This window comes from Hemitrygon akajei, chromosome 10 (genome assembly GCF_048418815.1).
Source record: "Hemitrygon akajei chromosome 10, sHemAka1.3, whole genome shotgun sequence".
Lineage (NCBI taxonomy): Eukaryota > Metazoa > Chordata > Chondrichthyes > Myliobatiformes > Dasyatidae > Hemitrygon > Hemitrygon akajei.
Window position 1 is genome coordinate 104,512,102 of NC_133133.1, and position 72,089 is coordinate 104,584,190.

Sequence of the window (72,089 nt, forward strand, 5' to 3'; positions counted from 1 at the left end):
TTCTACCAACAATGGTTGTATCGTCAGCAAATTTGCAAATGGTATTTGAGCTATACCTATCCACACAGTCATCTGTATATAGAGAGTAGAGCAGTGGGCTAAGCATACACCCCCGAGGTGCACCAGTGTTGATCATCAGTGAAGAGGATATTTTATCACCAATCTGCACAGACTATGGTCCTCTGGTTAGGAAGTCAAGGATCCAATTGCAGAGGGAGGTTTAGAGACCCAGGTTCTGCAACTTCTCAATCAGGATTGTGGGAATCAAGCTTATCGCATTGTGCTCTGAGCCCGTAATCTGCCAATCATTTTAACACTGTCTTGAGATTTTGGAGATATTCCTTATCACCCTCACTGGTAACAATGACATCATCCAGGTAACACCGGGAAGCCTTGCAACACCTGGTCCATAGTTTTCTGGCAGAGTGAAAGCGCAGATGCTACTCCAAAAATAAGCCTATTATAGCAATAAAGGCCTTTGTGAGTGTTTGTGGTAAGAAACATTTTGGACCCTTTTTCCATCTCCATCAGTAGGTCTGCCTCAGCTAAGTGCTTCCCTCCAGAGGGGTTTGCAAAGATTTCCTCTACCCTGAGCAGAAGATATTGATCTGCTTTCTGTACTGGGTGATGGTGACCTTAAAATCACCACAGAACCTGACAGACCCATCCTTCTTGGCTACTGGGAGCACTGACATTGCCCATGGGCTCCACTCAACCTTGGAAAGAATTCCTTAAGTCTCCATACAATCCATCTCATTGGCTACTTCATCATTGATGGTATAGGGAAGCATTTTCATTTAACATTAATTTACCCTTGAAATGTCTGCGTTTTCCAATGCTGTCCTTGAACACTGCTGTGACACCATCCAGTACCTTTCTTAACTCACTTTCAGCTGATTCTTTTACAAGGGATGTGGCATGCAAACAGTGGATAGATCTCCAGTTGTACTTGTTAGCCAATCATGACCTCACGTTGTTGGTCTTCCTGTTTTTTTATACATACAAGCCCACTGTTATGAATATCATTCCCGTAGGAGTTATGTTTTCACTGACATAAATTCTTGGTTGGATATCTGCAGGCTTCTGTTAAGTATCTTTGAAATGCCATTCAAACTCATTTTGTGGAATGACTGCAACAGCCAAGCCAGTGTCCAATTCCATTTTAATTAATTTACTTCAGTATAAGCAATATTGCTTGCTACTTAATAGTTTTCACATTGTGAATCTCAAGGCTACTCAGTCCTGTGTCATATCCATCATTATCAGAGTTTTCATCAACAGCATGCAAATTAGTGCTCTTTTTGAAACTGCAACTTGACATTTGATCTTTTTTCTTCCCCATGTAGTCCATTTATTTTTGTCTGCCTGACATGTTATTTGTATGTGTCCTACTTTGTTGTATTTTGTGAAAGTTTCGCCTTTAAACTTGCAAAGGTCTGGGGTATGTGAGTCCCTGCCACAATGGTAACCCAATTTGTTTGTCCAGGCAGGTTTCTGTTTAGACATTGCAATTGTGTTCATGCTCACTTTCATTTCTAACTGCAACTCAATTGCATCTCTGTCTACTGTTTCTATTGATACACTAATTTCAACAGTTCTTTTAAATGTAAGTTATGCTTCAATAAGGGGCTGTTTGTGAATGCTTTCTTGTCAGATTTCACAAGCGAAACTATCTCTCAGTGCAACATTAAGCCCATCACTGAACTGACAATGCTCAGACAATCTCTTCAACTCAGGCATGTAAGCTGAAGTGGACTCCCCTTCCTTTTCATTCTGTTTATGAAGCCTAAAGTGATCTACAGTTTACAATGGTTTCAGTTCTAAATGTTCATGCATTATGTCCATGATACTGTATCAGCAAAGCTCATTGCAATCGAACGCATCTACCTTTCTGATGCAGCAAGCTGTTTCTATTTTAACTTGAACATCTCTCTTCCCTTCTAATGATAAACATAATGTGCTTCAACAGGTAGGTAGTAATGTTGGGTTTGTTTTAAAATTCCTCATTGTCACTGTAATGTTCTGTAACTCCCAAAACTAATTGAAAGAAAAACACAGGAGCCAGAATATTTGTATACTTAGTTTTTCTTTAATGAGGCACTTGCATATAACATGGTAACATAATGATGTATGCCATTCATTTACTTCTTACATATAACTTGTAATAAATTATGTAAAGAAACTAAGAATGCTTAATCAAACAATATATTCACAATATTACTCAGATATTACTGAGATACTGAATGCATTACAGAACCCACCAGAACAGCTGAGAAACTTAAATTCAAGTAAATTTGAAATGGAAAGGTGCTATTAAGGAGTCATTTAATCTGTATTGTAAAAATCTTCCTTGTTCACTAATTACTTTCCTAAAGATATTGCCTTGCTCATGAAATTTGCAAACCACAGTCCATTTATACAGTTTCACATTTGAAACTTGCATTACAACAGGTTTGCCACAATTTTTTTCTTTACATACATTCCTTAAGCAAGCAATCTGAGGGGTTTCTACAAGAAACAAAACCACATCTAGTGAGAAGCAGTTCTGTGGGTGAAAATGCCTCACTAATGAGAGAGGTCAGAGGAGAATGGCCAGTCTGATTCCAGCTGACAGGAAGATGACAGTAGCTCAAACAACCACACGTTATGACAGTGGTGTGTAGAAGAGCATCCATGAATGCTCAACATGTTGACCCTTCAAGTGGGAAGGAGTAAAGGAGCAGAAGTTCTACTTCCATGGCCACTCTTGTACCAAATAAGGAAGCTGTACTGCTGCCACAAAACAGGAAATTTCATGACATACAGTACTGTGCAAAAGTCTTAAGCACCTTCGCTATATATGTGTGCCTAAGACTTTTGCACAGTTCTGATAATAAACCTGATCCCGATTTTGATTCTAACTTTGATTCTGATTCTGATTCTGGTCTGATCAGCTCGAAAACAGAACTTAATTCCAGAGAAATATAGAGTCCTGTATTTGGGGGAAGTATGAAAATGAACATGTAATAGGAGGGATGGTATGAAAAGGTGTACAGGGGTAAAGACAGACAGACAGATATACTTTATTGATCCTGAGGAAAACTGGGTTTTGTTACAGTCGCACCAACCAAGAATAATATAGAAATATGGCAATATAAAACCATAATTAATTAAATAATAATAAGTAAATTATTCCAAATGGAAATAAGTCCAGGACCAGCCTATTGGCTCAGGGTGTCTGACACTCCACAGGAGGAGTTGTAAAGTTTGATGGCCACAGGCAGGAATGACTTCCTATGACGCTCAGTGTTGCATCTCGGTGGAATGAGTCTCTGGCTGAACGTACTCCTGTGCCTAACCAGTACATTATGGAGTGGATGGGAGACATTGTCCAAGATGGCATGCAACTTGGACAGCATCCTCTTTTCAGACACCACCGTCAGACACGGAACATTTTACTGTACATCCTGAACTGTGGTAGGACAGTTCATCATGTTGGTTAAAGGTATATATGAGGCCATCCTTTGCGAGACAAGATAAAGAAGAGCAGAGGGTGTATGTGAGAATTATACACAGCACCAATTAGGCCACATTATGAGTACTGTGTATACTTCCGTTAATCAGGAGAACTGTCCATAGGATTTCTTATGATCACCAGGATGGTGTTGCCCCAGTCATTAATCCAGGAAAAACATAATTCAGCTGAAGAGGGTGCAGAGGAGGTTAATGAAGACGTTGCTTGGAATGGAAATGTTTTTATGAGCTAGGGTTATTTTCTTTACAGATAAATCAGGAGACTAAGGTGTATAAAACTATGAGGGACTTACAGATGAAAATATGAAGCACAAAGAGTGTATCCCTTAGAGAGGGGTCAGAAATAAATGACGTGGTTTTAAAGTAATTATCAGGTGGGCTAAAGGCATGCTGAGGAAACGTTTTTCATCATGAGCAGGACGAGGGCCAACAACACATTGACAGAAATTATGGTAAACCTCGTCGTGTTTCATCAGCTCTTGCATGTTTATTTTAGGAAGTGTAACTTGTAGTGTTACAAACCAAACGCTGGAATGTGGAACTCAGATCAGGTCAAATACACTGGGCTAAATGGTTATCGAGATGCAGCTCCCATTCTGCAATCTAAACCTATAGTACCAGATCAACAGATGACCTGAATTTTAATCAGGCAGGAATTGCAGGACAAGGAATTGGGAAAGAGCCAGAATACTGCTCATTAATACCATTTGTCATTGTTTTGGGAAGGTCGTCCCTGTTCATTTCTATTTTCAAAAACCTCTGGCAGTATTAATTTACACATAAAAATTAAGCACTCAATATGTTTGTCATTCAATCACCTTGGTGTAATGATTAAGTAGAGCAACACGTGATATTCCAAATTTAGATTTGATCTTTTCAAGGTTAAAATGCCGAACTGAGAAAGAAAGAATTTCAATGATTTGAGAAAGGATACAACACAGGGAAACTGTGAAAACAATTTGCACTGAGAATGGATCTAGCGTTAGTTCTATGATTTTTGTGTGAGATGAGGGAACTCTGGGGGTTCTCCAGTCTCCCTGATAACTACATCTGCACAAAGTGCACCAAACTGCAGCTCCTCAGAGACTGTGTTAAGGAAGCTGGAGCTGTAGCTCGATGACCTTCAGCTCATATGGGAGACAGGGGAGGTGACAGATAGGAGCTACAGGAAGGTAGTCACCCCTATGTCTCAGCAGGCAGGTTCCTGGGTGACTGTCAGGAGAAAGAAAGGGAAATGGGCAGCCAGTGCAGAATACCCCTGTACTCCTGTGGCCATTCCCCTCACTAATAAGTAGGTATCCCGCTTTGGGTACTGTTGGGTAGGACAACCTACCAGGGGAAGCCGCAGTGACAGGGTCTCCAGCATTCAGTGTAGCTCCATGGCTCAGAAGGGAAGAGGTGACAAGAGGAGTGCAGTAGTGATAGAGGATTCCATAGTTAGAGGAACAGAAAGCAGATTCTGTGGATGTAAAAGAGACACCCCAATGGTACGTTGCCTGTAAGGTTCCAGATTTCAAAAGGGGAAGGGTGAGCAGCCAGAAGTCATGGTTTATATTTGGAACAATGACATAAGTATGAAAAGAGAGGAGTTCCTGAAGAGAGAATATAGTGAGTTAAGTCGAAAGCTGAAGATCAGGACCTTCAGGATAGTAATCTCTGGCTTGCTGCCTGTGCAATGCACCAGTGAGGGTACAAATAGGATGATTTGGCAGATAAATGCGTGGCTGAAGAAATGGTGGAGGGGGCAAGGTTTCAGATTTCAGGATCATTGGGATCTCTTCTGGGGAAGGCATGACCTGTACATCAAGTACAGGTTACACCTGAACCCAACAGAGACCAATAACCTTGTGGACAAGTTTGGTAGAGATGTTGAGGAGGTTTTAAACTAATTTGGCAGGGGTTTGGGACCTATAGTGATAGCGCTGAGAATGGGACAGTTCATATACAAGTAGATACAGTGTGTAGTGAGACTGTGGGGAAGGACAGGCCGATGATACGGCAAAATTGCAGTCTGTGGGATGAGTTAAAGCATAACGGGGGCCAAAATCAAAAAGGGTAATGTATATAGGATTGAAGGTGTTATATTTGAATGAATGTGGTATACAAAATAAGGTAGATGATCTTCTAGCGCAGTTAGAGGTTGCCAGATATGAAAGAGGTGGGGAGCTCTGTTGGTTAAAAAATGAAATCAAATCCTCAGAAAAAGGATCGGAAGATGCAGAATCCTTGTTAAGAAACTGCGAGGGTGAATAGTCCCTGAAACAGGTCTCTGAACAGTAGCCAGGATGTGGGGTACAAATTAGAAAGGGAGATTGAAAAGGTAAAAAAGACAATGCTGTTATAATCATGGGGGATTTCAATATGCAGGTAGACTGGGAAAATCAGGTTGGTACTGAATCCTAAGAGAGGGAATTGTAGAATGCCTATGAGATGGCTTTTAAGAACAGCTTTTTGTTGACCCCCACTAGGGGAGAGGCAATTATGTTGGATGTTGTGCAATGAACCAGGTTTGATTAGGACAAGGTCAGGGAACCCATAGAAGACAGTGATCATAATATGATAGAATTCACCTTACAGTTTGAGAGGGAGAAGATAAATGGGGAGAAAGATCAAAAACCAGAAGAGAAATGGGACTTGAGAGTCCTTGCCTAAAGGTTAACTTGCAGATAGCAGGTGAGTCAGTGGTAAGCAAGGTAAATGCAGTGTTAGCATTCATTTTGAGAGGACTACAGTATAAGAGCATGGATGTGATGCTGAGGCTTTATAAGGCATTGGTCAGACCACACTTGGAGTATTGTGAGCAGTTTTGGGCCTGTTATCTAAGAAAAGATGTGCTGGCATTGCAGAGGATTCATGTGAATAATTCCAGGAACATAACGGTTAACACTGCTTGATGGTCTGGACCTGTACGCACTGGAGTTTAGAAGAATGAGGGAGTATCTCATTAAAACCACTGAAAGGTCTAGATAGAGTGGATTTGGGGGAGTCAAGAATCAAAGGGCACAGCCTCAGAATAGAGAGACTTCCACTTAGAACAGATATGAGGAGGAATTTCTTTAGCCAGATGGTGGTGAGTCTGTGGAATTCATTGTCACAGACAGACATGGAGGCCAAGTCATTGAGTGTATTTAAAGTGGAGGTTGATGGATTCATTAGTCAAGGTGTCAAAGGTTACGGGGAGAAGGAAGGAGAATGGAATTGAGAAGGACAATAAATCAGCCACAGTGGAATTGTGAGGCGGACTCAGTAGGCCAAATGGATTAATTCTGCTCCTCCATATTTCTTGTGGTCTCATGATCTTATCAGGAACAGTGTAAAGGAAGGTACTCAAATAAAGTAACTCACAATAACATGAAATTTAGGAGCTGCAGTAAGTTATTTTGTCTTCCAGTCCATTTCACCATTTCATAAGATCACAAGTGATCTGGTCTTGACTTCAGCTTCACCTTCTCACCTGATAACCAGAATCCTTGTCCAAAGTCTGCATTAACTTCCCAATGTAATAAACACAAGAGAATCTACAGATGATGGAAATGTTGATCAACACACACAAATTGCTGGAGGAACTCAGCAAGTTAGGCAGCATCTATGGAGAAGAATAAACAGAAAGCATTGCAAGCTGAGAGTCTTCATCATAACTGGAATGGAAGAACGAAGCACCTGGATTAAGCAGATGGGAGGAGGAGAAGGAGTATGTTGGCAGATAGGTGAAATCAGGAGAGGGAAAGGTGTTTCCTCTTCCTTTTTAGTCCTGATGAAGAGTCTTGGGCCGAGAAATCAACTGTTTATTCCTCTCAATAGATGTAGCCTGAGTTCCTCTCAAATTTTGTATTAACTTCCCAATAAGCTGGTGAGATTGGTTCTTCATGAGGAGCTTCTGAGCATTGATTTGAAATGATGGGGAAAACAGGCCAGCAACCTGTCTTAATAGCACCAGCGTCCACCAGGATACAGCCCCTCCCATGAGAGCCACCATGGGAGAACATGACTTGAACTAGCTTCATCATGGGCTTTTGATCTGTGTGCCATATGGGTGACTTCCAACTCCATCATACACAGGCTTCTTACTTTTGTTTAATTCTCCTGGTGCCCTCCATGTATGTTCAACCACATGAGCAGCTCACACGTCAATGAGAGAGCATGATTGTCCAATGTCCCTGCGGTTACATCCCTGAACTGAACTAATGAGGCAGCTCTTGTGCTCTCTGCTCTCCTGTTATCAGGAAGCTGAATTCTGATATAAAAGCAACAGACATGTCATGTCAGTTGTTGAAAAACTTGAAGTTGAAAGCATGTCTGATCAAGCAGCAAGACACTCTGCCCTGTGGCTCAAATCTGCTTCTTCCTGATGAGAATCTGCAACATTACAATATTCCCTTTGATTAATTAAGACTTTTGTAGTAAATTCCTTGTAGATAAGACCTGTGAATCACAACAGAAAACTAAAGAACGTCAAGACTCAGTGGCCACTTCATTAGGTACCCCCTCAAAGACCAAAGCTCAAAGTAAATATATTATTAAAGTACGTGTATGTAACCATATAGAACTCTGAGATTCATTTTCTTGCAGGCATACACAGTAAATACAAGAAACACAATAGAATCAAAGAAAGTCTGCACCCAACAGGATGGGCAAATAGCCAAAGTGTAAAAAAATCAATGAAATAGGCAAATATAAAAAGACTAATAATAATAATAATAATAATAATAACATTAATATCTACAACTGGTATCATCTCAATGTCACTACACAATAGCATTAAACAATTAGGCTTACACAGCAATGTTTATGTAAATCTCCAGAAAGCCACTATACTAAACACCACTAGAATTGTCTGAAATTTCATAGCTGAAAAACAAATATAATAATAATTATACTAAATGAATAAGCATTAGATATTGAGAACATGAGATGAACAGTCCTTGAATGTGAGTTCATAGGTTGTGAGAAAGGTCTATTAATTGGACAAGTGTAGTTGAATGAAGGTATCCTCACTGGTTCAAGATCCTGATGTATGAGGGGGTAATAACTGTTCTTGAACCTATTGCTGCAGGTCTTAAGGCTCTTGTACCTTCTTTCTGATGGCAGCAGCAAGAAGAGTGCATGGCCTGGATCATGGGACTCTTGATGATGGATGCTGCTTTCCTGTGAAAGTGCTCCGTATAGATGTGCTCAATGGTAGGGAGCGCTTTATCTGTGATACACTGATCTGCAACCATTACTATTGGTAGGCTTTTCTGTACTAGGGTGTTTCCATACCAGGCTGTGATGCAACTAGTCAATATACTCTCCAAAACACATCTATAGAAGTTGGTCAAAGTTTTAGATGACATGCCAAATCTTCACAAACTCCTAAGAAAGTAGAGGCACTGCAGTTCTTTCTTTGTAATGGGATTTAAATGCTGGACCAAGGAGAAATCCTCTGAAATGATAAAACCAAAGAATTTAAAGTTGGTGACCATCTCCTCCAATGAAGACTGGTCATGGATCTTCAGTTTCCTGCTCCTGAAGTCGCTAGGTCTTCCTGACATTGAGTGAAAGGTTATTGTTGTGGCACCGTTCAGCTAGGTTTTCATCTCCCACCTATATGCTGATTCATCACCACTTTTGATTTGACCAACAACAATGGTATCGTTTGCAACCTTACTGTAAGTATGGCATTTGAGTTGTGCTTAACCTCACAGTCCTAAGTGTAAAGCAAGTAAATCAGGGGGCTAACCACAAAGCCTTGAACTGCAGCTGTGCTGATGTAGATTGTGAAAGAGATGTCAGTCAATCTGAACTGACTGCAGTCTGCAAGTGAGGAAATCAAGGATCCAATTGTACAAGGAAGTATTGAGGCCTAGGACTTAAAGCTTATTGATTAGTTTCGAGGGGATGATAGTACTGATTGCCCATCCTGTAGCCTATCCACTTCAAGTTTCGACATGTTGTGCATTCAGAGATGCTCTTCCACAGAGCACTGTTATAATGCATGGTTATTTGAGTTATTGTCACTTTCTAGTCAGTTTGAATCAGTCTAGCCATTCTCCTCTGACCCCTCTCATTAACAAGGTGTTTTCACCCACCGAAATGCCACTAACTGGATGTTTTTTCATTTATCACATCATTTTCTGTAAACTTGAGAGACTGAAAATCCCAGGAGATCAGCAGTTTTTGAGATACTCAAACCACCCCTTCTGGCACCAACAATCATTCCATAGTCAAAATCACTTAGATCACATTTTTCTCCTTTCTGATGTTTGGCCTGAACAACAATTAAACTTGTTGATCATGTCTGCATGCTTTTATGCACTGAGCTGCCACCACTGAGCTGATTAGGTATTTGCATTAACACACAGGTATACAAGTGTATCTAATAAAGTGTCCACTGAGCGTATTTCTAACTTCAAGTGGTGTGATAGTATTGGGTCCGTAGACTGCAAAGTTCTAAGCTTAAGCCCTGTTGGATATAAATAGCCATGAGCATCCTCACTAAAAGGGGTTTTACTGTCACTGATCAATCTTCAGAGACTAGTTTGCTTCCCTGTTTATTCTCCATGGTGAGTTTAGCTGACAATATTTACGATTCAAGCGATGGGTCCCCTCTCCCTACCAAGGAGAAGATAGTTCCAGCTAACAAAATAGTTTAAAACATGGTTCATTTATTTTCAGTGATACTCGTTTAAATCCAAACAACATTCTTAAAACATATTTAAACTTACAGAGAATTTCTATCTTAAACGTTTCCAAATTATAAATCATTTCAAAAACACAAAGGATTTCCAAATGCAGGCACAAAAAAAAACATACCAATGATACAGATGAATGAATAGTCCATTGCAGAAATCAAAGGCAGAGGAATGGACTCTAGTTCACCCCGTGTTTCTTTCAGGCTTCCTTATCCCATTTCAAATAAGTGTGAACTGCTCTCTTCATTGATGTAGTTTCTTTGCCACTTGGTTGACTTCACATACATTTGATATCATTTTTACAAAACAGTCTAAAAGCCTTTTGGGGATATAGAGTAGTTCCCAGCTACCCATCATTAAAGCTGTTAAGCTAATTTCTCAGAAATCAGTTATTTGTTGAATGATATTATCCATCTGGTCTGCAAGCTTTCTTGAGCTAAGCAATTTAGTGTTGCCTGCTTTGAAGCAAACAAAATTCAATAACCCATTGGCTTACAGTGGTCCTCTTGAGCAGTAATAGGCCAGGTGTTGTGGGCTAGCAGTCCCCTCCATAGACAGAGCTTGTTCACAAACACTTGAAGAACTGAAGTCTGGCTCCCGTTTACAAGTAGAAGCTAAGCAAAGTTATTTAGGAATTTATTAACAAAGTGTTTAGAAAGCTGAGCTTGGTGAAACATGGGGGCCACTGTCCCAGGAAGCAAATATCCATTTCAGAAGCAAAAGGGAAAAATAATATGAAAAATTGTACTCATATTGCCTGTCAAATGAATTCATAGAAAGGCACAGCACCCTTCTGGTCCATCCGAAACCATTTAAAACGCCTCATCCCATCCACCTGCACCCAGACCATGCCCTCCCTCCATGCCCCTGCCATTCATGTACATTTCTAAACTTCTCTTAAACGTTGAAATTGAGCTTGTTTGCACCGCTTGCACTGACAGCTCATTGCACACTCTAACCACCCTCTGAGTGAAGAAGTTTCCCCTCATGTTCCCTTTAAACATTCCACCTTTCACCCTTAACCCATGACCTCTGGTTGTAGTCTCACCCAACCTCGGTGGAAAAGCCTGCTTGCATTTACCCTATCAATACCCTTCATTATTTTGTATACCTCTATTAAATCTCCCTTTAATCTTCCAAGGATTAAAGTGCTAACCTAACTCAGGTTCTCCAGTCCTGGCAACATCCTTGTAAATTTTCCCTGCACTCTTTCAACCCTATGTACATTTTTCCTGTACTAGGTGACCAAAACTGCGCACAATAGTCCAAATTAGGCCTCACCAACATCTTATACAACTTCAACACAGCGTCCCATCTCCTGTACTCAGTACTTTGATTTATGAAGGCCAATGTGCCAAAAGCTTTCATTACGGCTCTATCTACCTGTCCCACCACTTTCAATGTTTTTCTAGGTCCTTTTGTTCTACCATGCTCCTCAGTGCCCTGAGTAAGACCTACCCTGGTTGATCCTACTGAAGAGTAACACCTCACACCTGTCTGCAATGGGCCACTTCCCAGCTGCAAGCTCTGTTAGTCTTCCTCACTGTCCATTATACCCCCAATCTTGGTGTCATCCATAAATTTGCCAATCCAGTTAATCACATTATCATACAGATTGTTGATTTAGATTACAAACAACTGCAACAGCAGCACTAATCTCCGCAGCACTCCACTAGTCACAGGCCTCCAGTCAAAGAGGCAAACAGCTGCTACCACTCTCTGACATCTCCCACAAAGCCAATGTCTAATCCAATTTACCACCTCATCTTGAATGTCAAGTGACTGAATCTTCCTGACTAATCTCCCATGTGGCACCTCGTCAAATGCCTTTGTAGGATCCTTAAAATAATTTCATACCAATTAATTACTTTTGAAAGTGGAAACAACATCATAATGTGTGGACATTGCAACCTAACAAGCTTTCTGAAAAACAACATGATAAGGACCAAGTAATCTGTTTTTTTAAATAATGTTTTTGAGATAATGTTTATTGAGGTTGGGACGAAGGGAATAACTCCACTAGTCTTCATTAAAGTTCCCTGACAGCTTCCATGTCCACTAAGGAGAGCAGATAGGCCCAGGGTTCAGTGTTTAATACAGTTGACAGTGCAATTCTCCCGAAGTAGAGCACTTCGAAGTAGAGTCTTCCCAGCTCTCGAAATAGGACTTTATTTCAGATCTTACTCAGGTGTGACAAAATAACACCTAATTCACTTAGAAAATAGGTGTTCTCAGGCAACTGAAAGAAAAAAGGAAAGGAGAAAGGAAAGAAAAAAGAAGGAAAGAAGGAAATAAAGAAAGGAAGGAAAGGAAAGGAAGAAAAACAAAAAGGGAGGAAGGAAGGAAGAAAGGAATAGGGAACAAAAGAAACATAGAAACATAGAAAACCTACAGCACAATACAGGCCCTTCAGCCCACAAAGTTGTGCCAAACATGTCCCTACCTTAGAACTTACAAGGCTTATATATAGCCCTCTATTTTACTAAGCTCCATGTACCTATCTAAAAGTCTCTTAAAAGACCCTATCATATCCGCCTCCACCACCGTTGCCAGCAGCCCATTCCACGCACTCACCACTCTCTGAGTAAAAAACTTACCCCTGACATCTCCACTGTACCTACTCCCCAGCACCTTAAACCTGTGTTCTCATGTGGCAACCATTTCAGCCCTGGGAAAAGGCCTCTGACTATCCACAGGATCGATGCCTCTCATCATCTTGTACACCTCTTTCAGGTCACCTCTCATCCTCCATCGCTCCAAGGAGAAAAGGCCAAGTTCAACCTATTCTCATAAGGCATGCTCCCCAATCCAGGCAACATCCTTGTAAATCTCCTCTGCACCCTTTCTATGGCTTCCACATCCTTCCTGTAGTGAGGCGACCAGAACTGAGAACAGTACTCCAATTGTGGTCTGACCCGGGTCCTATATAGCTCCAACATTACCTCTCAGCTCCTAAATTCAATTCCACGGTTGATGAAGGCCAATGCACTGTATGCCTTCTTAACCACAGAGTCAACCTGCACAGCTGCTTTGAGTGTCCTATGGACTTGGACCCCAAGATCCCTCTGATCCTCCACACTGCCAATAGTCTTACCATTAATACTATATTCTGCCATTATATTTGACCTACCAAAATGAACCACCTCACACTTATCTGGATTGAACTCCATCTGCCAATTCTCAGCCCATTTTTGCACCCTATCAATGTCCCGCTGTAACCTCTGACAGCCCTCCACACTACCCACAACACCTCCAACCTTTGCGTCATCAGCAAACTTACTAACCCATCCCTCCACTTCCTCATCCAGATCATTTATAAAAATCACGAAGACTAAGGGTCCCAGAACAGATCCCTGAGGCACCCCACTGGTGACCGACCTCCATGCAGAATATGATTCGTCTACAACCACTCTTTGCCTTCTGTGGGCAAGCCAGTTCTGGATCCATAAAGCAATGTCCCCTGGGATCCCATGCCTCCTTACTTTCTCAATAAGCCTTGTGTGGGGTACCTTATCAAATGCCTTGCTGAACTCCATATACACTATACCTACTGCTCTTCCTTTACCAATGTGTTTAGTCACATCCTCAAAACTTCAACCACACTCGTAAGGCACAACCGGCCCTTGACAAAGCCATGCTGATGACTCCTAATCATATTATTTCTCTCCAAATGTATATAAATCCTGCCTCTCAGGATCTTCTCCATCAACTTATCAACCACTGAGGTAAGACTCACTGGTCTATAATTTCCTGGGCTATCTCTACTCCCTTTCTTGAATAAAGGAACAACATCCGCAACCCTTCAATCCTCCAGAACTTCTCCCGTCCCCATTGATGATGCAAAAATCATTGCCAGAGGCTTAGCAATCTCTTCCTTCGACTCTCACAGTAGCCTCATCTCATCTGGTCTCGGTGACTTATCCAACTTGATGCTTTCCAAAAGCTCCAGCACATCCACTTTCTTAATATCTACATGCTCAAATTTTTCAGTTTGCTGCAAGTCATCACTACAATCACCAAGATCCTTTTCCATAGTGAATACTGAAGTAAAGTATTCATTAAGTACCTCTGCTATTTCCTCCGGTTCCATACACAGTTTCCCACTGTCACACTTCATTGGTCTTATTCTTTAACGTCTTATTCTCTTGCTCTTCATATACTTGTAGAATGCCTTGGGGTTTTCTTTAATCCTGCTCGCCAAGGCCTTCTCATGGCCCCTTCTGGCTTTCCTAATTTCCTTCTTAAGCTCATTCCTGTTAGCCTTATAATCTTCTAGATCGCTAACATTACCTAACTCTCTGAACCTTTTGTAAACTTTTCTTTTCTTCTTGACTCGATTTATTACAGCCTTTGTACACCATGGTTCCTGTACCCTACCATAACTTCCCTGTCTCATTGGAACGTGCCTATGCAGAACTCCACAGATATATCCCCTGAATATTTGCCACATTTCTTCCATACTTTTCCCTGAGAACATCTGTTTCCAGTTTAAGCCTCCGATTTCCTGCCAGATGGCTTTATAATTCCCCTTACTCCAATTAAATGCTTTTCTAACTTGCCTGTTCCTATCTCTCTCCAATGCTATTGTAGATGAGACAGAATTATGATCACTATCTCCAAAATTCTCTCCCACTGAGAGATCTGGCACCTGACCAGGTTCATTTCCCAATACCAAATCAAGTACAGCCTCTCCTCTTGTACATATTGTGTCAAGAAACCTTCCTGAACACACCTAACAAACTCCACCCCATCTAAACCCCTTGCTCTAGGGAGATGCCAATCAATATTTGGGAAATTAAAATCAACCATCATTACAACTCTGTTATTATTACACCTTCCCAGGATCTGTTTCCCTATCTGCTCCTCAATATCCCTGTTACTATCGGGCGGTCTATAAAAAACACCCAGGAAAGTTATTGACTCCTTCCTGTTCCTAACCTCCACCCACAGAGACTCCGCAGACAATCCCTCCACGGCATCCACCTTTTCTGCAGCTGTGACACTATCTCTGATCAACAGTACCACACTCCCACCTCTTTTGCCTCCCTCCCTGTCCTTTCTGAAACATCTTAAAACCTGGCACTTCAAGTAACCATTACTGTCCTTGAGCCATCCAAGTCTCTGTAATGGTCACCACATCATATCTCCAAGTACTGATCCACACTCTAAGCTCATCTGCTTTGTACATAACACTCGTATTAAAATAGACACATCTCAAACCTTCGGTCTGAGCGTGTCTCTTCTCTTTCACCTGCCTATCCTCTCTCTCGCACTGTCTACAAGCTTTCTCTATCTGTGAGCCAACCTCCTCTTCCTCAGTCTCTTCAGTTCAGTTCCCACCCCCCAATAATTCCAATTTAAACTCTCCCAGTAGCCTTAGCTAACCTCCCCGTCAGGATATTGGTTCCCCTGAAGGAAGAACAGAAAGAAGAACAAAAGGAAGGAATGAAGGAAGAAAGGAAGAAGATATAGAAGCAAATAATGAAAGGAGGGGAATAAAGATGATTAACATTTGTGCCTTTAACAAACCACAGTATGCTTCACACTTGTCAGGTAGAAAGAGCTGAGATGAAAACTTCCTATACTTGTTTCAATTTATGCAATTCACTATTTGTATCCAAACTTAAACCACAGGATTGAAAATTTTTCCTTTCATAATCTGGTTATGTTAAATCCCCACTTATATATTTTGGTCAAACATCCATGTATGTGTGGTAGCCCGTATGTGTACAGTATGGTACCACAAACAAAATAAGCAAATTACCCATTTAAATGGTATTGACCTAGGGTTAAACAGTGGCAACAACTTTGTTCTTTTTTATAACGAGAACTGTAGAACATTCGTAATGTCCAACACCAACTTATATTTATATAGCACGATTGTCATTAGTGACTTTGCTGAGAGCAGCTTCAGTATTGTTCTGGTGTGAAACAGCAACACTTCATTCCAGCGAGAATTACATACACTTGGAAGGCTGACAAACATGAAGACCATAGATAATGTGAATGGTCACAAACTTTTTCACAAGGTGGAGGATGTCTAAAATGAGAGACGTAGGTTCAAAGTGAGATGGGAAAGATTTAACAAGGCACTGGGGCAACTTTTTCACACAGAGATTAACGGATACATTGAAGAAGCTGCCGCAAGAAGGGAAAGAGATACAGGACCCTGAAGACACACAATGAACATTTTGGGAATAGCTCTCCCCTCTGCCATCAGATTTTGTACTGCCAGAGGAAGAGGTAGAAATGGATACAACTATAATGTTTAAAAAACATTTTGAAAGGCACATGGATAGAAAAGCTAAGAGATATATGAGCCAAACATATGCAAATGATACTAGTCAAATAGATAACTTAGTCATCAGAATCAAAATCAGGTTTCACATCACTGACAAAAATTGTTTTGTGGCAGGAGTACGGAGCAATGCATAAAAACTTACTGTAAGTTACAATAAGATATATAAAAAATGAATCAGTAGAACAAAAGTGGAGCGAAAAGCAAGTTAGTATTCATAGGTTTGTGGACCATTCAGAAATCAAATGGCAGAGGGGAAGAATTTGTTCCTAAAAGTGGCTTCAAGTTCCTGTACCTCCTCCCTGATGGTAGCAATGAGAAGAGGCCATGTCTTGCATGGAGTCTTGAGGAATCACATTTTGAAGACGTCCTCAATGATGGGGAGGCTAGTGCCCATGTTAGACCTGGCCGAGTTTACAAATTTCTGCAGATTTTTCCAATACTATGCATTACCCCCTCCACACCAGGGGGTGCCACAAACAGTCAGAATGATCTCCAGAGTACACCTGTTGAAATTCGTTAATTTTTGGTGACATAACAAATCTCCTCAAACTCCTAATGAAACTTAACCACTGGAAAGCCTTCTTCATAATTGCACCGATACATTGGGTCCGGGATAAATCTAGGGTAATGGAGGAACTGAAGGAAATTCAAATTAGGTAGAAAATGGTGTTGGATAGACTGATGGGACTGAAAGTTGATAAATCCCCACGGCCTGATGGTCTGCATCCCAGGGTACTTAAGGAGGTGGCTCTAGAAATCGTGGATGCATTGGTAATCATTTTCCAATGTTCTATAGATTCAGAATCAGTTCCTGAGGATTGGAGGGTAGCTAATGTTATCCCACTTTTTAAGAAAGGAGGGAGAGATAAAACAGGGAATTTTAGACCAGTTAGCCTGATATCAATGGTGGGGAAGATGCTGGAGTCAATTATAAAAGATGAAATAGTGGCACATTTGGATAGCAGTAACAGGATCCGTCCGAGTCAGCATGGATTTGAAAAGGGCAAATCATGCTTGACTAATCTTCTGGAATTTTTTGAGGATTTAACTATGAAAATGGACAAGGGAGAGCCAGTGGATGTAGTGTACCTTGACTTTCAGAAAGCCTTTGATAAGGTCCCACATAGGAGATTAGTGGGCAAAATTAGAACACATGGTATTGGGGGTAGGGTACTGACATGGATAGAAATTGGTTGGCAGACAGGAAGCAAAGAGTAGGGATTAACGGGTCCCTTTCAGAATGGCAGGCAGTGACTAGTGGGGTACCGCAAGGCTCTGTGCTGGGATCACAGCTATTTACAATATATAGTAATGATTTAGATGAAGGAATTAAAAGTAAAATTAGCAAATTTGCAGATGTCACAAAGCTGGGTGGTAGTGTGAAATATGAGGAGGATGTCAGGAGAATGCAGGGTGACTTGGACAGGTTGGGTGAGTGGGCAGATGCATGGCAGATGCAGTTTAATGTGGATAAATGTGAGGTTATCCACTTTGGTGGCAAGAACAGGAAGGCGGATTACTATCTAAATGGAGTCAAGTTAGGAAAAGGTCAATGAAAGCAAGCATGCAGGTACAGCAGGCAGTGAAGAAAGCTAATAGCATGTTGGCCTTTATAACAAGGGGAGTTGAGTATAGGAGCAAAGAGGTCCTTCTGCAGTTGTACAAGGCCCTGGTGAGACCACACCTGGAATATTGTGTTCAGTTATGGTCTCCAAATTTGAGGAAGGACATTCTTGCTATTGAGAGAGTGCAGTGTAGGTTCACAAGGTTAATTCCCAGGATGGCAGGACTGGCATATGTTGAAAGATTGGAGCAACTGGGCTTGTATGCACTGGAATTTAAAAGGTTGAGAGGGGATCTGATTGAAACATATAAGATTATTAAGGGATTGGACACGCTTGAGGCAGGAAACATGTTCCCGATGTTGGGGGAGTCTAGAACCAGAGGCCACAGTTTAAGAATAAGGGGTCGGCCATTTAGAATGGAGTTAGAAAAAGTAAAACGTTTTCACCCAGAGAGTTGTGGATCTATGGAATGCTCTGCCTCAGAAGGCAGGTGGAGGCCAATTCTCTGGATGCTTTCAAGAAAGAGTTAGATAGAGCTCTTAACGATAGCAGAGTCAAGGGATATGGGGATGTAAGATTCAAAATTAAGATGTGCGTTTCTGACAGGTCCGGGTTAAAGTCAAAGGACAAATGTGATTTAATTATGTTTAGGGACAAATGTGATTTAATTATGTCTGGGTTAAAGTCTGTAAACAAGTGTGATCTAATTATGAATGCAGAAGCCTTGACAAAATTAACTGTTTGTGGAATCATTGAAGTCCTGAGATATGGACTATTGTTTTACAGAAACGTGTAAAAAAACAACTCCAAATATGGAATGGGGAAACACTGTGTACCTCCCGAGTCAGGGAGGGGAGGGGTAAGGAAGAAGGATAAAACCTGCTGCCCTGTAAGGTTCAGGGTTCCCTTCTCTGAGGGGGCCCAGCTCTGCAGAACTGTTAATAAACTTTGTTTCCTTGAATTTGTCTTGAAGCCATTATTCGGGAGTGTGGCTCGTTTCTGACAGGGGAGAAGGCAGGAATGAGGTACTGATTGTGGATGATCAGCCATGATCACATTGAATGGTGATGCTGGCTCAAAGGGCCGAATGGCCTACTCCTGCTCCTATTGTCTATTGTCTATTGTCTCTGAGATGTTGATACACAGAGTTTGGATTTAGATGATTTGGGCTGAAGGTCCCATTTCTATGCTGCATAACTCAATGATCCTATGAGCTTCAGAAAGGATGTCGTAATTGAAAATGGGTATTAATTTTCAAGATGTGGACTGTTTTATTGACAGGAGGTGTAATGGGCACTTTTGGCCTGTGTTGGGCACCAGAGAACATTAAGAACCAATGTTTTTAGAGCACTGGAATTGGTTAATTGTTGTTTAATAAGAGTTGTTGATCCCTGGTGCTTCCTTATTAACCTTGTTAAGTTTATTTTTATCAGTTCCGGAATTCCGTGTTACATATTATTTTAGTGGACACTCAATTAGCATATCACGAGATCCTAGTTTTGAGTGTGTTACGTCTTGCGGTGTCGCTTTGCTGATCCACCAAGGTTCTATTGGGATTCTACTGCATAAATTCTGGTCGCCATCTCTACATTGCAGTCTGCATTACCAGAGTACATTGTGACAGGAGAAGAGTAACAGAATCAGTTTTAGAGAAGATGGAGGAAGTATCTAACAAATTGAGATGGAAAATGATGAAATGATGGAGCAGACTTCATGGGCTGGTGGGAGAAATTCTGCTCCTCTATCCTATGGTCTGAGTGTGAGCTGCTGACACTTTTAACTAGTGTAGTGATATTATGGCTAAGGCTGAGTGGGAAAAGAATCAAGGGATTAACAAATGGATCTCTAACCCAAGATGAGCTCACTGAACATAGAACAATACAGCCCAGAACTATGTTGTGCCGACCCTTAAACCCTACCTCCCTTCTCACCCCCCACCTTAAATTCCTCCATATACTTGTCCAGTAGTCTCTTAAATTTCACTAGTGTATCTGCCTCCACCACTGACTCAGGCAGTGCATTCCACGCACCAACCACTCTCTGAGTAAAAAACCTTCCTCTAATATCCCCCTTGAACTTTCCCTAAAGATGTCCTGGGTACTTCGTAGGCTAGTGCTCAGGATGGAGCTGACTAGATTTACAATCTTCTGCAGCTTCTTTCAGTCCTGTGCAGTAGCCCCTCCACACCAGACAATGATGCATCTTGTCAGAATGCTCTCCATGGTACAACTATAAAAGTTCTTGAGTGTATTTGTTGACGTGCCAAATTTCTTCAAACTACTAATAAAGTGAACTGCTCTAAACTGAAATGATCAGTAGTGGCCCCATCTGTGACTTCCTTTTTAATTTTTCCTTTCATTCTGCTCTTTCTGTACAATACTGACTCTTCACACTACCTGATTTCCTTCTATTTCTAATTGCTTCTTCGAAGATTTTCAATTTCCTTTTTATTTCCATTCTCGTTCAGTTTCTTTCTCTTGGTCACTTTTCCTTTCCCTGTGCACTCTGATTTCATTTCCCCACTCATTTATAGTGGGGTAATCCTTATTAGAGAAGTTACCTTCATACTATCATTCACACCTCTCGAAGTGACCTCTACCTGTGCAGTTCTGTCGCACAGCCTCACAGATCTAATTTCATTCTGACTTTCCGTTGCAGTCTTTGGGGAGTCTACATGTTCTCCCTGTGACCACATGTGATTCTCCAGGTCCTCCTACATCCCAAAGTTCAAGTTTAATTGTCATTCAGCCATGCACATGAATACAGACAAATGAAACAGTGTTCCTCTGGAGCCAAGGTGCAAAACAAAACTGTACAGCACACAACACACATTGAACATATAATTCTGATTGCAGAAAAACAAACAGTTACAAAGTTCAAACTACATTTCCAAATCAGGTTTAATATCAATAGCATATGTCATGACATTTGTTGACTCATGATATATATAGAAAAAAACTGAATTACATCAATTATATGTCTATCTATTAAGTAATTAAGTTAAAACAAGCAGTGCAAAAAATAGAAATAAAAGTATTGATGTAGTGTTCATGGGTTCAATGTCCATCTCCAAATCAGATGGCAGAGGGGAAGAAGCAGTTCCTGAATCACTGAATGTGTGTTACTTACTATCAAAGTATGTACAGTATATTATATACAATTTGAGATCCAGCTCCTTACCGGCAGCCACAAAACAAAGAAACCCAATAGAGCCCATATTTAAAAAAAAGACCATTAAACACCCAATGTGCAGGAAAAAACCCAATAACAATATGCAAATAACATTCAGAACTAAAGTTCACAGACTCAAAGGCAGTCACAGCCAATCCAGGAGCCTATTCGTTGCAGGCCACAGCCTCAGTTCAGTGGAGAGGTGAGTGAACCTCACATGGAGCAGTGAGCTGAACCAGCCCATCCCTTGCCCTCGGCCCTGACACCCTGACTGCTGTGTAACTTTGTTGGGTGGTGTGGGCTGAATATCTGCAGCTCAACATCACAAAGACAGAGGAGTTGGGGGTGGAAGGTGAAAGCACCCTGCATTCCCATCTCCATCAGGGGAACAGATGTGCAAGTTGTCCAGGACTACAAATACCTGGGAATTCACCTGGACAATAAACTGGGCTGGACTAAAAGTACAGGGGCTCTGTACAAGAAGGGACAGAGCTATCTGTACATCCTGAAGAGCCTCCGGTCATCCAACGCCTGCCGTACTATGCTGCAGATTTTCTACAACTCAGTGGTGGCCAGCAATCTATTCTACACTGTGGTCTGCTGGGGCAGCAGCGTGAGAGCAGCTGACACCAAGAAGATCGATAAACTCGTCAGGAAGAATGGTCCTGTTCTGGGGGTGGAACTGGATTCCCTGGTGGTTGTGTCTGAGAGGAGAATGCTGCAGAAGCTACGGAGCATTATAGACAATCCCTCTCACCCCCTCCATGACATACTGGAAAAACAGAGGAGACCCTTTAGTAACAGACTGATTCCACTGAGGTGTACCACTGAATGCCACAGGAGATCCTTTCCCTCTGTGACTATACAACCACAACTCCCCCTCCTTCGGTATATAAGTATATGGTTTCACTGCACATTTCTGTTTTGCACTATAACTTTTTAATGCACATTTTGTATTTTTTATACCTCAATGCTTACATTTTGTATTTTAAAGTATTTATTTTTGACTCAGCAACCTTGCAACAATAATTTCCTTTGAAATAAATAAAGTTTTATCATACCTTATCTGATCTATCTTATTTAATATTTCAATAGTATTTGAGTAATCTTGTGTATATATTGGTTGATTAAGCATTCCTGTTCATTTAAGTAATTAATTATGGGTTACAAACAGAACATTGGAGACGAGGTATTTTTAAAAACAAACCTGACATGTCTACTGACCTGCTAGAGTGCAGCTAGATGTTCAGAATAAAATAACTTAGCAAGGGACTGCAAAGCAAAGCAGCACATTTCTTCAGAAGGGAAGACGTGATTGAGTTTTTTTTAAGGCCGTAAACAGGATTCAGGATTCAGGATTCATAAAGAGTGAGTGCCGGGTGATGCTGATCATTAAAAAAAATTATAAATGGATGGCTACATCAGAAAGATTGAAGAGTTTGGTTACACAACAGATAATTGGTTCATGTATACTGAGCAGGTTGGAACAGTATTTTGAAACAAATGAAGTAGCCAATGAGAAGCAAGCACCAATTTTGCTGAGTCCATTGGGTTTAAAGGCATACAGTTTGCTGCAAAGTTTGACTACTCCAAGCAAACCATCAGATATGAGCTTTGCAGCCATTGTAAAACCAATGCAGGAGCCTTTTGTGCCAAAGCCATTGTGGATTTCACAACACTTTAACTTTCATAAACAAAATCAAAAGAAGGGGTGTTGATTTCAGTGTATGTGGCTGAATCGAAGCAATTGTCTGAGCATTGTCAGTTTGGTAATAATCTTAATGATAGATTGTTTAGTTTGTGGAATCTTAAAAGAAAGCATTCAAAAATGACTCCTAATTGAAACACAGCTTATATTCAAAAGAGCAGTTGAAATCACAGTTTCAATGGAAACTGCAGACAGATTTGCATTCAGGAATGAAAGTGAGTGTGAACAAAACTACACCTAAAACAGAAATCACCCTGGCCAAACAAACTGTGTTACTGTTGTGGCAGGAGCTCACAAACACCAGGCCAATACAGATTTAAAGGCAAAACTTGCACAAAATGCAACAAAGTAGGACACATACAAAGAGCATGTCGGGCAGGCAAAAATAAATTGACTGCACAGAGAAGAGAAAAAGATTAAAAAATCAAATTGCAGTTTCAAGAGCACAAATCTGTATGCTGTTGATGAAAAATCTGATAATGATTAAAATGATGTAGGATTGTGTAGCTTTGAGACTTAAGTGTGAAAATTAGCAATAGACAAGCAATATAGCTTACACCAGATGTGAATGGAAAATTAATTAAAATGGAATTTGACATTGGTTCAGCTGTTCTAATCATTCAATAAAATCAGTTTGAATGGCTTCAGAGATACCAAACTGAAGCCTGCTGTTATCCAACTAAAAACATATTGAAGAAAAGATCACTCATGTAGGAACAACATCTGTAACAGTGAATTACAATAACCAACAAGCTTAATTGAGATTGTATGTGGTAAAAACAGGAGGGGCAGCATTGCGGGGGTGTGATTGGCTGAGACAACTACAATTTGTTTGGAGATCCATCCACCATTTGCATGCCACATCCCCCACAATGAAACCACTGAAAGGGAATTAAGGAAGGTACTGGATAATGACACAACTGTCTCCATACTGTACACCATGAACTGTTGCCCAACAGAGCACAAACAGGTGTTGGTACAAACCTCTGTTCCTCTGGTTTGAAAGCATATTGGACCAAGGAAGGATCATGTTGCTCAGAGGGATCTAGAAAGTGACAAAAACAGTAGTCCCATGACAACAGCATTTACAGACAACATATCTGAGAAAGCTTCTGATATGTTAATCAGACTATTAATTGTAAAATGTAAAACATTGGTTTTAAGCTGGAAGAGAGTTTAAGGAGCTTCAGGAAAGTTGCAAACATTTGGCTTCAGTGAGTATAAAGAACTAAAATCTACTCTATGTGCATTAAGGTTATTGCATGAACTTCAAGTGGGAGATAATCAGATTCAGAATCAGGTTTATTATCACCAGCATGTGTCATGAAATTTGTTAACATAGTAGCAGCAGTTCAATGCAATACATAAGAGAGAAGAAAAAATATAATAATAATAAATAAATAAATAGACCAATTACAGTATACGTATTTTGAAAAGATTAAAAATCGTGCCAAAAAATCAGAAATAATACTTATTTAAAAATGAGGTCGTGTCCAAGGGTTCAATGTCCATTTAAGAATCAGATGGTAGAGGGGAAGAAACTTTTCCTGAATTGCTGAGTGTGTACCTTCAAGCTTCTGTACCTCCTACCTGATGGTAACTGTGAGAAAAGGGCATGCCCTGGGTGCTGGAGGTCCTTAATAATGGATGATGCCTTTCTGAGACACCACTCCCTGAAGATGTCCGGGGTACTTTGTAGGCTACTACCCAAGATGGAGCTGACTAGATTTACAAACCTCTGCAGCTTCTTTCGGTCCTGTGTAGTAGCCTGATCACCAACACCCCCCCCCCCCCCACCACCCATCCTAGACAGTGATGCAGCCTGTCAGAATGCTCTCCACAGTACATCTATAGAAGTTTTTGAATGCTTTTGTTGACATACCAAATCTCTTCAAACTCCTAATAAAGTATAGTCGCTGTCATGCCTTCTTTATAATGGCATTGATATGTTGGGACCAGATTAGGTCCTCAGAGATCCTGACACCCAAGAACTTGAAACTCCCTCCACTTCTGATCCCCCTATGAGGATTGGTATGTGTTCCTTTGTCTTCCCTTCCTGAAGTCCACAACCAGCTCTTTTGCCTTATTGACTTTGAGTGCCATGTTGTTGCTGTGACACCACTTCACTAGTTGGCATATTTTGTTCCTGTTAGCCCTCTCGTCATCATCTGAGATTCTACCAACAATGATGGTAACATCAGCAAATTTATAGATGGTATATGTGCTATACTTAGCCATGCAGTCAAGAGTATAGAGAGAATAGAGCAGTGGGCTAAGCACACACCTGAGGTGTACCAGTGTTGATTGTCAGTGAGGAGGAGATGTTATCACCAATCTGCACAGATTGTGGTCTTCTGGTTAAGAAGTCGAGAATCCAATTGCAGAAGGAGGTATAGAGGCCCAGGTTGTGTAATTTCTCAATCAGGGTTGTGGGAATGATGGTATTAAATCCTGAGCTATAGTCAATGAACAGCATCTTGACATAGGTGGTTGTGTTGTCCAGATGGTCTAAAGCCGTGTGGAGACCCATTGAGATTGCATCTGTCGTTGACCTATTGTGGCAATAGGCAAATTGCAATGGGTTCAAAAGTAGATACAAAGATATCCAGCTATATGAATGGAAGGACAATAGAAAAGGAGTCAATGGAGGTATGAAAAGAGAATTGGTCAGATGATGGCGTGGATGAGGAAACCAAGAGGAGAGATCAGATCGAAAGGGATCAATAGAAAGATTAATAAGAGAATACTCCAGTCAACTAAATGCATCTTCCCAAGATCAAGATGTACAAACTAGAAGAAGACAAGGAAGGAAGAGATGGAGAGAAGGAACGTGAGAAAGAAAAATACAGAGATTGAAGTGGATCTCATGAGAGAAAAGAGGTCCAGAGCTGTCAGAACAACTTCTTGCAGTTTCAGCGGCAACTCCTACAACCACGATGGAGGAGGCCTCAGATTCTAAGATAGTTTTCACAGCCACACGTCTCACCTGCCGAGCAGTATGATCCCACTTGTCAGGAAAGACGTTATCCCATAAGAGAAAGAACTCATTCACAGTGGTTACATCTTTTGGCCTGTATGGGACAATTTAAATTTGACAGTGCTGTGGGTGTCAGTGTATAGTAGTTATATTACATAATGTACTGTGTATGTATTTGAGATGCATTCTTTATTGAGTTGGAGTTTACAGCTAAGCAGGAAGGAGTGTTGAGTATTTAATATTTCAGTAATATTTGAGGAATCTTGCATATTCTTGTTCATTTGAATAATTAATTACCAGTTATATGTAAAAATACATAAATTCAATAGGTTTCAATAGGTACATTTAATGTCAGAGAAATGTATACAATAAACATCCTGAAATTCTTTTTCTTTGCAAGCTTCCACAAAAACAGAGGAGTGCCCCAAAGAATGAATGACAGATAAACATTAGGACCCTAAAGCCCCCCCAACTCAGCAGCAAGGCAACGACACCCCCGCACCAGCAAAAAAGCATTGCCCCCCCCAATGGGCACTCATGTGCAATAAGCATCAATAAAGACACAAACTCGCAGTTACCCCAAAGTCTACTCATTCACCCAGTATTTGGCATAGCACTGGCTCTCTCCTGCTCCCTAATAAGGAAAAAGGAGGTGTCTCCATTTCACAGTGAGAGGGAAGACATAACAATCAACTCGCTGATTTATGATGTTAAAAGTCTGTTTTCCAAGCTTCACGCCCAGAGATTTGGCCCCTGAAAGGCTCAGGTTTTTGGATACATAAAACCCTGGCGGCTAACCTGCTGCTCTTGATGTTCCATGTTAGACCATAAGACAAAGGAGCAAAGTCGGCCATTCAGCCCATCGAGTCTGCTCCACCATTTTATCATGAGCTGATCCATTCTCCCATTTAGTCCCACTCCCCCGCCTTCTCACCATACCTTTTGATGCCCTGGCTACTCAGATACCTATCAATCTCTGCCTTAAATACACCCAATGACTTGGCCTCCACTCCCACCCGTGGCAACAAATTCCACAGATTCACCACCCTCTGGCTAAAAAAATTTCTTCGCATCTCTGTTCTGAATGGGCGCCCTGCAATCCTCAAGTCATGTCCTGTCGTACTAGACTCCCCCACCATGGGAAACAACTTTGCCACATCCACTCTGTCCATGCCTTTCAACATTCGTAATGTTTCTATGAGGTATCCCCTCATTCTTCTAAACTCCAAGGAGTACAGTCCAAGAACAGTCAAACATTCCTCATATGTTAACCCTCTCATTCCCGGAATCATTCTAGTGAATCTTCTCTGAACCCTCTCCAATATCAGCATATCCTTTCTTAAATAAGGAGCCCAAAACTGCACAAAGTACTCCAAGTGAGGTCTTACCAGTGCCTTATACAGCCTCAACATCACATCCCTGCTCCTATACTCTATTCCTCTAGAAATGAATGCCAACCTTGCATTCGCCTTCTTCACCACCGACTCAGCCTGGAGGTTAACCTTAAGGGAATCCTGCACGAGGAATCCCAAGTCCCGTTGTATCTCAGAACTTTGAATTCTCTCCCCATTTAAATAATAGTCTGCCCGTTTATTTCTTCTACCAAAGTGCATGACCATACACTTTCCAACGTTGTATTTCATTTGCCACTTCTTTGTCCATTCTCCCAATTTATCCAAGTCTCTCTGCAGACTCTCTGTTTCCTCAGCACTACCGGTCCCTCCACCTATCTTTGTATCATCAGCAAATTTAGCCACAAAGCCATCTATTCCATAATCCAAATCGTTGATATACAACATAAAAAGAAGCAGCCCCAACACAGACCCCTGTGGAACACCACTGGTAACCGGCAGCCAACCAGAATGGGATCCCTTTATTCCCACTCTCTGTTTCCTGCCAATCAGCCAACGCTCTATCCACATATGTAACTTCCCCATAATTCCATGGGATCTTATCTTGTTTAGCAGCCTCATGTGCGGCACCTTGTCAAAGGCCTTCTGAAAATTCAAATGCACAACATCCACTGCATCTCCTTTGTCTAGCTTACTTGTAATTTCCTCAAAAAATTGCAATAGGTTTGTCAGGCAGAATTTTCTTTTAAGGAAACCGTGCTGAGTTCAGCCTATCTTGTCATATGCCTCCAGGTACTCCGTGACCTCATCCTTGACAATCGACTCCAAAAACTTCCCAACCACTGATAGATAGATAGATAGATAGATAGATACTTTATTCATCCCCATGGGGAAATTCAACTTTTTTCCAATGTCCCATACACTTGTTGTAGCAAAACTAATTACATACAATACTTAACTCAGTAAAAATGTGATATGCATCTAAATCACTATCTCAAAAAGCATTAATAATAGCTTTTAAAAAGTTCTTAAGTCCTGGCGGTAGAATTGTAAAGCCTAATGGCATTGGGGAGTATTGACCTCTTCATCCTGTCTGAGGAGCATTGCATCGATAGTAACCTGTCGCTGAAACTGCTTCTCTGTCTCTGGATGTCTCTGATGTCAAGCTAACAGGTCTATAATTTCCTTTTTGCCTCCTTGCCCCCTTCTTAAATAGCGGAGTGACATTTGCAATCTGCCAGAATCAATTGACTTTTGAAAAATTATTGCTAATGCCTCTGCAATCTCTACAGCTACTTCCTTCAGAACACGAGGCTGTATTCCATCTGGTCTGGGAGATTTATCTACCCTTAGACTATTTAGCTTCCTGAGTACTTTCTCTGTCGTAATTGTGACTGCGCACACTTCTCTTCCCTGACACCCTTGAGTGTCTGGTATACTGCTGATGTCTTCCTCGTTCAGTTCCTCTGCCATCTCCTTATCTCCTATTACAATTCCCCAGCATCATTTTCTATCAGTTCTATATCTACTCTCACCTGTCTTTTACTCTTTATATACTTGAAAAAGCTTTTAGTATCCTCTTTGATATTATTTGCTAGCTTCCTTTCATAGTTCATCTTTTTCCTCTTAATGATCTTCTTAGTTTCCTTTTGTAAGCTTTTTAAAACTTCCCAATCCTCTGTCTTCCCACTAATTTTTGCTTCCTTGTATGCCCTCTGCTTTGCTTTTACTTTGGCTTTGACTTCTCTTGTCAGCCACGGTTGCATCCTTTTTCCATTCGAAAATTTCTTCTTCTTTGGAATATATCTGTCTTGCACCTTCCTCACTTCTCGCATAAACTCCAGCCACTGCTGCTCTGCCGTCCTTCCCGCTACTGTCCCTTTCCAGTCAACTTTGTCCAGTTCCTCTCTCATGCCACTGTAATCTCCTTTACTCCACTGAAATACCGACACATCGGATTTCGGCTTCTCTTTCTCAAATTTCACAGTGAACTCAATCATGTTATGATCACTGCCTCCTAAGGGTTCCTTCACTTCTATCTCTCTAATCACCTCTGGTTCATTAAACAATATCCAATCCAGTACAGCCAATCCCCTAGTGGGCTCAACAACAAGCTGTTCTAAAAAGCCATCTCGTAGACATTCTACAAATTCTCTCTCTTGAGATCCAGTGCCGACCTGATTTTCCTAAATCCACTCGCATGCTAAAATTCCCCACAATCATCATAACGCTGCCCTTCTGGCAAGCCTTTTCAATTCCTGTTGTAATTTGTAGTCCACATCACTGCAGCTGTTAGGATGCCTGTAGATAACTGCCATCAGGGTCCTTTTAACCCTGCGATTTCTTAGCTCAACCCATAAAGATTCCACACCTTCCGATCCTATGTCAACTCTTTCTAATGATTTAACATAATTTCTTACCACTAAAGCCACGCCACCCCCTCTGCCTATCTGCCTACCCTTCCGATACACCATGTATCCATGGACATTCAGCTCCCAGAGACATGCATCCTTTAGCCACGTCTCAGTGATGGCCACAATATCATACCTGCCAATCTGTAACTGTAAAACAAGATCATCCATCTTATTCCTTATGCTGCGTGCATTTAAGTATAACACCTTAAGTCCAGTAATTGATACTTTTTGCTTTGATTGCACTGCAACTTTATTGCATTGCAACTCATCCCAATGGCTGCAAATTTGCCCCATCACCTGCCTGTCCTCCCTGACGTCTTTACTGCTCACTATCTTAGATTTATTTCTGTTTTCTTGCTCCTCTGCTCTATCATTCCGGTTCCCATCCCCCTGCCAAATTAGTTTAAACCCTCCCTAACAGCTCTATTAAACCTTCCTGCCAGGATATTTGCCCCCTTTGGGTTCATTTGTAACCCATCCTTTTTGAACAGGTCATATTTCCCCCAGAAGAGATCCCAATGATCCAAGAATCTGAAGCCCTGCCCCCTGCACCAGTCTCTCAGCCACACATTCATCTGCCTGATCCTACTATTCTTGCCCTCGCTAGCACATGGCACAGGTAGCAATCCTGAGATTACTACCCTGGAGGTCCTGCTTCTCAGCTTCCTTCCTAACTCCTGGAAATCTCTCTTCAGGACCTCCTCCCTTTTCCTATCTATGTCATTGGTACCAACATGTACCAAGACAGCTAGTTGCTTGCCCTCTCCCTTCAGAATATTCTGGACCCAATCTGAGACATCCCATACCCTGGCACCTGGGAGGCAACACATTATGCGGTTATCTTTATCAGGCTCACAGAATCTCCTGTCTGTTCCCCTGACTATGGAATCCCCAATGACTACCACATTCCTCTTCTCCCTCCTTCCCTCCTGCACAACAGTGCCAGGCTTAGTGCCAGAGACTTGCCCCTGTCAGGTCATCCCCCTCAACAGCATCCAAAACGATATACCGGTACTTGTTGCTGAGGGGGGCAGCCACAGGAGAGCTCTCCGCTATCCAGGCATTTCCCTTCCCTCTCCTGACAGTCACCCAGTTTTCTGGCCCCTGTAGCCTAGGGATGACTACCTCCCTGTATCTCCTGTCTATCACCTCTTCACTTTCCCTAATAAGCAGTAGGTCATCAAGCTGCAGCTCCAGATCCCTAACACGGTCTCTGAGGAGCTGCATCTCGGTGCACCTGGCGCAGATGTGGCCATCAGGGAGGCTGGAGGTCTCCCAGGATTCCCACATCTGACACCCTGAACAAAGCACTATCCCTGCAGACATGCTACCTACTTCTACAGGAATGAAACAAGGCAAATAAGTCTACTCACCCACTTACCTCGCCAAACACACAAACTTTTTAAACCATTAGCTCATACTTTTTAAAACTGCTGTTCCTCCGTCTGTCCGGGCCAATTCGCCCAGGGGAAAAAAAGAGTTGGTGCCTCGCTCTCACCTCGTCCTGTTAATGCCTAAGCCCGTTGAGCCAAAGCCCTACACTCTGCTGCCACTCACTCCGCTGCCCGCTGTATAGGGTGGTCTTCTTTTTAAACTCTCTGTGCTGTCCTGCCTACGTCACGCGCCTGTGCAGTCTCACCCTTCTCGTACACGAAGAAGTTTTTTGAAAAACTGCCTTCCTTCAGAATTTAGCTGTCACGCCACCCTTCTTGTCCCGATCCAATGTTCTCCCTTGACGCCTCTGTCAAGGGCACTGACCTTGAATCTGCCTGACTCCAGAGCCACAAAAATCCGGCACCCTGAAGTGCATTCTCCTTCCAGGCCACGTCCTTGGCATACCGAAAAGCATCCGGTCGTGAGGCCCTGAGAGCGGGTCCCATTCCTGCAAAGAACCAAAGTCAGAATGTAACTCCAGGTCAGGGTCTTCCACAGAACTTTGAAAAGGAAAAAAAGGAATATCAAAGATAGACATGGAGCTGTTTCCGAAGATGCAAGCAAAGGAGTCGTCATTTAGTGCCATCTTGACTTCGCGTCATCATCACGCTACACATGATACGTGTGCACCTCGCTCAAACTACATCCGTACTTCAGTCTCCTGGGATTTAAGTCAAGTCCCCCCTCAACCTTCTACGCTCCAAAGAATAAAGACCTAACTTGTTCAACCTTTCCCTGTAACTTAGGTGCTGAAACCCAGGTAACATTCTAGTAAATCTTCTCCGTACTCTCTATATTTTGTTGTCATCTTTCCTATAATTTGGTGACCAGAACTGTACACAATACTCCAAATTCGGCCTTACCGATGCCTTGTACAATTTTAACAATACATCCCAACTCTTATACTCAATGCTCTGATTTATAAAGGCCAGCATACCAAAAGCTTTCTTCACCACCCTATCCACATGAGATTCCACCTTCAGGGAACTATGCACCATTATTCCTTGATCACTCTGTTCTACTGCATTCCTCAATACCCTACCATTTACCATGTATGTCCTATTGGATTATTCCTACCAATATGTAGCACCTCACACTTATCAGCATTAAACTCCATCTGCCATCATTCAGCCCACTCTTCTAACTGGCCTAAATCTCTCTGCAAGCTTTGAAAACCTACTTCATTATCCACAACGCCACCTACCTTAGTATCATCTGCATACTTACTAATCCAATTTACCACATCATTAATGTATATGACAAATAACATTGGACCCAGTACAGATCTCTGATGCACACCACTAGCCACCGGCCTCCAACCTGACAAACAGTTATCCACCACTACTCTCTGGCATCTCCCATCCAGCCACTGTTGAATCCATTTTACTACTTCAATATTAATATCTAACGATTGAACCTTCCTAACTAACCTTCCATGCAGAACCTTGTCAAAGGCCTTACTGAAGTCCATATAGACAACATCCACTGCTTTACCCTCATCAACTTTCCTCGTAACCTCTTCAAAACATTCAATAAGATTTGTCAAACATGTGACTGTTCCTAATCAGACCCTGTCTATCCAGATAATTATATATACCATCTCTAAGCATACTTTCCATTAATTTACTTACCACTGATGTCAAACTGACAGGCCTATAATTGCTAGGTTTACTCTTAGAACCCTTTTTAAATAATGGAACCACATGAGCAATACGCCAATCCTCTGGCACCATCCCCATTTCTAATGACATTTGAAATATTTCTGTCAGAACCTCTACTATTTCTACACTAACCTCCCTCAAGGTCCTAGAGAATATCCTGTCAGGACTCGGAGATTTATCCACTTTTATATTCCTTAAAAGTGCCAGTACTTCCTCCTCTTTAATCATTATAGTTTCCATAACTTCCCTACTGTTTCCCTTACCTTACGCAATTCAGTATCCTTCTCCTTAGTGAATACCGAAGAAAAGAAATTATTCAAAATCTCCCCCATCTCTTTCGGCTCCACACATAGTTGTCCACTCTGATTCTCTAAGGGACCAATTTTATCCCTCACTATCCTTTTGCTATTAATATAACTGTAGAAACCCTTTGGATTTATTTTCACCTTGCTTGCCAAAGCAACCTCATATCTTCTTTTAGCTTTTCTAATTTCTTTCTTAACATTCTTCTTACATTCTTTATATTCCTCGAGCACCTCATTTACTCCATGCTGCCTATATATATTGTAGATATCTCTCTTGTTCCTAACCAAGTTTCCAATATCCCTTGAAAACCATGGCTCTCTCAAACTTTTAACCTTTCCTTTCAACCTAACAGGAACATAAAGATTCTGTACCCTCAAAATTTCACCTTTAAATGACCTCCATTACTCTATTACATCCTTCCCATAAGACAAATTGTCCCAATCCACTCCTTCTAAGTCCTTTTGCATCTCCTCAAAGTTAGCCTTTCTCCAATCAAAAATCTCAACCCTGGGTCCAGTCCTATCCTTCTCCATAATTATATTGAAACTAATGGCATTGTTCTACCACTTTGTATTGCCTCCGAGTCCAGTCCAGCAGCTAAACATTAGCTCGTTCCCTGCTCCCGGGGCTGGGTCCCAACATCTCAAATCAGCCCAAACCATCCTGCACCTTTGAGACTTCAGTTCACTCCACAATAATACCGGGTTGTACAGTCGGTTCAAAAGCTCACCTCCGAAAGGTAAGTTACAGGCCATTGATTGCAGTGATCATATCTGAGAAAAAGTGCAATTAATAAAGCAATTAACAGCTGTTTTTGATGTCAACAAATCAACACTGTGCTCCACCAGCCCCATCTTAACCCAGAAGTTTAAGAAGTTTAAAAAAATGCAATTAAAAAAGATTAATCTAACCCAAGACCCCGAGTGTCCTGGCCCGTAGATTGAATGTGTCCTGGAGCCATGTTTCTGCAAGAACATGCTGCAGCAGTTCTTCATCTCGCACAGTGCAGCTCGTCTCCCACCGAACGAACGCTGGAGGTCAGGACCAAAAGGAGGGGCACCCTCGAAGCCAGTGTCACACAGCCAGTTGTGACATGTGACATAATTAGTTATGACAGTGTAGTGATGGTAGGAAAATTAAGGTGGAGCTGAGATGTGAGAAGGAATAGGCTACAGGGGAATAAGTGGAAGAATGTGATTGCTCTGAGAGCTGTTATAGACTCAATGAACTGAACTACCTGCTCTACTTCATAATAAGATCTGAGATTTGAGATATGGCAAATAATTCTGGCAAGTGTAGAAAAATGTTATCAATTTTATTCACTCAACAAATAACTTGAAATGAGTCAATGTGTCTTTATGCATGTTAAGTCAAGTCTAACCAATCTTAGAGTTTTTGAGGAGGTTACCATGAAGGAAATGAAGGAAAGTCAGTGGGTGTTGTCTACCTGGACTTTATCAAGGCCTTTGATGAAATCCTGTGTGGGAAGTTATTCCAGAATGTTAAGTCACTTGGCATTCAGGATTCAGTCAATTGAATTTGACAGGAGAGGCCAGTGAGTGATAGTCAATGGTTGTCCCCCTGATAACAGGCCTGTGACGAGTAGAGTGCCTCAGGGATCAGTGCAGGTTCTCTTGCTTTTCATCTATATCAGTGATTTAGATAATAATGTGGTAAACTGGATCATCAAGTTTGTGGATGACACGAAAATTGGGGATGTCATGGACAGTGAGAATCTAGTCTTCTCAGCTCTCCAGGGTAGAGAACTCCAACAGTACACACCCTCTATAAGAAACAATTTTGATGTGACTCATTTTTAAATAATCACTCCCTTATCTTGTGACTGCACACCTCTGGTAGATTTCCTTTTGTGTAAACTACTAATGAACTTTTCAGAACAAAATTCTGAGCTATAATGTTTGAATCATTGGGTTACTTAGCCATTCGTTCCTCCTTTTGATTCACAAAGTGAACCATTTCACAGATGGTACTTCTGAAGCAGCCACGTGTGACGGTACATATTAACATCACACCTACAGCCAGTCTCATCTGTATGGCGATCTCTGCCTGTTGTTCAAATGTGTGATTCCTCCCGCCCCTCTCCACCTCACTGGATGGCTTTGTCTGAGCGAGTACAATGTTTTCCTCATGTGCAGTCAGCTGGCAGAATAAGGCTTTTGAGTGAAATACAAAACAATACGGATATGGAGCCAAGTTGTGGAAATCGCTTGGGAAATAACTTTACAACATTCACATTTCTGCATAGACATGTCTCCAGACTGTCGTACTTGGTTTCATGTCAGGCATATGCTTCTCCAAAACCTCCAATCTGGTTTTGGCTTCTTTTGAAAGTGCTTCTAACAGTGAAAGCAGCTGTTGGCTCGGTTTCCTCGGGTGTACATGGAAAAACTTACCTAAGTATTTCAGGGAGGATGCTGTTCATATTCTCTGCAGAAATCACCCTAAATGGTTTTTGCATTGCAGTGAAATTGATCGGAAGCCAAAAGATTTTCCTGGCAGACATGTGAACAGGTTTTCCAGGCCTAGGGAAAAAGAAAACAGCTGGTGTTTTATTTTCTAGGTGTCTGCAGATAGAGAAAAAATAATTTATGGTAATAGAGGTCTACACTCCACCAGAAGAGTTATACTTTATTTGAGTTTAAGTGTCTGCAGGAATGTGGTTTTGTCATTGGAATAGTACTCTGGAGGCAGTAGAATTTGCCTCAGCTCAGTCAGTAGCATTCTTCCGAGCTCCATTCTATATTTTCCTTATTTCTAAATGACATATGGTAGGTGGCTATTTGGTCCATTGAATGAATGCTAGCTCACAAAGCAAATCCCTTCCCCCTGCATATTTTTTAAATGTTTTATTTTATTCAGAGAAACAGCCCAATGAGCCCAGACTGCCCAGTTACACCCATGTGACCAATTGACCTGTTAACACGTACATTATGTCTTTGGACTGTGGGAGGAAACCGGAGCAACTGGAGGAAACCCAGGCGATCACAGAAGAACATACAAATTCTGTACAGACGGAGGCGGGAATTGAACCTGGGTCTTGTACTGTACTAGCATTACATTAACACTATGCTACCATGCCACCATTTATTCCTCAACCCATTCTCCCCAATTACCCTATCACCCAGCAACATCAGCCTAGTAACCTCCCAACCCATAAGGTTTAGGGATGTGAGAGTAAATCGGAGCGCCAGGCAGAAACCCTTACTGTCATCGGTGGCTGTGGGCTCTGCAAACCTCACAAGGCCAGCTCTGGAAATTAGGACTGAATCCTGGCTGCTGGAACTGTAAAGCATCTTCTCACATCACAAAAACAAGCTGGTCAGTAGTCAACAGGGCTGTCAATTGCCCCAATTTTAAACAGGAAGTAAATAAGATGGAGCAGAGACAAAAGTCAGTGTAGATTTGATGGACTGAATTGCCTGCATCTACGTCAGAAGGTTGTATTGGATCTCCTAGAGAACATTAGGTCATAAGTCTGCAGGGCCTGATGGGATTCTGTATACTCCAGGTTATTGAGAGAGGCAAGAGAAAATATTGCTGAGGCCTTGACCAATATCTTTATGTCCTCTGTAGCCACAGGTGAGGTCCCAGAGACTGGCGAGTAGCTAACGGTGTTCCATTATTCAAGAAGGGATCCAGGGTTAATCCTGGAAACTACAGATTGGCAAGTCTCGTGTCAATGGCCAGGAAGGTACTGGAGAGAATTCTTAGGGGGAGGATTTATGAGCATTTGGAAAACCATGGTCTAAGAGAGAGCCAGCATGGCTCTGTGTGGGCAAGTCATATCTTACTAACTTGATTGAGATTTTTGACGAGTTGTTGAGGGTGATTGATGAAGGTTGAGCTGTGGATGTGGTCTACATGCATTTTAGTAAGGTTTTTGACACAATCCTTCATGGGAGCTTCATCCAGTAGATTTAGATGCATAGGATCAATGGTGAGTTGGCTAGTTGGATTCAGAACTGGCTTGCTCTTAGAAGACAGAGGGTGTATTTGAAGGAACTTACTCTAGCTGGAGGTCTGTAATTAGTGGAGTTCCACAGGGATCTGTACTGGGACCTCTGCTGTTTGTGATGTAAATAAATGACCTGGATGAAAATGTTGATGGGTGGATTAGTAAATTTGCAGATGATGTGAAGATTGGTAGTGTTGTGGATAGCATAAATGACTGGCAAAGCATAGAGCAGGATATAGATAAATTTCAGATATGGGCAGAGAATTAGTAGATGGGGTTTAACCCGACCAGCTGTGAAGTGTTACACCTTGGTAGGTTAAATGTAAAGAGCCGGTAGAGTGTAAGGGGCAAGGCGCTGAATAGCGTTGATGAGCAGAGGGATCTCGGGGTCCAAGTTCATAGCTCCCTGAAAGTGGCTGCACAGGTTGATAGGCTGGTTAAGAAGGCTTATGGCATACTTGCCTTTATTAGTCAAGGCATTGAGTTGAAAAGTCAGGAGGCTCTGATGTAACTTTTCAAACTCTAGTTAGTCTACATCTGGAATATTGCATACAGCCCCATAATAGGAAGGATATTGAGGCATTGGAGAGGGTGCAGAAGAGGCTTACCAGAATGCTGCCTGGATTAGAGGCCATGTGCTATAACGAGAGGTTGTTTTCTCTGGAGTGGTGGAGACTGAGGGGAGATCTGACAGAGGTTTATAAGATTATGAGAGGCATAGATAGAGTAGACCTAGAGTAGATAGAGTATGTTTCCCAGGGTTTAAATATCTAATACCAGAGGGCATGCATTGAGAGGGCATAATTTCAAAGAAGGTGCAAGGGGCAAGTTCTTTACACAGACAGTGGTGGGTGCCTGGGGTGGAGGTGGATGCAGACACATCTGGGACTTCTAAGAGCTGTTTAGATGGCTCATGAATGTGAAGGAGATGGAAGGATATGCACATTGTGTTGGCAGAGGGGATTAGTTTAGTTGCCTATTTGATTACTAATTGAATTGGATCAGCACAGCATTGTGAGCCAAAGGGCCTGATCTCATGTTGCATTGTTCAATGTTCTAAATAAAGAAGGAGGATGCTAGAATTGGTATTGGTTTATAATTGCCACATGTACCAAGAGCCAGTGTAAAGCTTATCTTGTATATTGTTTATACAGGTCAAATCATTTCACAGCGCATTGAGCTGGAACAAGGTAAAGCAACAACAATGCAGAATAAAGTGCGACAGCCACAGAGAAAGTGCGGTACAGGTAGACAACAGAGTGAAAGATCGTAAAGTGGTAGATAGTGAGGTCAAGAGTCCATCTTATCATACAAGAGGTTTGTTCAAGAGTCTGATAACAATGGGATAGAAGCTGTCCTTGAGACTGCCAGTACGTGCATTTTTGCTTTTGTACCTTCTGCCTGGGGAGAGGATATCCGGGGTGGATTACCCAGGCTGCTTTACCAAGGCAACAAGAAGTGTAGACAGAGTCTCTAAAGCAGGGGCTCCCCACTGGGATCCAACGGCCCCTTGCTTAATGGCATAAAAGACATTCAGAACCCCTGCAATAGAGTAATGTGCTGAGCTGTGGCTACAACTCTGCACTGTTTTACAGTCATATGCAAGTCCTTATGCACCCAAGCTGAGTGCAGCGATAAAGCTTGATAAGGGTTGATGGGGGAACACGCCAAGTTCCGTCAGCCTCCTGAGGAAGTAGAGGAGTTGGTGAGCTTTCTAAGCTGTGGTATCTACATGGTTCAATGAGGTGACGTCACACCTAGGAACGTGAAGCTCTCCAGCCTTTCAAGCTCAACACCATTGATGGAGAGTGTAGACAGGAGAAATATGAAAATAAAAGTGGAAGTAAGCTTAGAAGGGATAAGGGTGCCTAATGTCAACTCCTTTGCTTGCATCTTCAGAAACAGCTCTATTTTCACCTTTAGTATCTTTATTTTTCCCGTTCAGGGTTCTTTTGAAGACCCTGACCTGGAGTTACACACGGGCTTCGGTTCTTTGTGGGAATGGGACCCATTCTCAGGGTTCCTCAACTGGCCATTATTCGACATGTCAAGGGTTTGGCCTGAGAGTCTTGATCGTGTTTGGAAGCCTGAGATCTTGGGGCTCTGGAGATGGGCGGATTGAGGGTCGGTGTCACAGAGGAGACTCGTGTGTCATTGGGGAGGCTGGAAAATCTTTCGCTGTGGGCCCAAAGACCTGAGGTCTTTGCAATCTTTGGACACAAAGCTCAAAAAAGCACTGGAACAGACTTTTAACATCGTAAACCAGCCGGTTGTTGTTATGTATCCCGCTCGCTGTGAAAATGGGGGGACACCTCCCTCTCCCTTGCCAGGGAGAGAGAGAACCTTTTTTTTTGTCAAATGGCAGATGAAATGCAAAGCCTTTGGGGTATTTTTGGTCTGTGTCTTTGCTATTGCTTAGCTCACGCTTGTGCTTGGTAGTGGGTGGGCTTTTATTTGGCCGGTGGGGGAGGGAGATTGTTGCTTGTCACCGTATCGCATGGGAGGGGGGAGCTGGGAGGGTACTTTGGGGTTCTCACATTTAACTGTTGTTCATTCTTTGGGGCACTTCTCTGTTTTCATGGATGTTTGTGAAGAAAAAGCATTTCAGAATGTATATTGTATACATTTCTCTGACATTAAATTGGACCTTTGAGCCTTTGAAATAATTCCTGACATGAAGTGTTCGCTCTTTCTCTCTCCACACCTACTGCTCGGCCTGCTGAGTAGTTCACCTTTTTCTCTCTTTATTTTATTTATTAGAGAACAAAAGGACTGTTGTGTTCTTTGATGTTTCTGTGAGCACTTTTGTTGTTATGGTTCTTGAGTTTTATTTCAAAGTACTTTGTGGACTGGAAAACACTTTTTGATGTAACTAAAGATGTTGCAGAGAAGTCGGCAGATTTTTTAACTAATTTCTAAAATTATCACTGGTTTGGTTTTTAGTCGTCATGATATATTGTGATTTAAAAAGAGGCATGATATATCACCCAGGAAAGAGAGGGCAACATCAAAATAAAAACAGAGCAAAAGGCTTGGGGATATCTGTAAGAAATACAGCCCTTGCCCTGTATTTGAGGCAAGTACTCCACACTCAGACCCATACATACACACACAAACACAGACATATGCACACACATACATATACACGCACAATCACAGAGACATACATGCACGCACAGACACATACACACACATACATATACACGCACAATCACAGAGACATACATGCACGCACAGACACATACACACACATACATATACACGCACAATCACAGAGACATACATGCACGCACAGACACATACACACACAGACACATACACACACAATCACAGAGACATACATGCACGCACAGACACATGCACGCACAGACACATACACACACACTATATATAGTTGTGTGAAGGATTTGATTGCACTTGAGGATTCACCAGGATGTTGCCTGGATAGAGCATTTTAGCTATGAGGAGAGGCTGGTTTGATGTTCTTAAAGCAGAGGGGGAATAGAAAAGTTGATAGAGGGATACAAAATTACCATGAGCCCAGAGAGTGTAGATACTAAGAAACTTCTCAAAACAGAAGCAGCTAAACTCAACAATATGTATAGTAAGATACACACACAAAATGCTGGTGGAATGCAGCAGGCCAGGCAGCATCTAAAGGGAGAAGTGCTGTCACACGAGGAAATCTGCAGATGCTGGAAATTCAAGCAACATAGATGCTGCCTAGCCTGCTGCGTTCCACCAACATTTTGTGTGTGTTGCTTGAATTTCCAGCATCTGCAGATTTCCACATGTTTGTATAGTAAGATAATTGGAGGAAGATTTTTTTCCCCAGAGGATATTTGGAATCTGGAACACTCTGTCTGAATGGATGATTGATGAAGGTACTCTCAAAAGATTTAAGGCACATCTAGACCAGAACTTGAATGGCCAAGGTATAGAAGGCTTTGGATTAAATGTTAGTTAATGTGATTAGTAAAGCTACTACTGTTGTGGCAAGGATTTTACCCGACCATAAGACACAGGAGCAGAATTAGGCCATTTGGACCATCAAGTCTGCTCCAGCATTGAATCATGGCTGATTTTTTAACCTTGTCAACCACATTCTCCTGCCTACTCTTTCTAACCTTTGACACCCTTACTAATCAAGAACCTATCAACCACCACTTTAAATATACCCAGTGACTTGGCCTCCACAGAAATCTATGGCAATGAATTCCACAGATTCACCACCCTCTGGCTAAAGAGGTGTCCCTCTGTTCTGAGGCTGTACACTTTGGTCCTAAACTCACTTACTATAGGAAACATCATCTCCACATCCACTCTATCTAGGCCTTTCAACATTCAATAGGTTTTAATATGATCCTCTTTCATTCTTCCAAATTCCAGCAAGTACAGACCCAGAGCAATCAAATGCTCCTCATATGATGAGCCTTTCATTCCTGAAATCATTCTTGTCAGCCTCCCCTGAGCCCTCTCCAATGTCAGCACATCCTTTCTTAGATAAGGGGTTCAAAACTGTTCACAATACTCCAAGTGAGGCCTCACCAGTGCTTTATAAATTCTCAGCATTACGTCCTTGCTTTTATATCCTAGTTCTGCCAAAATGAATGCTAACATTATCTTTGTCTTCCTTACCACCAATTTTGTGGGCCAAAGGACCTGTTGACTCTGTGAATCTATCATTAAGTATCATCATGGATAGGGGAAACAAAAACTATGTTTCCATTCTCTCACTCCTCCCAGGAGGGCCATCAATCCCCAACTACAGCCACTGGTTGCTGTCAATCACCTGGGAACTAGATTGCTTTCTGTGAAGTTTCCTAATAACAAATGCATGACATCATTGCTAAATAATATGCAGGGATTTCATTGAAAGAAGATTGGAAGAACATTGAGTCAGTAGAGAACACTTAACATAGAAAAGGAACAGGCCATTTGGCCTACAATGTTGTACAGAACCAGCAAAAAAGCAAATCCAAAGCGCAGTAACACTAATCCCTCCTATCTACACCATGCCCATATCCCTCCATCTTCCTTACAACCATGTGCCAATCCAACGTCTCTTAAAAGCCTCTAATGTATTTGCCTCATCAGCTGCACCTTTCCTCATTCCCTGTCACACCCACTGTTGAACTTGAACCCACATGAGGTCATCAGTCGCCTAAATGCAGTGATACCCTCGCGCCAGGGATCACTGGTTGGCCTCGGGTAACTGGGTGTCGCCGACGGGAAGTGCCATTGCTACCGGCCTGGAGCGCAGATGGGCACGGCCTCTGAACCTGTTTAGCACACCAAATGTTCGTGAGGAACCCGGTGCTAAAATATTCACAGACAACCTAATTCAGGCTCAGGGTTTCGTAAGTAACAGAGCAGCTACCGTGCTGTGATCTACTGAAACAAACTTTCGTTGGCTGATAGATCTTACAGGGAGGGTGGGGACGTGCCCTGTCGCACTCCTCGCTCGGTCGGTCACTCTCTCTGGACTGCGACTGCCACGGCCCCGGTACAGGGACTTCCGGCCCTGACCTTGTCCTCTCACCCCAGCCGCACCTGGCCAAGGCATCTGGCGGGTGGGCGGGCTGGAGGCTGGAGTTCGGGCCCAGAGGCTGTCTAATGAGGCATTGAAGCCCTCAAAACTGCTTTGGCACCTTGAGTCCAAGCACCCTGCACTTAAAGACAAACCCATTTAGTTTTTTTCAGCGGAAATAAAGTGAGCAAGCGGGACAGAAGCTAAGTGCCGAGAGCCGCGGAAACTAAATTTATGGAATAGACTGGACATAAGGAACCTGCTTCGAGTATCGCTGTATTCCCGTCATGTTTAACAACCCCTCCCCCCCCCGCCCTCCCTGTCGGCCGGTCCACAAGAATATTGTCAATATTAAACCTGTCCGTGGTGCAAAAAAGGGAGGATACCCCTGGTATTTATACATTATTTCTACTTCCAGATTGTGGGGTTTTACTTCTGGTCTTTTCTGCCCATGGTAACTAATTGATCTGGGGTCGATCTTGCCTTTCACTAAGGCCGAGGTAGGGGATCTCAGGCTTAAAAAGGTTGGTGAGCACTATCGTACTGTATTCTTTGCCAGTCTTCTACATTATCCACAACTTCATGAATCTTGGTGACAGTAGGGACATTTTGCAAAAGTGCAGACTCTCCTCCAAATCATTTAATCAGCAAACATATACACTCGGTCTCTACTTTATTAGGTACACCCTTGAGCCCAGTGTGGTCTTCTGCTGCTGTAGTTCATCCACTTCAATGATCGATGTGTTGTGAGTTCAGAGCTGCGTTTATGCACACCACCGTTGTAATCTGTGGTTATTTTAATTGCTATTGCCTTCCTGTCAGTTTGAACCAGTCTGGCCATTCTCCTCTGACCTCTCTCATTGACATGGCATTTTCACCCACAGAACTGCCACTCACTGGATGCTTCTTTGTTTTTCACACCATTCTCTGTAAACTCTAGAGACTGTTGTGCATGAAAATCCCAGGAGATCAGCAGTTTCTGAGATACTCAAACCACCCTGTCTGGCACCAACAATCATTCAATAGTCAAAGTTACTTAAAGCACATTTCTTCCCCATTCTGATGTCTGATCTGAACAACAACTGAACCCCTTGACAAGGTCTGCTTTTATAGATTGAGTTGCTGCCACGTGATTGGCTGATTAGATAATTGTATTAACAAGCAGGTGTACCTAATAAAGTGGCCACTGAGAGTATTTTCCAAAAATATACTTTATATCCTCAAATTAGTGTGAAAGTTAAAGCAGGTCAGGACACATTCAGTGAATGGCTGTGTTCCGGAGTGAATTGTAGAACAGTGAGTTCCAAAGGTACAGTTACGTAGTTCTGTGAAAGTGGTTATACAGGTAGACAAGGTAGTGAAGAGGGCATTTGGCACATGTGCCTTCGTCGGTCAGGGCACTGAGTACGGGAGCTGGCACATCATGTTGCAACTGTACAAGGTTTTTGAAACCATACTTGTAGTATACTGTAAGAAGTGAAACCGCTTTGTACCGAGCATCTCTAGAGATGTGGCTCGTTAGCAGCTTGCTAACAGCCACTGGACTCAGCAGTGAGAAAACCACCATTCTCAGACTCTGTATGTCTAGGGTCGATATGACCTGGGTCCCACCATAAGGGTGGCACATCTCACTCAACCAAACTCTTGTTTGTGTGAATACTGTGTAACCTGCTGCTCTCATGCAATCGCCCAGTGGCAAGAAATAACAGACTGTATACTGCATACAATTATAAAGAAAGTATATTTATGAATGTTAACTTCACCAAACAGCTTTTAAAGAAAAGAAAGAAATCAAAAAGGGTCCATCATAATTAAACAGTGAAATGTGCATGTAAGTTGGAACTCATCTTGAAGTTGTCTGTAACTCAGCACTGGACTGCGAAAACACACACTACATTTCAAATGTCGTTCGAAATCCACCTCGAACAAATGGACTCCCCCACGGGAGTATTGGTCCTTCCTCCTTGAAGCCATTCATCTGCACAGAGCACCTTGTACAACAGGGACAGCATTCTCAGCCATCTTCCCTCCTGTCTTCTCCCAGCTCCCACCAAAAAGACCTCAACCCTCACCAGTGTCCGTCACAAAAACCTCTCTGCCCAGCACTCTCTAGAACCTTCTCCCAATTCCACCATCCTGACTGGCTGACCCAACATTGGTAAGTTGAAAAACAAAGCCCCTTATCTCAGCTCAAAGCCAAGCAGCTGAGAGCAGAACAGACTGCTCTTACAGAACTGCTCAAATGAAATACCTACAACATAGCAGCAAAAATCTTAACCAGTAAGTTCCAGAAGGATGCCATTAACAGTGCAGAAAAGATTCATAAGTTTGTTACCAGAACTGGAGGACTTGAGTTATAAGGAGAGGTTGAATAGACTGCAGAGTGCCCATGGTTAGTATACACTTAGTGGCCAAAGAGCCCCTTTTCATACTGGATCTCCCTACGACTCTACAGATGGACTTCCACTGCGGTGTTACCATGGTGGGGCTCATGGAGTTTATAGGCCTGATCTCTGGGGATATTTACTGTGGAGATTGATCAGGGAACTAAGTGCAGTGGAGTATTTGAGACCTGTGATAGATCAGCCATGATCATACTGAGAGTTGGAGCAAGCTTGAGGGACAGGGTGGCTAATTCCCGTTGACTCCAACATCAGGAAAGCACTGTTCAAATGGAAGAGATGATAACGGACTTGTGCTCGCAAAGATCAAATCAGAAGAATCAGCGGAGAAGCACACATATAGTATATAGCTAGGGTGCCTAAGGTTCTGTATTTGTCAATGTGGAGTGGAGAGCGAGTTTGTAAATTTGATGGGAGCAAAGGATGTTGGGGCGAGTGAGCATGGTGTGCCGTTGGAGTGGAGTGGGACAGGTGGCAGAGAAGGGGTGCTGGGGTGGAGGGGGGGTGTGGTGTGGGTGCAAACACACCCAGCCTTGAGACATCAAGTAAGTTCATTCCAAACAATTGGTTTATTGATCATTACAGAATGTCTCTTTAGTGCTTCTTGCTCCCTTCCGTCTCCCTTCCCTTTTTCCCAGCCGTGATTCCCATTTCCTTGTCTCCTTCCCACTCTCAGTTCACAATAAAGACCCATATCAGAATCAGGTTTATCATCAACCACAATGTCATGAAACTTTTTTTAGTGTGGCAGCAGAACAATGCAATACAGAAAGTTACTGCAGTACTGTGCAAAAGTATTAGGCACCCTAGCTATTCACGTATATGTGCTGAAGACTTTTGCACAGGACTGTATATCTGTGGCCATAGGGACATTAAAAGTTAATCTGTTCAGAAGCTGATTTTCAATTGATAGCAATTTCGGGTGGATTGAGTAATCGTTCATAGGTAAGTTAAGGAAGATTATAGAATTCATTACATTGAGATCAGATGCTGCATAAGCTCTATGCAAATGAATATGTAAACACAGTTTGAAATAAATAAGTTCATTTGACACAATTGACTTCTCCTTCAATGCTGTTATGAACTCCTATTAAGACCATAAGACATAGGAGCAGAATTAGGCCATTTGGCCCATCAAGTCTGCTCTGCCATTCAATCATGGGTGATCCTTCTTTCCCCTTCCTCAGCCCAATTTCCCCAGCCTTCTCCCTATAACCTTTGATGCCATGTCCAGTCAAGAACCTATCAAGCTCTGCCTTAAATACTCCCACCGACCTGGCCTCCGGAGCTGCCTGTGGTAATAAATTCCACAAATTCACCACCTTTGTGCTAAAGAAATTTCTCTGCATCTCTATCCTGAGGCCTTTCAAGATTTGAAAGATTTAAAAAAGATCCCTTCTCATCCTTCTAAATACCAGTGAGTACAGACCTAGAGGCATTGGACATTCCTTATATGATAACTCTTTCATTCCTGGAATCGTCCTGCGAACCATCTCTGGACCCTCTCCAATTCCAGCACATCTTTTCTTAGATGAGGAGCCCAAAACTGTTCACAATACTCAAGGTGAGGCCTCACCAGTGCCTTATAAAGCCTCAGCATCACATCTCTGCTCCTGTATTCTCGATGTCTTGAAATGAATGTTAACATTGCATTTGGCTTCCCCACCACTGACTCTACTCACAAGCTAACCTTTAGGGTATTCTGCACAAGGACTCCCAGGTCCCTTTGCATCTCAGATTTCTGGATTTTCTCCCCATTTAGAAAATAGTCTGTACATTTATTTCTACTACCAAAGTGTATGACCATGCATTTCCAACATTGTATCTCATTTGCCACTTTCTTGCCCATTCTCCTAATCTGTCGAAGCCCTTCTGCAGCCTGTTTCCTCCACACTACCTACTTCCTCCATCAATCTTTGTAGCACTTGCAAACTTGCCAACAAAGCCATCTACTCTATCATCTAAATCTTTGATATAAAAAAGTCCAAAGGTTCAAAGGTCAAGTTTAATGTCAGAGAATTGTATACAATATACATCCTGAAATGCTTTTTCTTCGCAAAACATCCATGAAAGCAGAGAAGTGACCAAAAGAATGAACGACAGTTAAACATGAGAACCCCAAAGTCCCCCCCAGCTCCCTCCACCCGCACATAAATGGCAGCAAGCAGCGATCCCTCTCCCCCCACCGGCAAAATTAAACGCACATCGGTACCATCACCAAGCCCAAGCATGTGCTAAGCAATTTCAAAGACACAGACGAAAGTTACCCCAAAGGCTTCGCATTTCATCCAAAATTCAACAAACCGCAGGTTCTCTCTCTTCCTGGCAAGGGAGAGGGAGGTGTCCCCCATTTTCACAGTGAGCAGGAGACATAACAACAACCCGTTGGTTTATGATGTTAAAAGTCCGTTTCATCGCTTTTTCTGAGCTCTGTGCCCAAAGACCACAAAGACCTCGGGTCTTCGGGCCCACGGTGAAAAATTTTCTGGCCTCCCTGACGACACACGAATCTCCTGCGGTGACACCGACCCTCGATCCGCCCGTCTCCAGAGACCCGAGATCTTAGGCTTCCGAACACGATCGAGACTCTGAGGCCAAACTCTTGTCGAATAACGGCCAGTCGTGGAACCCCGAGAACGGGTTCCATTCCCACAAAGAACCGAAGATCGCATGTAACTCCAGGTCAGGGTCTTCAAAAGAACCCTGAAAGGAAAAAATAAAGATATTAAAGGTGGAAATAGAGCTGATTCTGAAGATGCAAGCAAAGGAGTCGCCATTAGGCGCCATCATTCCTCCAGAGCTCCACCCCCAAGCGGTCCCAACACTGACCCCTGTGGCACACCACTAGTCACTGGTAGCCGACCAGAAAAGGATCCTTTTATTCCCACCTGCTGCCTCCTACCTCTAACCATGCCAGAAACTTTCCTGTAATACCATGGGCCTCATGTATGACACCTTGTCAAAGGCCTTCTGAAAGTCTAAATATACAACATCCACTACAACCCCTTTGTCTATCCTAGGTGTAATTCCCTGAAAGAATTCCAATTTTTTAATGTCTCCCTCTGTCTTATATCATCCTTGGTGCATTGACTAGGTGAGTATGAAGTCAGTTTTAATTGCCATGACGACTCTTATGAAGCAGATACAGGTTCAGGGAATGAATTAACCTCATTGCAGATTCTATAAATTCTAAAGCGATATTGTCCTGTGCACTTTCAGACTTTATCTATTACACTTATCATTCCATTTCCCTTCCTAAGCCAGACATACTGGTCACTCATTATTAATCTGCTGGCCTGACTCGGTACTGGAACTTGAACCCCGTCCATTCAGAACAGAGAATTTTCCACCCACCCAAACTGGCTGCCTGTGTTCCTATGAGTAGAATTCCCACTCAAGACATGTACGTTTGAATGCTGTTTGTAGACTTCAGTTCAGCATTCAACACAATCATCCCTCAGAAACTGATTGGAAAGCTGAGCCTACTGGGCCTGAACACCTCCCTCTGCAACTGGATCCTAGACTTCCTGACTGGGAAACCTCAGTCAGTCCGGATTGGAGGCAGCATCTCCAACACCATCACACTGAGCACAGGGGCCCCCCAGGGTTGTGTGCTCAGTCCACTACTGTTCACTCTGCTGACCCACGACTGTGCTGCAACACACAGCTCGAACCACATCATCAAGTTCGCCGATGACACGACCGTGGTGGGTCTCATCAACAAGAACGACGAGTCAGCATACAGAGAGGAGGTGCAGTGGCTAACGGACTGGTGCAGAGCCAGCAACCTGTCTCTGAATGTGAACAGAACAAAAGAGATGGTTTGTTGACTTCAGGAGGGCACATAGCGACCACTCTCCGCTGAACATCGACGGCTCCTCGGTAGAGATCGTTAAGAGCACCAAATTTCTTGGTGTTCACCTGGCGGAGAATCGCACCTGGTCCCTCAACACCAGCTCCATTGCAAAGAAAGCCCAGCAGCGTCTCTACTTTCTGCGAAGGCTGAGGAAAGTCCATCTCCCACCCTCCATCCTCATCACATTCTACAGGGGTTGTATTGAGAGCATCCTGAGCAGCTGCATCTCTGCCTCGTTCGGAAATTGCACCATCTCGGATCGCAAGACCCTGCAGTAGAGAGTGCTGATTATCACTGATAATGGCCAGTTCTTCATGGAAGCACTGAGGCATTGAGATTTTTGTGAGGTATGATCTGGGACAAGCTTGGGGAATGACCACTAGATGAGATAAGGGTCCATCAGAACCCAGTGCAGTGACTGAGTATGAATGGGTCAATGGAAATGCATTTGACGGGCCAAAGAGTCTGGTCCTCTGCTCTGTCTCTCTATGACTTTATACTCTTTCTTGGAATTGGAATTGGTGTATTATTGTCACATGCACTGAGATACAATGAACAGCTGTCTTGCATACTGTTCATACAGATCAAATCATTACATAGGGTGTTGAGCTAAGATAAAGTAAAACAATAACAGTGTAGAATAGACTGTAAAAGTTACCAAAAAAACGTGAAGTGTTAAAGTGCAAGATTGTAGTAAGGTAGATTATGAGGCCAATGGTATATCTTATTGTACAAGAGGTTCTTCCAAGAGTCTGTTAACAGCTGTCCTCAAGTTTGGTGGTATGTGTTATGTCTTGTAACTCCAAATCATAAAATCTAATAGAAATAAAAACACATAGCCAGGAATAACGTGGTTTAATTTTGTTTTACTTTAAGCGAGGTGCACATGTATGACTTGGCAGTGTGATGACCTATGCTATTCACATAACTCTACATATAACCTATAATGAATTATGTAAACAACAAAGAATGTTTAATTAAACAATATATTTGAATTGACTTCATTTCTTACATTCTTCACATACATGGGAAGTAAAAATCTTTACGATATGTATCCGTCTAAATGTGCAATGCGCAATTGTAGTAATTTATAATAAATAGAACAGTTAATGTAACATAGAAACATACTCAAATCAATGTGAGTTTATCAGTCTGATGGCCTGGTGGAAGAAGCTGTCCCAGAGCCTGTTGTTCCTGGCTTTTATGCTGTGGTACTGTTCCCCAGATGGTAGCAGCTGGAATAGATTGTGGTTGGGGTGACTCGGGTCCCCAGTGATCCTATGGGCCCTTTTTACACACCTGTCCTAATAGATGACAATATTACTCAAATATTACTGAAACATTAAATACAAAACACTCCTCCCTGCTTAGCTATAAACTCCAACTCAATATACAATGCATCTCAACTCACTTATGTAATGCACTGCTCTCTATATGTCGGAATTGACTCAGGGACTGCAGGAAGTGGTTCTGACAGCTCTGACACCTTTCTTCTGGACATGTTGGCATTCTGAACTGTGCATTGCAAGCTGCTCAATCTGCTGTTCTTTTCCAGGCCAACAGACAAAACTTTGAGCCAACACTTTATTTTGACCATGCCCATTTTACCAGCATGTATCTCCTCCAGCACTTCAGCTCTCAGCTTGGATGGTACAACAGCTCTCAATCCCCACATAAGGTAACCTCCATAAAGGACAAGTTCATTTTGGTGTTGATAAGAGACGGAAAATTGAATTTCTGCTGCACTTTCCAGCCATTTTGGGTGGCCATGTAGATCTGAGACAGTGTGGGGTCTTTTCTGGTTTCCCTTTGGATCATCTCTGACATAAGGGGGAGACTGTTGATTTACATTAGGGAGAACATGTCAAGAGGAGTGTCGTATTTTGTAAATTTTTCAGTTATTTCCTTTTACAAGTATAAACAGGATAATCCATCAGCAGTTCCGTGATAATTTGGCCTCTTGAATTCGATCTTTTCTCCAAGAAACAGAGCCCATCTCTGTATTCGTGTTGCTACTGTTAGTGGAACACCGTTTTGTGGACTAAAAATGGACACTAGTAATGATCAGTAATGAGGGTGAACCCTCTCCAAACAGGTACTGATTGAGATGTTTCACACACCAAACCAGGTTCAAGGCCTGTCTGTCAAACTGTGCATAATTTTACTCTGTAGCGGTAAGGGAACGTGATGCAAGGCTGTGTGTGGAGCATTCATGTCCAACACTTATCACATGTCTGTACCCACACCATAAAGCAAGGCATCACAGACAAGTTTCACTGGATGATGTGGATCATAAAGTGTGAGTACAGTGTCTGATGTCACCATTTCCTTTGTCTTTTGGAAAGCTATCTCACACTTCTTTGTCCATTGCCATTTCTTCCTGATCTGTAGTAGTGTGTTTGGGGGCGGGGTGGTGGGGGGTGTGTGGTGGGGGGGAGCACAGTAACCAGGAACCTGTAATAGTAATTGATAAATCCTAAAAGAAGACCAACTGTGACACCATCCTTTGGTTTTGGGGTTCCACCACTGCTTGAATTTTCTCAGCACACTTGTGCTTCAATGGTGTGGCCACAGTAATTGATGCTTGGTTTAAAGAATTCATATTTGTTGTGTCGTACTCTGAGCCTATAATCTTCTAATGTTTTTAACACTGTCTTGAGTTTTGGGAAATGTTCCTTGTCATCCTCACAGGTAACACTGAGTGCCTGGGCAGTCTTGCAGCACCTGGTCCATAGCTTTCTGCCAGAGTGCAGGTGCAGATGCTACTCTAAAAATCTGCCTATTATAGTGATAAAGGCATTGTTTAGTGTTTATGGTGAGAAACTCTTTGGACTCCATCTGGAGGTAAGTTCACTTTGCTGAACTGGCCCCCTCCTGAAAGGTTTGCAAAGGTATCCTCTCTCGTGGGCAGAGGATATCGATTCACTTTCAGTACTGGACTGATGGTGACCATAAAGTCACCACAGATCCTGACAGACCCATTCTTCTAGGCTACTGGGACCACTTTGGCATTGCCAGTGTCTCTGCTGTTCCTTTAAAAAATCAATTTCAACTACTCTTTTAAATGTGAGTTGTGTTTCAGTTAGGAACCATTTTTGAATGTTTTCTTTTAAGATTCCACAAACTAAATGATGTTTCAGTGCATCTTTAAGCCTATCAATGATTGGACAATCTCATCAATTCAGTCATGTAAAATGAAAAGGAATCCACTTCCTTCTGGTTCTGCTTACAAACGCGAAAGCATTCTGCAATCAACAATGCTTTCAGGTCTGAATGTTCCTCCATAATTTTCACATTATCAGCAAAGCTCATTTTTGCTCTTTTGTTGGAACAGTTGAACTTCTAAATAAACTGTATGCTCATCAACCAATTGCACGCAGCAAAACTGGGATCAATTCTCATTTGCTATTCCATTTGTTCAGTATATATCAGCCAGTTACAATAGACAATAGACAATAGACAATAGGTGTAGAAGTAGACCATTTGGCCCTTCAAGCCTGCACCGTCATTTTGAGATCATGGCTGATCAACTACTATCAATACCCGGTTCCTGCCTTGTCCCCATATCCCTTGAATCCCCTATCCATAAGATACCTATCTAGCTCCTTCTTGAAAGCATCCAGAGAATTGGCCTCCACTACCTTCCGAGGCAGTGCATTCCAGACCCCCACAACTCTCTGGGAGAAGAAGTTTTTCCTTAACTCTGTCCTAAATGACCTACCCCTTATTCTCAAACCATGTCCTCTGGTACTGGACTCTCCCAGCATCTGGAACATATTTCCTGCCTCTATCTTGTCCAATCCCTTAATAATCTTATATGTTTCAATCAGATCCCCTCTCAATCTCCTTAATTCCAGCGTGTACAAGCCCAGTCTCTCTAACCTCTCTGCGTAAGACAGTCCAGACATCCCAGGAATTAACCTTGTGAATCTACGCTGCACTTCCTCTACAGCCAGGATGTCCTTCCTTAACCCTGGAGACCAAAACTGTACACAATACTCCGGGTGTGGTCTCACCAGGGCCCTGTACAAATGCAAAAGGATTTCCTTGCTCTTGTACTCAATTCCCTTTGTAATAAAGGCCAACATTCCATTAGCCTTCTTCACTGCCTGCTGCACTTGCTCATTCACTTTCAGTGACTGATGAACAAGGACTCCTAGATCTCTTTGTATTTCTCCCTTACCTAACTCTACACCGTTCAGATAATAATCTGCCTTCCTGTTCTTACTCCCAAAGTGGATACATGTTGTGCAATTGAATATGTCTAACTTTCTGATGTAGCCAGCCATATCTGATTTTATTTATTTATTATTATTGTCATCCAGTGCTCACTGTTTATGAACCCGTGAACTTTGTCCATTTTCTGCTTTTTTATTTCACCCAACTGGCTCACTGTGCTTCCGGAGAAATAAAATATTTTGTGCTTTTTTTTTAAACTTGAAAGACTTTGTCTCTCCCTCTAATGAAGAAAAAAATGTACTGAAATTCAACAGTTATGTAGTTGTCTTGGGTTCATTTTTAAACTTACTACTCATCAACACCATTATGTTTTGTAACTCCCGAAAGTAATCAAAAGTAAAACACGGGGATACTGGAGGAAATGTGTCTACCTCACTGAGGCGTGCTCTTATGATGTGCTGGCATAATGGTGTGCTATAAGCCATTCTGTACTTTTATATATAACCTTAATGAATCATGTAAATGACCAAGAATGCTTCATCAAACAATATTTTTGCAATACTATTGAAATATAAAATAAACAACAGTCAGTGCCCTGGTGCAAGTATGGTCCAGTTTGATATCTGCTCCTGGGATCCTGGCACTTGTTCTGGCAAGTTAGGGATTCATCATTGTAACTTCCCAACATGTGCAGAAATATAAACAGTGTTAAAGATTAAAGAAAGGATTCGCTTTATTTGTCACATGTACATCAAAACATCCAGTGAAATGTGTCAAGTGTATCAAATCGAATTGGAGAACTGTCCTGGGCAAGAGCCACCATGCTTCTTGTGCCAACACAGCATACCCACAGCTCACTCACCCTAAGCCTACACCTACAGAGTACCTGGAAGAAACCCATTCCCACAGCTCACTCACCCTAAGCCTACACCTACAGAGTACCTGGAAGAAACCCATTCCCACAGCTCACTCACCCTAAGCCTACACCTACAGAGTACCTGGAAGAAACCCATACCCACAGCTCACTCACCCTAAGCCTACACCTACAGAGTACCTGGAAGAAACCCATTCCCACAGCTCACTCACCCTAAGCCTACACCTACAGAGTACCTGGAAGAAACCCATTCCCACAGCTCACTCACCCTAAGCCTACACCTACAGAGTACCTGGAAGAAACCCATTCCCACAGCTCACTCACCCTAAGCCTACACCTACAGAGTACCTGAAAGAAACCCATACCCACAGCTCACTCACCCTAAGCCTACACCTACATCTCTGAAGAAACCAGAGTACCTGGAGGAAACTCATGTAGTCACAGGGAGAATGAGCAAACTAGTTACTGGCAGTAGAGGGAATTGTACCTTGAAAGGTAAAAGAATGTGCTAACCACTACACTACCCAGCCATGATAAAAATGTTATAATTCTTCGTCTTCTTAAGATTTTGAAAACCTCACATGTGTTTTGAGCCAATTAAAAATTAATCCAGTTTAATTAGAAAACAAAATCCATATTTACCTTTCTGTCCCAGCAGGCAATGTTTCCCATTCACTTTACTGGGGCTGCTGTACTTGCGCCAGACTCCACTTGGCACAGGTTCAGAGCACAGGTTTAGCAACTTGTCAGCTGGAAAGACTGCAGATGTTTGAACAGCCCTGTTGGACATCACTGGAACAGCTCAGGGGTGGCTGGCAAAATAGGAGATGCTCAGAAAGTGCTGCTGTTGGCTTCAACCCATGATGACGCTGGAAACCAGGAATTCTGCTGACAAACATGAGGAAGTGCTAGATTAGATCTAGGGTCAGGTCAGTTCAAAATGCTTTTACATGAGTTCAGTTTCTATTCCAATTAAGCAAGATGGTTCACCTTTAAAGACCTAATGAAATTCCTTCCAAAAGAATCTACAGATAAAAAGTCCAAAAATGGGCAATTAGAATCATAATCGAATCAGAACCAGAACTAGGTTTAGTATCATTGACATAGTTTGTGAAATGTGTTGTCTTGTGGCAGCAGTAAAGTGCAAGACATTAAAAATCTCTATGTTACACTAAGAAACGTATATAAAAATAACTAAGAAGTGCACAAACAGAGAACATGTTCTGGGTGATGGGTGTCCTTAATGATGAGGCTTTGTCCTTTGAAGATGTCCTTGATGTTGGGAAGGGAACATGGGAAGGCCCATGATGGAGTTTACAACTTTCTGTAGCTTTTTCCAGTCGTGTAATGCAGGGACCTCTCCATACCAGAGGGTGATGCAGCCAGTCAAAATGCTCCTCACTGTAAATATGTGGAAATCTACTCGAGTCTTTGGTGACGTACCAAATCTCCTCAATCTCCTAATGAAATAGCTGCTGTTGTGCCTTCTTTGTAATTGCATCAATGGTCCCAGGATAGATCCTCAGAGATGTCAACACCCAGGAAATTGAAGCTATACACTCTTTCTAGTGCTGGCCCCTCTTTAGTAACTGTTCCCCCAGAGTGACATCAGTCTCAAAGTTTAATCTTATTAATCTACGTGATACAGTATATTGTGATGGGTATTCGCTACCTGGCCAGTAACTGCAGTATAATCTCCCTTGAGTGAGAGTACTCATGGCTATTTATATCTGATAGAGCTTAAAGTCTTCATTTAAGTTTAAAACTTCTCAGGCAACAAACCCGATACCATCACAATATCTGCTGCTGATAGAGGGTGGTGTGTGCTTAGAGTGAGCTGTTGCAGCAAGTGGTAGCAGTGGGTAAGATTACAACATTTAAAAAACATTTGGACAGATAAGGGATATGGGTCAAATTTATACAGGAGAAGCTCTGTTAGAAGCCTAAGGTGACATGGACAGGAGGGGCTGTTTTCCATGATGCATAGCTTTGGGATTCTACAAATTTCTTCAGAATCTAGCATTTACCCACACAATAGAGTCAACTTACACTGGCCAATCTATCTCATAAATTTCTAGGATGTGTCAGGAAACTGAAAAACCCAGGGAAACCCATAAATCCAGAGGGAGAATATCCAAACTTCACGGGGAACACTGGATCCAGTTTTCAGGAGCTGTTCAAACTCATTAGCCTTAGTTCTTTCCAATATTTCAATTACTGCTTTGTTCTTGACAGTTGTACAAGAACCTTAGCCACATTTCAATATTTCAGCCCACAAACAGGTCTCACACATTTTGTGCCATTCTTGTTCCTACTTGAGAAATGCACTCAGAGGCCACATTGTTAGGGATACCTGTATGCCTGCTCGTTAATGCAAATGTCTAATCAGCCAATCATGTGGCTGCAACTCAATGTATCAAAGCAGGCAGACATGGTCAAGAGGCCCAGTTGTTATTCAGACCAAACATCAGAATAGGGAAGAAATGTGATATCAGTGACCTTGACTGTGGAAAGTATGTTGGTGCCAGATGGGATAGTATTTCAGAAACTGCTGATCTCCTGGATTTTCACGCAAAACAGTCTCTAGTGTTTACAGAGAATGGTGTGAAAAACAAATAAAAACATCCAGTGAGCAGCAGTTCTGTGTAAGAAAATGAGAGCAGTCAAAAGAGGTTGGCCAGACTAGTTCAAGCTGCCAGGAAAGCGACAGTAACTCAGATATCCATGGATTACAACGGTGATATACAGAAGAGCATCTCTGAATGCACAACACATTGAATCTTGAAGTGGTTGGGCTACAGCAGCAGCAGATCAGAAGCATATTAGGTACGGGAGTGTATTTAACAATAGAACGAAGTAACCTATCTTCAGTGCAACAACAAATACGGCAGGATAATTGAGATGGTTAAGAACCATTTCCTATCAAGTTTCTCCAGCAGTGTTTTCTGCTCCAGATTCCAAAGTCTGTTATCTCTCGTATCATTGATAATGTAACAATATAATAGTTTTACAAAATTCTTAAAACATAGAAACAGAAATCTACAGTACATTACAGGCTCTTCGGCCCACAATGTTGTGCCAACCATGTAACCTACTCTAGAAACTGCCTAGAGTTTCCCTACTATAGCCCTCTATTTTACTAAGCTCCATGTACCTATCTAAGAGTCTCTTAAGAGACCCTATTGCATCCACCTCCACCACCATCACTGACAGTGCATTCCATGCACTCACCACTCTCTGTGTGAAAAACACCGCTGACATCCCCTCTGTACCTACTACCAGGCACCTTAAACTATGTCCCCTCATGTTAGCCGTTTCAGCCCTGGGAAAAAGCCACTGTCTATCCACATGATCATTGCCCATCATCATCTTATACACTTATTCTTGTCGCACATTAATGGAAATTGGAGCCATCAAGAAAGTGTGAAGAGATGAGAAGTATTTGCATTAGAGAAAGCACAGTGGAGATGAAATCAAGGCCTTCAAAATTATGAATGGGTTGGGTGAGGTACTGTGGAAAGAGTGTTTTCAATTATTTAAGAAACCAAAGTCTGTAAACCACATGAGCAATTCATTTCTAACAGAGAAGCAAAAGGCCCAGATAGAGTGGATGTGGAGAGGATGTTTTTTGATTTTCCAGGGTGCCACAGGCACAGAGACAAGGCAGGAGAATGGGGCTGAGAGGAATTATTAATCAACCATGATGAAATGACAGAGCAGATTCAATGGCCTAATTCTGCTTCTATGTCTTATGATCCTATGGAAAGAAGGCTAGACATTTCTTCAAGAAAGATAGAACACAATACAACAGGAATTGGTCAAAGCAAATAGGAAACTAGAAATGTTCATGAAGGAAAAGAGAATATAAAGGTATAGGGTGTGGAGAGAGCACAGAAAAAAGACACGAGAGAGCAAAATATCAGCACAAATAGTTGGCTCAAATAACCTGTCCATTATTCTGATGTTAAATGAACAATAGACTCCAATGAGCTACTATGGAATTAATTAATATTTAACCAGTTAGACATTCCATCACAAAGCGTATCAAAATCTAATCCTACCTCCCAGATTTCAGTCTGATGCCTCGTTGATGCAGCAAGTATTCTTGCTGCAGATACAGAAACATGGAGGCATGGTTCTGATTAACTCTCTCCATTCTGAAACAATAACTACATCTCTCTCTCTCTCTCTCTCTCTCCATGGATGCTGCCTGGCCTGCAGAGCATTTACTGCTTTTCTTTTGGGTTTTCTGTTGTTTTTTTGATTTTCATTAGTCTTCCTTGTTCCAGACAGTGAGCCCCTGGCTCTTTCCACTCTCTGGGCATTTTTGATTCCTAACTCCCTTCTGCTCGTGCAATCAAAACCTAGTTGTTATTAAACTCTCTGATGAGAGAACGAGACATCTCCCATCCATTTCATCTTGACATCTTACAGCAGTATCCACCTCACTAAAATACTGTCTTAGCTTCCAAAGAAAACAACCACAGCCTAGCCAAACATTCTTCATGACCATATTTTCAGTCCTGGCAACCTCACACATCTCCTCTGAATCTCTTTGCTGCTATCTTCCTGCAATGTTAAAACAAGAATGTGTGTGGCAGCCTCTCACTGTAGTTTGAGCAGCACCGATTTGTTGATGAACACTGAGCTTCAGCCAGTGAAGGAAAGCCTGTGAAAGCATCTTGTCTGTACCTGCTGCTCCTAGAGATCAAAGTTTACACAGTTCTTTTGTTTTTGCTGTGACCTCTGCCTCAGTTTTTCTCGCTCTGAAGTTAGGAAGTCCGCGAGACTGAAATCTGGCAGAATCCCACAGCATTGCCTGGAATCACTCCCTTAATTCTGGATCAAGGCTAAGCCACATGAATCCTTCACAAAAATTCCAAGATTAACTATAATAAAATAACACAGTACATTTTAAAGAGCATTTTCCAAAAAGGGAAATGCGGTGCTCATTAGCTTGATTAGGAATGAGATCAATTGTTGACATTTTGCTGGAACAGACTTGGCACTGCAAACCTCTGAAATAGCGTGAAGCCCATAACTAAATCCATCCAGAGAATTGTGATATCCGATACGCTTGTTAAAATAAACGTTAGCAAAATAGCTTTTTCACTGTTTTATCAAAAAATTCCAACAAAACTATATTCCAGATTCAGAATTTTCTCTCAATTCAAAAAAATAAGCAACTCCAGGTAGAAATTAGACTTACCAAAATTTGTTTCAGTGAATAGACAGACTGTAGTGTCAAAGTGTATGTTAAGAAATTCCCACTATTAGAACCCTCAGCACCAAGAACAACACACACAAAATGGTGGAAGCACTAAACAAGTCAGGCAACATCTATGAAGGAGAATAAACTGTTGACGTTAGGGGCCAAGCCTCTTCATCTGATGCTACCTGACTTGCTGAATTCATCCTCCATTTTGTGTGTGCTTGCTCTGGATATCCAGCATCAGCAGAATCTCTCGTGTTTAAAACCAAGATATCAGTTTCACTGCATTCTTTTCAATAAGTCTAAGAATATTGTCGTTAATATGTGCCACAGTAGAGTAGCAGTTAGTGCAATGCTATTACCATTTGGGGGGGTTTGGAGTTCAGAGTTCAATTCTGGCACCGTCTTTAAGGCGTCTCTGAATGTCCTCCCTGGAGAACATGTGGGTTTTCTCGGGGTGATCTAGTTTCCTCCCACGGTCCAAAGACGTACTGGGTAGGTTAATTGGTCATTGCAAATTATCCCGTGACTAGATTAGAGTTAAATCAGGGGCAGCAAAAAATCGAATGGTCAGAAGGCCTTTATAAATCGGAGCATTGAGTATAGGAGTTGGGATGTAATGTTAAAATTGTACAAGGCATTGGTAAGGCCGAATTTGGAGTATTGTGTACAGTTCTGGTCACCGAATTATAGGAAAGATGTGAACAAAATAGAGAGAGTACAGAGAAGATTTACTAGAATGTTACCTGGGTTTCAGCACCTAAGTTACAGGGAAAGGTTGAACAAGTTAGGTCTTTATTCTTTGGAGCGTAGAAGGTTGAGAGGGGACTTGATAGAGGTATTTAAAATTATGAGGGGGATAGATAGAGTTGACGTGGATAGGCTTTTTCCATTGAGAGTAGGGGAAATTCAGACAAGAGGACATGAGTTGAGAGTTAGGGGGCTAAAGTTTAAGGGTAACACAAGGGGAATTTCTTTCCTCAGAGAGTAGTAGCTGTGTGGAACGAGCTTCCAGTAGAAGTGGTAGAGGCAGGTTCGGTATTGTTGTTTAAAGTAAAATTGGATAGGTACATGGACAGGAAAGGAATGGAGGGTTATGGGCTGAGTGCAGGTCAGTGGGACTAGGTGAGAGTAAGCGTTCAGCATGGACTAGAAGGATCGAGATGATAGATAGATAGATAGATGATAGATAGATAGATACTTTATTCATCCCCATGGGGAAATTCAACATTTTTTCCAATGTCCCATACACTTGTTGTAGCAAAAACTCATTACATACAATACTTAACTCAGTAATAATATGATATGCATCTAAATCACTAACTCAAAAAGCATTAATAATAGCTTTAAAAAAGTTCTTAAGTCCTGGCAGTTGAATTGTAAAGCCTAATGGCATTGGGGAGTATTGACCTCTTCATCCTGTCTGAGGAGCATTGCCTGTTCCAGGAGATGGCCTGTTTCCGTGCTGTAATTATTATATGGTTAAGACCCTACTCTGCACTACATCTCTAAACAAATAAATTGCTTATAGTATTCGTCACAATATGATGAGTTGGCCTTTAATTTTACAGAAGAGGATGTAATCCTCACTCACAATATGGTTCTTTATTGTGGCAAGTCCAGGTGTAAATCTGATCAGCAAAATAGAAATTACAAAGAAGGTTATGTCAAAAGGCCCAGCAAGGTTTCTACAATTTTTATTCATAGACTGCCGCTGACCTCTCAATCTCGGTCAATCAGGAGGAAAACAGGGGATTATAAAGAAACATCTAGAACAAAAAGTCAGTGGTTTTACATTCTTCAACCTCTACAAAATCCACTTATTCAAGTGGAGAAATAATTTGCTTGGAATCTTGAGCAATAATTTTTAAAACATTTGAGCACAGGACATAAAAATGAAGGTTCTACCTATTCACAGCTGTGGTTAAAAATGATTGAACTATCCACAGCCCACCAAGAGATTAAGACACTCTCAGATTACATATCGAAAGCAAATGCAATTTATTTGTCATGTTTATTCCCAAGTGCTCTGCAGATAATACCATAAACTGCAGCTTATTTTTCATTTTGGTAGAGAGATGTGTGTCTAAATATCCCTGACCATTAACTAAAGATTTTCCTTTCTAAATCGAAGGAGAGTATTTATGTGTCCTGATGACTTAGAGGTTCGTTCAGCCTGGCCTGCTGGGTGCCTCCAGCATTTTGTGAGTAATGCATTAGTGTTTAAGCATATCTTTATTGCTCACTGCGCACTAGACACACAGTAGATGTGGTTTGAGAGCTCTCCAGCATCATGATTGCGAAACACATGTACCTTGTTTTCCTGAGGTGAGTAAGAGTTCAAATTATCATTACAAAATATCAGCAATTTAGTTGATCTCAAGGTGTGATATTGATGGCTAGGGAAAATTAAACTAAAGTTTCACTAATGGTCATCTCATTAGGGTAAGGATGTGGAAGCTTTATAGGGGATGCAGAGGAGATTTACCAGGATGCTGTCTGGATTAGAGAGCATGTCTTATGAGGATAGGGTGAGTGAACTTGGGCTTTTCTCTTTGAAGTGAAGGAAGATGAGAGGTGACTTGATAGTGTACAAGATGGTAAAAGGCGTAGACTGAGTGGACAGACAGAGACTTTTTCCCAGTGATGAAATGGCTAATATGAGGGGGAATAATTTTACGGTGATTGGAGGAAAGTATAGGGGAGGTGGCAGAAGCAGGATTTTAAACACAGAGAGTGGTAAGTGCATGGAACACCCTGCCAGCGGTTCTAGTAGAGGCAGATACATTAGGGACATTTAAGAGAATCTTAGGCACACGGATGTGAGAAAAATGAAGGCTATGTAGAAAGGAAGGTAAGATTAAACTCAGGTTAGGTTAAAATATTGGTAGAACATTATGGGCTCAAAAGGCCTGTACTGTACTGTGCTGTGATGTTTTATGTTCTATGAAGGTCATTCCAAGTGGATCTGCAATAAGCAGGGAGTGTGTGGTCATCACCATGTGTACAGGTGAAGCGATGATAATTGGGATTGGGTACATGATGAACATTTTTCTATGTTGTAAGGCTCTACCAGTTTGAGGCATCAACACCACAGGGCAGAGTTAAGGCTTCACAGGAATACAGGCAACAAACACCTAGAAGGTGAAGTTTCCACAGGGATCCAACAGGCAACTGGAATGGGCAGTGTAGCATAATACAATCTTTTCTAAGGAATTCACCTATGTTCAGACAGATGGTTCAGAAATAGAATAGCATAAAAGTCTGTTTTATCTGGTTTAACTGTGATTCTTTCACCAATGAAGAACTTGCCATCGATTTTAACAGCATGTAAATATTGACTTCTCATACTGGTAATGGGAAGGATCTTGTTTATTTTCAACAAAAATATTAGCAAAATATATTTCACTCCATTGCTGTTCATGGTTCTTGCAGTAGATTTAGATTGATTGTACAGCTTTATGTTTAAATATTTCTCCTTTTCTGAAGATTCAGTTAAGAGCCATGTGGGTTGTTGACAAGACCAGTATTTCTTGCCCCCACCTAATTACAGAGTCACCTCTTGAAGTACTACAGTTCATTTCATGAGGGCACTCCAACAATATTGTTGGCGAGGGAATTCCAGGATTTAGACTTGTCATCAATGAAGGAATGGCAATGTAGTTCTAAGTCAGCACAATGTGCCTGCAGTTAATTCCACCATTTGTGTCAGTTCGGCAGTCTGAGAGTCTCACTGGATGCCTACAGCCTGTTATCATTCAGTAAGTAAATCAGTAGAAAGGTTCATGTCTTTGAAAGAAGAAGAAAAATAAGACAATAGACAATAGGTGCAGAAGTAGACCATTTGGCCCTTCGAGCCTGCACCGCCATTTTGAGATTATGGCTGATCAATTCCTATCAATACCCGGTTCCTGCCTTGTCCCCATATCCCCTGATTCCCCTATCCATAAGATACCTATCTAGCTCCTTCTTGAAAGCATCCAGAGAATTGGCCTCCACTACCTTCCGAGGCAGTGCATTCCAGACCCCCACAACTCTCTGGGAGAAGAAGTTTTTCCTTAACTCTGTCCTAAATGACCTACCCCTTATTCTCAAACCATGCCCTCTGGTACTGGACTCTCCCAGCATCTGGACATAGGACCATAAGACCATAAGACATAGGAAGAGAATGAGAGCATTCAGCCCATCAAGCCAGCTCCATCATTCAATTTATCTCGCCCCTCAACACCACTCTCCTGCCTTCTCCCCATAACCTCTAACACCCTTCGCATAAGACCATTTGACACAGCAGCAGAATTTGGCTATTCGCCCTAGCGAGTCTGCTCTGCCATTTGATCATGGCTGATTTATTTTCCCTCTCAAACCCACTCTCCTTCTTCCCGTAACCTTTAACATCCTCGCTAATCAAGAAGCTATCAAACTCCCCTTTAAATATGCACAATGACTTGGCCTCCACAGCCGTCTGTGGTAACAGCCTCTTCATTATGATGTACATAATGAAGAACTGGTCTGCCTACATCTGAATTTGAGGCAAAGCTACACAACAAAGGAAGAAATTCATTTGAAGTTACCAGCACTGAAAACACATGAGAATATCAATGTCTATTTGTACTGAGTCCAAAGGCTCCAATTACTGTGTCTATACACTCAGTGGCCACATTATTACCTACCTTCTGTACCTAATAAAGTGGCCACTGATTCTATGTTTATGGTTTACTGCTGCTGTACCCCATCCAGTTCAAGGTTTGATGTGTTGTGCATTCAGAGATGCTCTTCTGCACACCATTGTTATAATGCATGATTATTGAGTTACTGGCACCTTCCTATCAGCTGTAACCAGTCTGGCCATTCTCCTCTGACTTCTCTCATTGACAAAGCATTTTTGCCCACAGAACTGCCACTCACTGTATTTTGTTTTTCACCCCATTCTCTGTAAACTCTAGAGTGTATTGTGTTGTTGCCACAAATATCCCAGGAAAACAGCAGTTTCTGAGATACTCAAACCACCCCGCCTGACACCATCAATCATTCCACTGTCAAAGTCACTTAGATCATACTTCTTTCCCATTCTGGCACTTGGTCTGAACAATGGAACCTCTTGACCATGTCTGCATGCTTTTATGCATTGAGTTGCTGCCACATGATTGGCTGATTAGGTATTTGCATTAACAAGCAGGTGTACAGTTTACAGAATGAAGTGGCCATTGAATGTATGTAGCATAGTCTATGCATTAAATCAACAACATTTTAGTTTCTGATTTTAGGAATTGCAAGTTTCCCGATAGAGGAATACTTGGTACATATTTCACTTTAGCTACACTGGGGTCTCTTTTTTAATAATCCAACATGGTAAAAAAAACTAAAATTACATAACATTTAATTTCTTGTGTTCAGAGTTTCTCTGCTTTACATCAATAATTTTATTGTAGTGTGTTGAACAAAATTCACAAACTATGAAGAAAGCTTCCAACATTTGGTGTATTGGAAATGAGACAAATTCATTAACAAAGGAATGAAATAGTCCTTTCTCATATGGCAAACAGAAAAACACAGTCATTTCAATATAATGTGTGAATTGACAATGTCACTAAAGAGCTTTCCATGGGTAGTTTAGACAGCACTCAGAGGGTACTAATGTGAGAAAACTGGCAACAATTTAACAAAGGCATGTGAAATGTAACAAGATTTTATGATCAGGGACATACTACCCGAGGAAGAAAAAGGAATAGAGTCGATATTCGCTTACATATAAAAAAAAATTCCTGTGAGGATCACCACCTTGTTGTGGTGGAGAGGCTTGGAAGTTCCTGAGATCGATGCTGTCCGGAATTTAGCCACCTGGTGCTTAGCTCTTGGTAGGATCACCCAAGGCGGTATGTCAACGGGGAGGTTCCAGACAAAAACTGATCAAACCAAGGTCTCAACAGCAGACCTGGTGGAAGAGGATGATATATCACAATGGCAATGAAGATGGAGGAAGACTGCAGCTGTGAACAGTCCCCAGTTATCTTGAATTCCATGGCACTGGACCCTGACCGCAGCCTGTTAATGACTGTGTGGTGGCTGGTGGCTGTCTGTGCATCAGGTTCCCTATATTAAACACATTCTCCATTAAAAGAATCCATGCTAATTACCCAGCTGTGGATCCCAGTTCAGCCTCTACAGTGGCACCAATAGACAAACCCTTAGGTGAACATCATACTCGACTCCAGTGGTCACACCACTACACTTAAACAACAGTATAATCAGGCTATGGTACTAAAGCTGGGGAATAGAATCACTTGTGCAGCACCTTAAAAGGAGCTAGTGTAGAATTAATGGGTCAAATGGTGTTCTTTGCCTCATGATTTTCTGATGTATTTGCTAATTAAAATTATATTATATTCCAAGAATGTCATTAATATATTTCAATGTGATCTTGCTTTGAATAGAAACATATCTAAACTTAATATGGCAATACCTTCCAAAGAATATTCTGCTTATTTAAAAGTTCTAACAATGCAGATTTTAAATCAAATGTTAACAGGCACATTATTACAAAGACTGTAAAGGACTTTTCTACCTATATTGTATAAAGCAGCATGTAATTGGTTTTTAAAAGACGTATTTAAATCTTTGAAAGGAATTACAAGCAGACTAACTATAGAGGCTTTGGAAGATTCACATATTAAGAGGTCACTTAAATCTATTGATGAACGTTTTAACATTTTGATCTGCCCAAATCTTTTGACAACTTCAAGTGAATTGCCTTCATAGTTAGAAAGTGCAGCCGCTGTTGCATAAGAATAACAGCATAACAGAATAATGTCAAAGCAAAGATCATTCTGAAATTACTGGAAATCAACTAAAATAGTTACCTATTCATTTTTAACACTGATCATTTCTGAATATACTGAAAAGGACATTTTCTCATTGAAAATGTCAGTTAAATACAATAGAAAATGTAAATCATGGGATTAATTTAAAAGCAGAATTGCAAAGTGGTTTAACTGGTTTTGCCTTTGGGTAAATAACATTATATAATTCCGAACTTACTCCATGTTCTGCCAAATTGTTGTTGCTATAACATCATACTTCACTGATTGAAATAGAACTCTGAAGGGTTTATACTTCAGAAACAATTTGACTCCTTTGCAACACACACAAAATGCTGGAGGATCTCAGCAGATCAGGCAGCATCTATGGAAATGAATAAACAGGTGACGTTTCAGGCTGAGACCTTCCTCAGGACTGGAAAGGAAGGGAGAAGACACCAGAATAAAAAGGTGGGGGATGGGAAGGAGGATAGCTAGACAGTGATAGGTGAAGCCAGGTGGTTAGGAAAGATAAAAGGCTGGAGAAGATGGAATCTGATAGGGGAGGAAATGGACCATAGGAGAAAGGGACGAAGGGAGAGGTGAGAAGAGGTAAAAGGTCAGAATAGAGAATAGAAGAAGAGGGCGATGGGAGAGATTTTTTTTACCAGCAGGAGAAATTGATATCCATACCATTAGGTTGGAGGCTACCTAGAAGGTTTATAAGCTGTTGTTCCTCTACCCTGAGGGTAGCCCCATCTTGGCACAAGAAGAGGCCATCGACTGATATGTTGGAACAGGAATGGGAATCTGAAATATGACTCCTTTAGCAGCCAGTTTTTCTGAAATTTGTATATATAAAAACATCTTTGCCTTCTTATTTTAACAATATAATTTATGGTAAGGATTTAAGGAGACATTTCAGAGAAATGTTTGTGAGGATGATTCCTTGGAGAAAATGAGACACAAGAGACTGCAGATGCTGGAATACTGTTAGACCTTTTGGGCCCATTTTCAGAAAAAGGATGTGCTGACATTGGAGAGAGTCCAGAGGAAGTTTATGAGAATGATCCTGGGAATGAAAGGGTTAATGTGAGGAGCATGTGATGGCTCCGGGCCTGTGCTCACTGGAGTTTAGAACTTCATTGAAACCTATCAAATATTGAAAGGCCTAGATAGAGTAGACGTGGAGAGGCGGAGTCCAGGACCCAAAGGCACAGTGTCAGAATACAAGCAAGTCCCTTTAGAACAGACATGAGGAGGAATTTCTTTAGCCAGACAGTGGTGAATCTGTGGAATTTATTGCCACAGACAGCTGTGGGGGCCAAGTCATTGGGTAAATTTAAAGCAGCTCTTGATTATCAGGGTGTCAAAGGTTATGGGCAGAAAGCAGGAGAATGGGGCTGGGACAAATAATAAACAGCCATAATAGAATACTGGAGCAGGTGGGATCAGTTGATTGGCCTAATTCTGCTCCCATGTCTAATGATCTAGTGGTCTAACCTCACAAAAGAGCTGGAATAATTCAGCAGGTCAGGCAGCGTGCATGGGGGAAATGAGCAGTTTATGCTTCGAGTCAAGACCCTTTATCAGGACTGGCCTGAATAGACAAGGATTTTTTTTTAAACAGAAGACCTCAACATTCCATGTTCTTAATGAACTAGGTAAAGTTTCAGAGGCTGTGACAGGATAGATGCTGAGATAATGTTTGGTCTTCTGAAACATTGAGTAGGTATAGTTTCATAATGAAGAACTAATCATTTAAGGTGGGAATAATGTTCACAATAACATTCACAAATCTCCCTCCCCATTTCCACTTCCATTCCCCATTCTGGCTTCTTACCTCTTCTCACCTGCTGAGCACTTCACCCTGATGTCCCTCCTCATTCCCTTTCTCCCATGGTCCAAGCTCCTGTGCCATCAGATTCCTTCCTTTCCAGCCCTTTATCTTTTCCACCTATCATCTCCTACATTCTTAGTTCACTTACCCTCCCCTGCCCACCTGGCTTTGTCTATTACCTTGTAGCTCAGGGTTCCCAACCTTTTTATGCTATGGACCCCCACCATTGACCAAGGGGTCCATGGACCCCAACTTGGGGACCCTGGCTGTCCTCGTCCTCCTTGCTCCACTGTTTTTATTAGCATCTTCCTCCATCCTTTCGTGATGAGTGTCTTGTTCAGAAACATCAACTGTTTATTCTTTTTCATTGACCTTGCTGAGTTCCTCCAGCATTTTGTATCTGTTCCTTTGGATTTCCAGCATCTGCAGAATCTCCTGTGTTTATTTCTTTCCAAAAGATCGTAAACCATTGGAATTCTTCACTGCAAATAGTTGATGCTGTCTTTGAATATATTCAGCTTATGATAATTTATTGATAAAGTGATATAAAAGGATTTTTGGGTGTTGAGACCAAGTTCAAATAGCCATGAGCATACTGAATCACAGTGCAAGCTCAAGGGCCCAAATAACATAATCCTGCACCAAATTCTATTCTGTTAACTGATTAGATAATAGACACCAACCCTCAGTAGGAAGTCACTAATAGAAAGAGTAAGCAGTTTCAAATTCCTGGACATCAACATCTCAGAGGATCAGTCCTGGTCTATCATATTTATGTAATCATGATGAAAACACACAATCATTTTTTCCAGTCCTGATGTAGCGTCTTGACCCAAAACGTTGACTGTTTACTGTTTTCCATAGATGCTGCATGGCTTGCTGAGTACCCCAGCATTTTGTACGTGTTGCATATATCATTAGGAGTGTGCTGCGATCTGATATGTTACAAAATACACCAACAGAGTTTCACAGATGTACTGTGGAGAGCATTCTGACGAGCTGCATCATCACCTGCTCTAGCAGCCCTGATGCACAGGATCATAAGAGCCGACTGAGGGTTGTAGATTCATAGAAACATAGAAAACCTAAAGCACAATACAGGCTCTTTGGCCTACAAAGCTGTGCTGAACATGTCCCTACCTTAGAACTACCCAGGCTTTATCCATAGGTCTCTATTCTTCTAAGCTCCATGTAGCCATCCAAGAGTCTCTTAAAAGACCCTATCATTTCCACCTCCACCACCACCGCCAGCAGCCCATTCCACGCACTCACCACTCTCTGCATAAAAAACTTAACCCTGACATCTCCCCTGAACCTACTTCCAAGCACCTTAAATCTGTGTCCTCTCATGCTAACCATTTCAGCCCTGGGGAAAAGCCTCTGACTATCCACACAATCAATGCCTCTTATTATCTTGTACACCTCTATCAGGTCACCCCTCATCTTCCGTCACTCCAAGGAGAAAAGGTCAAGTTCACTCAACCTATTCTCATAAGGCATACTCCCCCATCCAGGCAACATCCTTGTAAATCTCCTCTGCACCCTTTCTATGGTTTCCATGTCCTTCCTGTAGTGAGGTGACCAGAACTGAGCACAGTACTCCAAGTGGGGTCTGACCAGGGTTCTATAAAGCTGTAGCATTACCTCTCGGCTATTGAACTCAATCCCATGATTGATGAAGGCCAATGCACCATATGCCTTCTTAACTACAGAGTCAACCTACGTAGCAGCTTTGAATGTCCTATGGACTCGGACCCCAAGATCCCTCTGATCCTCCACATTGCCAAGAGTCTTACCATTAATGCCATATTCTAAGATCATAATTGAACTACCAAAATGAACCACCTCACACTTATCTGGGTTGAACTCCATCTGCCACTTCTCAGCCCAGTTTTGCATCCCATCAATGTCCCGTTGTACCCTCTGACACCCCAGCACACTATCCACAACACACCAAACTTTTGTGTCATAAGCAAATTTACTAACCCATCCCTCTACTTCCTCATCCAGGTCATTTATTTAAAAATCACAAAGAGTAGAGGTCCCAGAACAGATCCCTGAGGCACACCACTGGTCACTGGCCTCCATGAAGAACATGACCCGTCTACAACCACTCTTTGCCTTCTGTGGGCAAGCCAGTTCTGGATCCACAAAGGAATACCCCCTTGGATCCCATGCTAAAATCCATATACACTACATCTACGGCTCTACCTTCCTCAATGTGCTTAGTCACATCCTCAAAAAATTCAATCAGGCTCATAAGGCACAACCTGCCTTTGACAAAGCCATGCTGACTATTCTTAATCATACTATACCTCTCCAAATGTTCATAAATCCTGCCTCTCAGGATCTTCTCCATTGCGTACAGTTCTGGTCACCAAATTATAGGAAAGATGTCAACAAAATACAGAGAGTACAGAGAAGATTTACTAGAATGTTACCTGGGTTTCAGCACCTAAGTTACAGGGAAAGGTTGAACAAGTTAGGTCTTTATTCTTTGGAGCGTAGAAGGTTGAGGGGGGACTTGATAGAGGTATTTCAAGTTATGAGGGGGATAGATAGAATTGACGTGGATAGGCTTTTTCCATTGAGAGTAGGGGAGATTCAAACAAGAGGACATGAGTTAAGAGTTAGGGGGCAAAAGTTTAAGGGTAACATGAGGGGAAATTTCTTTACTCAGAGTGGTAGCTGTGTGGAACGAGCTTCCAGTTGAAGTGGTAGAGGCAGGTTCGGTATTGTCATTTAAAGTAAAATTGGATAGGTATATGGACAGGAAAGGAATGGAGGGTTATGGGCTGAGTGCGGACCAGTGGGACTAGGTGAGAGTAAGTGTTCAGCACGGACTAGAAGGGCTGAGATGGCCTGTTTCAGTGCTGAAATTGTTATCTGGTTATATAACTTACCAACCATTGAAGTAAGACTCACTGGCCTATAAATTCCTGGGCTATCCCTACTCCCATTCTTGATTAAGGGAACAACATCCACAACCCTCCAATCCTCTGGAACCTCTCCGGTCCTCATTGATGATGCAAAGATCATTGCCAAAGGCTCAGCAATCTCCTCCCTCGCTTCCCACCAAGATTCTTTTCCATAGTGAATACTGAAGCAAAGTATTCATTAAGTACCTCTGCTATTTCCACCGGTTCCACACATACTTTTCCACTGTCACACTTCTAGATTCATATCATTCCCTAGTTTTTTTGAACCTTTTGTAAGCTCTTCTTTTCTTCTTATCTAGATTTACACCAACCTTTGTGCACCACAGATCTTGTACCCTACCATCCTTTCCATGCCTCATTGGAAAATACCTACTCAGAACCCCACACAAATATCCCCTGAACATTTGTCATATTTCTTCTGTACGTTTCCGAGAACATCGGTTTCCAATTTATGCTTCCAAGTTCCTGCCTAATTGCCTCATAGTTCCCCTTACTCCAATTAAACGTTTCCCTAACTTGTCTGTTCCTATCCCTCTCCAATGCTATGGTAAAGGAGATAGAATTGTGATCACGATCTCCAAAATGCTCTCCCACCGAGAGACCTGACACCTGACGAGCTTCATTTCCCAATAACAGATCAAGTACAGCCTCTCTTCTTGTACATATTGTGTCAAGAAACCTTCCTGAACACTCCTATCAACCTCCACCCTGTCTAAACCCCTCACTCTAGGGAGATGCCAATCAATATTTGGGAAATTAAAATCTCCCACAACAACAACCCTGTTACTATTACTCCTTTCCAGAATCTGTCTCCTTATCTGCTCCTCAATGTCCCTGTTATATTGGGTGGTCTATAAAAAACACCCAGCAGAGTTATTGACCCCTTCCTATTCCTAACTTCCACCCACAGAGACTCCATAGACAACCTTCCATGACTTCATTCTTTTCTGCAGTCGTGCCACTATCTCTGATCCACAGTGCCACATCCCCATCTCTTTTGCCTCCCTCCTTATCTTTTCTGAAATATCTAAAGCCTAGCACTTGAACTAGCCATTCCTGCCCCTGCACCATCCAAGTCTCTGTAATGGCCACAACATCATAGTTCCAAGTGCTGATCCACACTAAGCTCATCCATTTTATTCATGATACTCCTCGCATTAAAATAGACACATCTCAAACCATCAGACTGAGTGCATCCCTTCTCCATCACCTGACTATCCTTCCTTTTGCACTGTCTCCAAACTTTCTCTATTTGTGAGCCAACCTCCCTTTGCTCCGTCACTTCAGTTCGGTTCCCACCCCCCCCCCCCCCTTAGCTGCATCATAAGTACAACCCTCCCCACCACAGAGACATTTTCAAAAGGCAATGCCTCAAGAAGGCAGCAGCCATCTTCAAGGACGTGCCCTCTATCCA

At 42.0% G+C, this 72,089-nt stretch overlaps 1 long non-coding RNA gene across 1 annotated transcript; it reads right to left on the reverse strand.

Moving 5' to 3' along the window:
• Nucleotides 1-50,031: 50,031 nt before the first annotated feature.
• On the reverse strand, nt 50,032-54,935 carry LOC140734569 (uncharacterized). The gene is made up of 3 exons (XR_012100561.1): nt 54,881-54,935; nt 54,533-54,775; nt 50,032-50,141 (listed from the first exon to the last, which is right to left on the reverse strand). It is a non-coding gene; the product is annotated as an uncharacterized lncRNA (long non-coding RNA).
• Nucleotides 54,936-72,089: the final 17,154 nt, after the last annotated feature.